The sequence below is a fragment of the Megascapheus bottae genome, unplaced genomic scaffold, assembly GCF_031878675.1.
Source record: "Megascapheus bottae isolate mThoBot1 unplaced genomic scaffold, mThoBot2.hap1 HAP1_SCAFFOLD_40, whole genome shotgun sequence".
Classification (NCBI taxonomy): Eukaryota; Metazoa; Chordata; class Mammalia; order Rodentia; family Geomyidae; genus Megascapheus; species Megascapheus bottae.
Window position 1 is genome coordinate 6928385 of NW_028327715.1, and position 72089 is coordinate 7000473.

General features: G+C 43.1%; 1 protein-coding gene, 1 long non-coding RNA gene and 4 pseudogenes across 2 annotated transcripts in view; 3 read left to right on the forward strand and 3 right to left on the reverse strand.

Annotated features, from left to right (window-relative positions):
• Positions 1 to 19538: 19538 nt before the first annotated feature.
• Positions 19539 to 20359, reverse strand: LOC150039458 (fibroblast growth factor 3 pseudogene; annotated as a pseudogene).
• A 533-nt stretch (positions 20360 to 20892) lies between these two features.
• Positions 20893 to 21914, reverse strand: LOC150039459 (RWD domain-containing protein 3-like; annotated as a pseudogene).
• Positions 21915 to 33860: 11946 nt separating this feature from the next.
• On the reverse strand, positions 33861 to 45017 carry LOC150039460 (proteasomal ubiquitin receptor ADRM1 pseudogene; annotated as a pseudogene).
• LOC150039461 (AP-1 complex subunit sigma-3-like) lies at positions 44996 to 45455 on the forward strand (annotated as a pseudogene).
• A 23649-nt stretch (positions 45456 to 69104) lies between these two features.
• On the forward strand, positions 69105 to 69865 carry LOC150039462 (uncharacterized). Its single transcript, XR_016534417.1, has 3 exons — positions 69105 to 69198; positions 69502 to 69706; positions 69810 to 69865. It is a non-coding gene; the product is annotated as an uncharacterized LOC150039462 (long non-coding RNA).
• Position 69866: 1 nt separating this feature from the next.
• Positions 69867 to 72089, forward strand: part of LOC150039463 (ral guanine nucleotide dissociation stimulator-like) — a 3559-nt gene continuing 1336 nt past the window's right edge. The window contains exons 1-2 of the mRNA XM_090327880.1: positions 69867 to 70040; positions 71054 to 71168. Coding sequence (XP_090184006.1) covers positions 69891 to 70040; positions 71054 to 71168 — 265 coding nt within the window. The 5' untranslated portion in view covers positions 69867 to 69890. The remainder of the gene's footprint in view (positions 70041 to 71053; positions 71169 to 72089) is intronic.

Here is a 72089-nt window from a genome sequence, read left to right on the forward strand (position 1 = left end):
CGAAAGTCAATAACGAAAGTAATCTTATCAAATTGCAGCACTAAAGCTATAAAACAAACTGGGATTAGATACCCCACTATGTATAGCCATAAACATAAATAAGTCAATAACAAATTTATTCGCCTGAGGACTACAAGCAACTGCTAGAAACTCAAAGGACTTGGCGGTGCTTTATATCCACCTAGAGGAGCCTGTTCCGTAATCGATAAACCCCGATCCACCTTACCACTTCTTGCTAATTCAGCCTATATACCGCCATCCTCAGCTAACCCTGAAAAGGAATATTAGTAGGCATAATCATTATAGATTAATAAAAAAGTTAGGTCAAGGGGTAGCCAATGAAGTGGAGAGTAATGGGCTACATTTTCTGGAAACAGAACATCATGGAATTCCCTCTGAAACATAGGGAATGAAGGAGGATTTAGTAGTAAATTGAAAATAGAGTGTTCAATTGAATAGAGCAATGAAGCACGTACACACCGCCCGTCACCCTCCTCAATATCACGTACAGCTCACTAATAATTAATTATAAGCAAGTATGAGACTAGAGGAGACAAGTCGTAACAAGGGAAGCGTACTGGAAAGTGCGCTTGGAATAATCAAAGCCTAGCTTATATTAAAGCACCTGACTTACACTCAGAAGAATTCAGACCTATGAATGCTTTGAACTATATTTATAGCCCTATATATCATATATTATATCAATACTTACTTACCTAATCTAAAACATTTAGGAGCTGAAATTATTAGTATAGGCGATAGAAAATAACTGACAATAGGATCCATAGAGAAAGTACCGCAAGGGAAAAATGAAAGATTTAAAAAAGTATAGAAAAGCAAAGATTAAACCTTGTAGCTTTTGCATAATGAGTTAACCAGAAACTAAGTGACAAAAAGAGTTATAGCCACTAACCCCGAAACCAGACGAGCTACCTATGAACAGCAATTATAGAGCCAACTCATCTATGTAGCAAAATAGTGAGAAGATTTGTAGGTCGTGGTGAAAGACCTATCGAGCCTGGTGATAGCTGGTTGCCCATTAATGAATTTTAGTTCTGCTTAAAACATACCACTCGTATAAATAAACCTAATGTAAGTTTTAACGTTAATTTAAAAAGGTACAGCTTTTTAAATAAAGGGTACAACCTTATTTGGAGAGAATACATCTAATATTACCATAGTAGGCTTAAAGGCAGCCATCAATTAAGAGAGCGTTGAAGCTCAACCACTTAAACTATTCAATATTAAGTAAATAATATAGAATCTCCAAAAAATAATAATTGGGCTAATCTAGCAAAACCTAGATGTGATACTGTTAATATGAGTAATAAGACTGACAAGTCTCCTGGCACAAGCTTATATCAGAACGAATATATCACTGATAGTTAACACAGAATGTTACACAATCCACAACTATAAACTTATTATCATATAAAGTGTTAACCCTACACTGGAGTGCCACTAAGGAAAGATTAACAGATGAGAAAGGAACTCGGCAAACAAAAACCCCGCCTGTTTACCAAAAACATCACCTCTAGCATAAAAAGTATTAGAGGCACTGCCTGCCCAGTGACATGAGTTAAACGGCCGCGGTATTCTGACCGTGCAAAGGTAGCATAATCACTTGTTCTTTAATTAGGGACTTGTATGAATGGCGTGAGGAGGGTTTAACTGTCTCTCCCATCTAATCAATGAAATTGACCTTTTCGTGAAGAGGCGAAAATCTAAAAATAAGACGAGAAGACCCTATGGAGCTTAAATTTATAACTCTTTACAGTTAATAAATAAATCAAACATGAGACAATAAATAACAAATAACAGAGTAAAAAATTTTGGTTGGGGTGACCTCGGAGCACAAAAAAACCTCCGAAAGACTATTTTCTAGACTTACAAGTCAACAATACACACAAGTCTTATTTGATCCAGAAAACTGATCAGTGGACTAAGTTACCCTAGGGATAACAGCGCAATCTTATTGGAGAGTCCATATCGATAATAAGGTTTACGACCTCGATGTTGGATCAGGACATCCTAATGGTGCAGAAGCTATTAAGGGTTCGTTTGCTCAACGATTAAAGTCCTACGTGATCTGAGTTCAGACCGGAGAAATCCAGGTCGGTTTCTATCTATTTAAACGTTTTTCCCAGTACAAAAGGACCAGAAAAACAAGGCCTACTTAGCCATAAGTGCCTTAATAAAATACATATGATATTCTATCAATATGGAATACAAAGCCAAATATTAACCAAGAAAAGGTTACAGTTAGGGTGGCAGAGTCCGGTAAATGTATAAGATTTAAGACCTTACTACCAGAGGTTCAAATCCTCTCCCTAATATGTGTTTTTAATTAACTTTCTAAGTCTAATTCTACCGATCCTCCTAGCCATAGCATTTCTAACACTAGTAGAGCGTAAACTATTAGGTTATATACAACTACGAAAAGGACCAAATGTAGTTGGACCATACGGAATCTTACAACCATTTGCTGATGCTATAAAATTATTTATCAAAGAACCATCTCGACCAGCCACATCATCCCTACTACTTTACATAATAGCCCCTATCTTAGCACTATCTCTAGCATTAACACTATGAATCCCACTTCCTATACCACAGCCACTTGTAAACATAAACATAGGACTCTTATTTATCTTAGCCATATCAAGTATAGCAGTCTATTCAATCCTATGGTCAGGTTGAGCATCAAACTCAAAATACGCCCTAATAGGTGCCCTACGTGCTGTAGCCCAGACCATCTCATATGAGGTAAGCTTAGCTATCATTCTACTATCAGTTATACTAATAAGCGGCTCATTTTCAATAATTTCATTATCTTCAGCCCAAGAAAACATATGAATAATTATACCAGCATGACCTTTAGCCATAATATGATTTATCTCAACATTAGCTGAAACCAATCGAGCCCCATTTGATCTCACTGAAGGTGAATCAGAACTAGTATCAGGCTTCAATGTAGAATATGCAGCTGGACCATTTGCATTATTCTTTATAGCCGAGTATATAAACATTATCCTTATGAATGTTATTACTACAATGTTATTTCTAGGTCCAATATACTACCCAACAGAACCAGAAATCATCACCAGTACATTCATCATAAAAACCATACTATTAACACTTACTTTCCTATGGATCCGCGCATCATACCCACGATTCCGGTACGATCAACTTATACACCTACTATGAAAAAATTTTCTACCCCTGACACTATCTCTATGTATATGACATGTATCAGTTCCAATCATTACAGCAAGCATTCCACCTATACTATAGAAATATGTCTGATAAAAGAGTTACTTTGATAGAGTAAATAATAGAGGTTTAACTCCTCTTATTTCTAGAATTACAGGAATTGAACCTGACTTAAGAATTCAAATTTCTTAGTGCTACCAATTACACTAAATTCTAGTAAGGTAAGCTAATAAAGCTATTGGGCCCATACCCCAAATATGTTGGTAAATTAACCCTTCCCTTACTAATAAAACCACTATCACTTATCCTAATCTCAATTACCCTAGTTATAGGAACCCTAATTACTATTACAAGCTCTAATTGAATCCTTATGTGAATAGGATTAGAACTAAATATACTAGCAATAATTCCATTAATAAACTATAACATAAGCTATCGATCTACCGAAGCAGCTACAAAATATTTTCTAGTCCAATCAACAGCATCTATATTATTTATATTAGCCATCCTCAACAACCTGAACACATCAGGCCAATGAAACGCACTTAATATACAGAACAATATTACAAACCATATTATGCTAGTATCACTAGCCATAAAACTGGGACTAGTCCCCTTTCACCTATGAGTTCCAGAAGTCACACAAGGCATTCCACTACTACCAGGACTAATCATATTAACATGACAAAAATTAGCTCCTATAGCAATTGTCTATCAATTATCTCCATATTTCAGCGTAAATTTAATAACAATTATAGCATTATCATCTATTCTAATTGGAGGCTGAGGAGGACTCAACCAAACCCAATTACGAAAAATCATAGCTTATTCTTCAATCGCCCATATAGGCTGAATACTAGCAGCAACTGTCTACAACCCATCAGCTATGTTATTTAACCTACTTATTTGCATCATATTAACAATCACAGTATTCATCTCACTAAAGTATTTATTAGCACTGACAACAGCCTCACTAACATCCACATGAAACACTCACCCACTTACTACACTAACACTATTAATTTCTCTTCTGTCACTAGGAAGATTACCACCATTAACAGGATTCTTACCTAAATGATATATTATTCAAGAAATAGTATTTAATAATATGACAATCTCAGCCTTATTAATAGCCATAATAGCTCTACTAAACTTATTTTTCTATGTTCGACTAATTTACTCAACATCAATAACTATATTTCCCATAACAAATACAAATAAACTAAAATGATCTGTTAAAACCCAAAATAAGTTAACCATAGTCCCAACTCTCCTAATAATTTCCTCTTTTTCATTACCTTTAGCCCCCCTAATTTACTCAATCCTATAGGGATTTAGGTTATACAAGACCAAGAGCCTTCAAAGCCCTAAGAAGATAATTCAAGTCTAATCCCTGATCAAACTAAAGACTACAGGCCATAATACCTATATCTACTGAGTGCAAATCAGTCACTTTAAGCTAAGTCTTTCCTAGATTGATAGGAATCAAACCTACAACTAATTAGTTAACAGCTAACTGCCTTAATCAACTGGCTTCAATCTACTTCTCCCACCTAAAAAAAAAAAAAGAAAAGGCGGGAGAAGACCCCGGCAGGATTGAGCTGCTCCTTTGAATTTGCAATTCAATGTGATTTCATCACCTCAGGGCTACTGGTAAAAAGAGGGCTTGCACCTCTGTGATTAGATTTACAGTCTAATGCTTACTCAGCCATCTTACCTATGTTCATTAATCGTTGATTATTCTCCACTAACCATAAAGACATGGGAACCTTATACATGATCTTCGGTGCTTGAGCTGGCATAGTAGGTACAGGCCTAAGTATCTTAATTCGAGCAGAACTTGGTCAACCCGGAACGTTACTAGGAGATGATCAAATTTATAATGTCGTTGTTACAGCCCATGCTTTTGTTATAATTTTCTTTATAGTGATACCAATTATAATTGGAGGGTTTGGTAACTGATTAGTGCCATTAATAATTGGAGCCCCTGATATAGCGTTCCCGCGGATAAATAATATAAGTTTTTGGCTACTACCACCTTCCTTTTTACTTTTACTAGCCTCATCCATGGTAGAAGCAGGGGCTGGTACTGGATGAACAGTATATCCACCTTTAGCTGGAAATTTAGCACACGCAGGTGCCTCCGTTGATCTAACTATCTTCTCACTTCACCTGGCAGGGGTATCTTCCATCTTAGGGGCCATTAATTTCATTACCACTATCATTAATATAAAACCGCCGGCAATTACACAATATCAAACACCACTCTTCGTATGATCAGTATTAATTTCTGCAGTCCTGTTACTTCTATCCTTACCAGTATTAGCTGCAGGCATTACTATACTATTAACTGACCGAAATCTAAATACAACCTTTTTTGATCCTGCTGGCGGTGGAGACCCTATTCTTTATCAACATCTTTTCTGATTTTTTGGACACCCTGAGGTTTATATTTTAATTCTCCCAGGCTTTGGTATAATTTCCCATATCGTAACCTACTACTCAGGAAAAAAAGAACCTTTTGGATATATAGGAATGGTTTGAGCCATAATATCAATTGGTTTCCTAGGCTTTATTGTATGGGCTCATCATATATTTACAGTCGGAATAGATGTAGATACTCGAGCCTACTTCACATCCGCCACTATAATCATTGCTATCCCTACTGGTGTAAAGGTTTTTAGCTGATTGGCTACTCTTCATGGAGGAAATATTAAATGATCACCAGCTATACTATGAGCTTTAGGCTTTATTTTTCTCTTCACAGTTGGAGGCTTAAAAGGAATTGTCCTATCTAATTCTTCACTAGACATTGTACTACATGACACGTACTATGTAGTAGCCCATTTCCATTATGTTCTTTCTATGGGAGCTGTTTTTGCTATCATAGGAGGATTTGTCCACTGATTCCCATTATTTACAGGATATACTCTAAGTGACACATGAGCAAAAATCCATTTTACAGTAATATTTGTTGGAGTAAACCTAACATTCTTCCCTCAACATTTTCTTGGACTCGCGGGTATACCACGGCGATATTCAGATTACCCAGATGCCTACACTACATGAAATACTGTATCTTCAACCGGCTCATTCATCTCATTAACAGCGGTCATCTTAATAATCTTTATAATCTGAGAAGCACTAGCTTCCAAACGAGAAGTTAAGTCAGTAGAAATAGTAGCTACTAATTTAGAATGAATCCATGGGTGTCCTCCACCTTTCCACACATTTGAGGAGCCAGTGTTTATTAAATCCTCCTAATATAAGAAAGGAAGGAATTGAACCCCCTAAAACTAGTTTCAAGCCAGTCCCATATACCTATATGTCTTTCTCTATTAGATACTAGTTAAATAATAACATAACTTTGTCAAAGTTAAATTACAGGTTAATTTCCCGTGTATCTTAATGGCGTACCCAGTACAACTAGGACTTCAAGATGCTACTTCCCCTATCATAGAGGAGTTAACTGACTTTCATGATCATACTCTAATAATCGTATTCCTTATTAGTACACTAGTTTTATATATTATTTCACTAATATTAACTACTAAGTTAACACATACTAGTACAATGGTTGCTCAAGAAGTAGAGACGATCTGAACCGTATTACCCGCCATCATCCTCATCATAATTGCATTGCCTTCATTACGAATTTTATATATAATGGATGAAATTAATGATCCCTACTTAACCGTGAAAACTATAGGTCATCAATGATATTGAAGTTATGAATACACTGATTATGAAGATTTGATATTTGATTCATATATAATTGCTACTTCAGATTTAAAGCCAGGAGAGCTGCGATTACTAGAAGTAGACAATCGAGTAGTTCTACCAATTGAACTACCTATTCGTATATTAATCTCATCAGAAGATGTACTTCATTCATGAGCAGTACCTTCACTAGGCCTAAAAACTGATGCTATCCCTGGGCGACTAAATCAAGCCACTTTAACCTCATCACGACCTGGGTTATTTTATGGACAATGTTCAGAAATTTGTGGCTCAAATCATAGCTTCATGCCTATCGTTCTAGAAATGGTACCCCTAAAATATTTTGAGGCATGAACATCAAGTATGTCATAGTCACCACTACAAAGCTAAACTCAGCATTAACCTTTTAAGTTAAAGACTGGATATGATATATCCCGTAGTGACATGCCTCAGCTGGACACATCCCCATGATTCATAACCATTCTAGGGACTATAATTTCCCTCTTTATTACCTTTCAAATAAAAATTAAAAATAACATCTTCTTTAATAATCCCACCTCTAAAAAAATAGAGTCAACTATATTTAAACCCTCTTGAGAAACAAAATGAACGAAAATTTATTCGCCTCTTTCACTACCCCTTCATTAATAGGATTACCACCAGTACTCCTAATTATCATATTACCAATATTATTCTACCCTTCAACAAATCGACTGATCTCCAACCGATTATCTACTATTCAAGCATGGTTGATAAATAATATTATTAAACACATAATAATGACACATAATCCCAAAGGTCAAAATTGGACCCTGATGTTAATTACCCTGATTATATTTATTGCATCAACAAACCTACTAGGCTTACTCCCTCATTCCTTTACTCCAACAACTCAACTATCAATAAATCTATCTATAGCAATTCCATTATGAACCGGCACTGTACTTTTAGGCTTTCGATATAAAACTAAATCATCCCTAGCCCATTTTCTACCACAAGGTACCCCTATCCCCCTAATCCCAATATTAATTATTATTGAAACTATTAGTCTATTTATTCAACCAATAGCCCTGGCAATTCGATTAACAGCTAATATCACGGCAGGACATTTGTTAATTCACCTCATTGGGGTGCCTCAATAGTAGTTTTCTCTATCTCTCCAGTTGGTTCAATACTAACCTTTATTATTTTGGTTTTATTAACAGTCCTTGAATTTGCTGTAGCTCTAATTCAAGCATATGTATTCACTCTGCTAGTAAGTCTTTATCTACAAGACAATACTTAATGACACACCAATCCCATGCTTTCCATATAGTAAACCCAAGTCCTTGACCATTAACAGGAGCCCTGTCTGCCCTTTTACTTACGTCAGGCCTAATTATGTGATTCCACTACAACTCCTATATCTTACTAGCTATCGGATTACTTACCAATACTTTAACTATATATCAATGATGACGAGATATTATCCGAGAAGGGACATTTCAAGGCCACCACACCCCAGTTGTTCAAAAAGGCTTACGCTACGGCATAGTTCTGTTTATTATCTCAGAAATCTTCTTTTTTGCAGGATTCTTTTGAGCATTTTATCACTCTAGTCTGGCACCAACACCCGAACTAGGGGGATGCTGACCCCCTACCGGAATCCTACCACTAAATCCTCTAGATGTACCACTCCTGAACACATCTGTATTACTAGCATCAGGGGTATCTATTACATGAGCCCATCACAGCCTTATAGAAGGCAACCGAGGTAACATAATCCAAGCGCTAACAATCACAATTTTATTAGGCACTTATTTCACTGCACTCCAAGGATCTGAATACCTAGAAACTCCTTTTACTATTGCCGACGGAGTGTACGGATCTACCTTTTTCATGGCTACGGGCTTCCACGGCCTTCATGTTATAATTGGAATAACATTCTTATTAGTGTGCTTATTGCGTCAAATCCAATATCATTTTACATCTACTCATCACTTCGGATTTGAAGCTGCTGCTTGATATTGACATTTTGTAGATGTAGTGTGATTATTCCTTTATGTATCAGTTTATTGATGAGGATCTTACTTTTTTAGTATATCAGTACATTTGACTTCCAATCAAAAGGATTTGGTTATATTCCAAGAAAAAGTAATTAACCTAATTTTATCACTAACACTAAATTTCACCATTTCACTAATTCTAGTCTTAGTAGCTTTTTGAGTGCCTCAAATGAATATTTATTCAGAAAAAGTACATCCCTGTGAATGTGGGTTTGATCCTATAAACTCCGCACATCTCCCTTTCTCCATAAAATTTTTCCTAGTGGCTATTGCTTTCCTACTTTTTGACCTAGAAATTGCTCTATTATTACCCATTCCATGAGCCTTCCAATATCAAGACACACAGTCAATAATAATGCTAGCATTAACTTTAATTACTATTCTAGCACTAGGTCTAGCATATGAATGAAGCAATAAAGGCCTAGAATGAGATGAATATGATGGTTAGTTTAAATAAAATAACTGATTTCGACTCATTAGATTATGATTAAGCTCATAACCATCATATGCCACCAACAATATTAAATCTTTACCTAATATTCTCTATTTCAATAACTGGAATAATAATTTTTCGATCACACTTAATATCTTCTCTCTTGTGCCTAGAGGGAATAATGTTAACCTTATGTATATTAATATGTGTAGAAACAACATTAAATCACTACACTTACTCATTTGTATTCCCAATCATTTTACTAGTCTTAGGAGCATGTGAGGCAGCTATCGGATTGTCTTTACTAGTCAAAGTATCTATAAATTATGGCTCAGATTATGTACAAAATCTAAATCTCCTACAATGCTAAAATCATCATCCCATTACTAATAATTATCCCAATAATCTGATTATCTAACAATAAAATAATCTGAATCTACTCAACATCATACAGCCTAATTATCACAATAGGGGCTATTATTAACCTTATCTCCCCGTATCCAACCATATATTTCTCTCTAATATTCTTCTCAGATATACTATCTATACCTTTAATAATTCTCACCTACTGACTAACTCCATTAATACTTATAGCCAGCCAAAATCATTTATCCAAAGAATCACCCCTATGGAAAAAAACTTATATCACCTTATTAATTATTTTACAAGCCCTCCTAATTATAACCTTCTCAGCTACGGAATTAATCATATTCTATATCTTATTTGAGGCCACCCTTATTCCCACAGTGATTATCATTACACGATGAGGTAATCAAACTGAACGACTAAAAGCGGGCTCATATTTCTTATTTTATACACTACTAGGTTCCATTCCCCTATTGATTGCCCTAATCTGCTTATACAAAATAGAAGGTACCTTAAATTTATGCTCTCTACAGTATATTGTTAAAACTAATGTTCCTGAATGAACAAACAACTTGCTATGACTAGCATGTATAATAGCTTTCATAGTAAAAATACCACTTTATGGGTTACACCTATGACTTCCAAAAGCCCATGTTGAAGCACCAATTGCAGGCTCCATAGTACTTGCAGCAATCCTCCTAAAATTAGGCAGCTATGGCATAATACGCTTATCACTCTTTATCAGTCCAAACTCAGAAAAAATAATTTTTCCATTTATCCTCTTATCATTATGAGGTATATTGATAACTAGTTCAGTTTGTTTACGACAAACGGACCTAAAATCACTGATTGCTTACTCATCTGTCAGCCACATAGCCCTGGTTATCTTAGCCATTATAATCCAAACCCCTTGAAGCTACATAGGAGCTACCGCTATAATAATTGCCCACGGATTAACATCATCAGCCCTATTCTGCCTAGCCAACACTAATTATGAACGCGTACATAGCCGAACTATGCTATTAGTTCGAGGTTTACAATCTATCCTACCGTTAATAGCTATGTGATGATTTTTAATCTCACTAACAAACCTAGCCCTACCACCCACTATCAATTTAATTGGAGAATTATTTATTATTATCTCAACTTTCAAATGAGCCACAACAACCATTATATTAACGGGACTGAATATACTAATCACAGCAGCCTATACATTGTATATACTCATCTCGACTCAACGAGGAAAACTACCTGATCACCTTATGAACCTAAAACCTACCCATACCCGAGAACACTCCTTAATTGCTTTTCACCTGCTTCCCATAGTTATACTTATACTAAAACCAGAACTAATCCTAGGTCCAACATTTTGTAATTATAGTTTATAAAAACACTAGATTGTGAATCTACAGATAAAGATTAAACCCTTTTAATTACCGAAAAAGTAATAGCTAAGAACTGCTAATTCTTTAGCCCCATATATATAAATATGGCTTTTTTACTTTTTTAGGATAACAGTAATCCGTTGGTCTTAGGAACCAAAAAATTGGTGCAACTCCAAACAAAAGTAATAAATATAATAATTTTCTCCTATATATTTATCTTTATTATTCTTCTAAAACCATTTATATTTAACCTACTAGCACTCAATAAACCAAATACAAGCAACATATTAACTGTAAAATGAGCATTTATCCTAAGTCTAATTCCATTAACAATCTATCTCAACCTTAACAAAGAAATTATTATCTTAAACTGACAATGAATTACCATCCACACTATCAGCATCAACATAAGCTTCAAAATGGACTTTTACTCAATCATATTTATACCTGTAGCATTATATGTAACATGGTCAATTATAGAATTCTCACATTGATATATAAAACATGACCCGTATCTTGATCGATTTGTAGACTATCTAAGTATATTCTTAATCACCATACTGATCCTAGTTACCGCAAACAATATATTCCAATTATTTATCGGATGAGAAGGAGTAGGAATCATGTCTTTTCTGCTTATTGGGTGATGATACGGACGAACAGACGCCAATACATCAGCTATACAAGCTATTATTTATAACCGTATTGGAGATATTGGACTAGTTATTGCCATAGCATGATTTTACAAAAACTTCAACTCCTGAGATTTTCAACAAATCCTTTCTATAAAAATAACATCTAATCTACCTCTACTAGGACTAATCATTGCCGCAATCGGAAAGTCAGCTCAATTCGGCCTACATCCCTGACTACCTGCCGCTATAGAAGGGCCTACCCCAGTATCAGCATTACTACACTCAAGCACCATAGTTGTAGCAGGGGTATTCTTACTTATCCGATTTCATCCACTACTATCAAACAACGCTACAATACTATCGATTATTCTGTGCACTGGAGCAATAACAACACTATTTACAGCCATTTGTGCACTCACACAAAATGATATCAAAAAAATTATCGCTTTCTCAACTTCAAGCCAATTAGGTCTAATAATAGTTACATTAGGAATTAGTCAACCCAACCTAGCATTTTTCCACATCTGCACCCACGCTTTCTTTAAAGCAATATTATTTATATGCGCTGGATCTATCATTCACAACCTAAACGATGAACAAGGTATTCGTAAGATAGGAGGAATTTCAAAATCTATACCAATCACATCATCAGCCATTGTAATTGGAAATTTAGCCCTCACAGGAGTACCATTTTTATCCGGATTTTATTCAAAAGACTTAATCATTGAGTCAATAAATACCTCCTATACTAACTCATGAGCAATAATTACAACTTTGGTAGCCACATCCCTAACAGCAGCCTATAGCACACGACTAATCTACTACGTTCTATCAAATCAACCACGGTCTACAACAATCATGTACATAAATGAAAATAACAAAAAACTTACTTTTCCAATCCAACGTCTATTATTAGGAAGTATCTTCGCAGGGTTTATTTTATCTGGTTATATCCAACCAATAAACACTCAAAATATAACAATACCACTGACAATTAAATTAACAGCTATTCTAATCACAGTAATAGGTGTTATAGTAGCCATAGAACTAAACCTAATAACTTGTTATATAAAAATATATCCTAACAACTATAAATTTAATTTTTCAATTATACTAGGATATTTTCCACTAATCATTCACCGATATATGACTACAATTATTCTAAAATTCAACCAAAAAATTGCAACATCATTACTAGATCTTATGTGACTCGAAAAAATTTTACCTAAAAATATCGAATCAACACAAACCTCAATATCATCAGCTACCTCAAACATAAATGGACTAATTAAACTATACTTTTTATCCTTTATACTATCTATAATTATCTTAATGTTAGTTATCATCTAACTCCACGAGTAATCTCAATAATAATAAAAACCCCTACAAGTAAAGATCAACCTGAAATAATTAAGAGTCAATTTCCCAGATTATACATACTCCCAACCCCAATAGAATCCTCACGAACAACCAGAATCTCCTCACCTTCAACACCCAGCAAATCTAACCCTACTACAAAAGAAGACAAATATTTCAACCCATCAGATTCTATAAAAAGCACAATCAAAATAATTTCTAGAACAATACCAGAAAATAACAAAACCACATTCAAGAATTAGAACTTCATATCTCAGGATATTCCTCTGTAGCCAAAGCAGTAGTGTATCCAAAGACTACAAGTATTCCACCTAGATAAATAAGACATACTATTAAACCTATATAAGAACAACCATAATATAAAACCACACCACACCCAGCACCCCCACTAACAATCAAACCAAGCCCTGCATAAATTGGTGATGGCTTAGCTGCCACCACAACAATTCCAAGAACTATAACTATTAAAAGAAAATTACTCAAGTAATTCATAATTTCTACATGGATATTAGCCAAGACTAGTGACATGAAAAATCACCGTTGTTATTCAACTGTAGAAACTAATGACAATTATACGCAAGTCTCACCCATTATTTAAAATCGTAAATCACGCTTTCATTGACCTACCCACCCCACCTAATATCTCAGGCTGATGAAACTTCGGCTCTCTGCTAGGCATATGCTTAATCCTACAAATCTCAACTGGCCTATTCCTAGCCATACACTATACATCAGATGCTCTAACAGCTTTTTCATCAGTAACCCATATCTGCCGAGATGTAAGTTATGGTTGACTAATCCGATATATACATGCAAATGGAGCTTCACTATTTTTTATCTGCCTATACATCCATATTGGACGTGGCATTTACTACGGCTCCTACCTTTATAAGGAAACATGAAATGTTGGCATCTTGCTCCTATTCTTATCTATAGCCACCGCATTTGTTGGCTACGTCTTACCATGAGGACAAATATCATTTTGAGGAGCCACCGTTATTACCAACCTCCTATCAGCAATCCCTTATATCGGTCAAGACCTAGTAGAATGGATTTGAGGTGGGTTTTCAGTAGATAAAGCAACCCTTACACGATTCTTTGCATTTCACTTTATCCTCCCTTTTATCATTGCAGCCCTAGCCACAGTCCACCTCCTATTTCTTCATGAAACAGGATCAAATAATCCACTAGGCATCCCATCAGACTGTGCCAAAATCCCATTCCACCCCTACTACTCAACCAAAGACTTCTTAGGAGCACTATTACTGATTATATTTTTCATGACCTTAGTGTTGTACCTCCCAGACAAACTAGGAGACCCAGACAACTATATACCCGCTAATCCTCTCAACACCCCACCACATATCAAACCTGAATGATACTTCTTATTTGCCTATGCTATCCTACGATCTATTCCCAATAAACTAGGAGGTGTTGTAGCCCTAGTCTTATCAATTTTAGTCCTAGCCCTTCTTCCCTACCTTCATACATCAAACCAACGAAGCCTTCCATTCCGCCCACTAAGCCAATTCCTATTCTGAACCCTAGTGGCAGACCTATTTTTACTCACATGGATTGGAGGGCAACCCGTTGAGCCCCCATTTATTATTATTGGTCAAACAGCCTCAATCATATATTTCATCATTATTTTAATTCTTATACCACTAGCAGGCTTAATTGAAAATAAATTACTCAAATGAAGATCGCTCTAATAGTATAATTCCAATACTTAGGTCTTGTAAACCTACAAAGAGGTATAAAATCCCCTTAGAGCGAACTCAAGGAAAAGACTTTTTCATCCTACCGCCAACTCCCAAAGCTGGAGTTCTACTTAAACTATTCCTTGAAGTAAACACCTACCTACCCCACAAACAATACTTAACCTCAATTGGTCTATCTACACTTGTTTATACAATTATTATAACTACCACAAGCAGAGTTAATTTTTATAAAACATTAAAATAATTTTAAACATAACTAAAATATATGGACTTAATACTCTTTCTCTTACTCATCCTCCATGGCCTTCAAAATTTCATCAAAGGACAATTCCCTACCCTCAGCCTTTCCACTCTTAGTTAGGCTACACCAAAATCCAAGCCTCTGACATCAGGCTGGAATCAGACTCACCACGTGATGGAAACCACACACTGCAGAGCTCTGGTGTTGAGCAAAATGCCGCTGCTAGATCTCATTCTTACCCACATGTAGAGGAAACTCATTGCCCCATTAATGGTGTCAAGGTCAAGCCAATCCCATCACTGTTTCATAGAGCAGCACTCCAAACACTGCAGACCATTGAAGATTGGAATTTCAGGAGTGTGGGCCCTGATGTGTGTCCCAGTTCTTGAGTGAATATGTGGACACATGCCAAAACGGACAGTGCTCACGAATTATCCTGGGGAGATGTTTCGAAAGGAACTGTAAGGTTTGAATTTTCACACTCTATTAAAATTCTTGTTCCATACTCTGGTCATGATTTTCTTCTTTCATCTCTACTGTTACAAAGACAGTGCTCTTTCATGTGTTTTGACCTGGGAAGCTGGCAGGATGCTCAGTGGATTTTATGTATGCACGGCAAAGGCTGCCAACCTTCTGTACTCTAATGAAGGAAGGGCCTGTCCTCCTTCCACTAAGCAAGGGTTCAATTTAGTTTCACTACATTGAGGTTGCACTAACATCTCTACCAGAAAGTGGGTCTGGAGGGGGCTGGCAGTTTGGCCTACTGGTAGAATGCTTGCTTAGCATGCACGAAGACCGGGGTTTGATTCCTTGGTACCACATACATAGCAAAAAGTCAGAAATAGTGCAGTGGTTTAAGTGGTAGAGCTCTAGCCCTGAGAAAGCCCAAGGACAGTGCCCAGGCCCTGAGTTCAAGGCCCAGGTCTGGCACAAAAAAATGGGACTGGAGGTTGAGGTGATCTCACAGAGCTTGGTGAAGGATTGAGTGCTGTTCAATTCCTCCTGGTCAAGCAAGGCACCAGGCACATGCTCAGGTGCTTGTCTGCAGGCAGGTGATTCTGACCTAGGTCCCCAGGGGATAATGTCCCCCACACTACAGGTGGAAAATTCCACTGGGGGCCTGGACAAGCACATCACCCTGTACCTCCAACAGACCATTACCCCTCTTTTAATGTTTGCTCCCTTTTTAAGCCCTATAAAGGCCTACCCCAAACCCAGTCCCTTGCTCAACCTCTATGCCTGTGGGTAGATCTCTGCCCCTTGCTATTCTACAATTCATGCCCCGTTCTGTTGATGATTGAGTCCAGCCTATTCTGTTTCCATTCTCCTCCATTTTTCTAATACATGAAGCTGTATTCTAATACTCTGAAATGTGACTGTCTCCCTAAACAACATGTGCACTGCAAAGTTGCACACTGGGAAATTTCAGTTCACACACTATTCAAGGATATTCTTATATTCCATGTGGCTTTCATTTCACCATACTGTCAAGAATTATGCTTTTTAGAAGGTCAAGTGCATGCTCATAGATGGAATGGCACACTGAAGGACAGATGTGGACTCACTGTCATAGGTCTGTGGGTAACAATCACTGGACTCAGCACAGTAGGAGACATTATGGAGGACCAAGCTCTTGAGGCCATTACTGATTGATTTAGTTTTGGATGAAGGGCACTAGCTAAACATAAGCACGATGCTGTCCACCATAAAGAATGGGCAAGATCTCCTCAGGGGAATCCAGGTGAAAGCCACCAGGAAGTGTAATACCCATTAACAGTGGCTAAGTTCTTTCTTGCTCTTCTTGAGACTTGAACTCAGGAACTGGGCACTGCCTCTTACCTTTATTGTCTCAAGGCACCTAAAATGATAAAGAAGACAATCCAAACCTTCATATGGAACAAAAAAGATGTGAAATAGCCAAAGAAACTCTAAGCAAAAAAGCAGTACTTGTGGGTTTATAATCCCAGACCTCAACCTCTATTACAGAGCTATAATAAGAAGAAAAAAAACAGCTTGTATTGGCACAAAACTAGACCCAAAGATGAATGGAGTAGAATACAAGACTCAGTGAGACCAAAGGAGGATTCATATACAAGTGAAGTTGTCTTGGATTGTCCAGATCAGCCCATGTTCCAACAAAACCTCCTAACCACCATCAAGTGACCTCCATGAATTCTCCCCCGCCCCTGCAAAAAAAAAAAGAGTTGTCTGACTTGGCACCAAACTGTGAAGTATAAGAAAAATTGTTGATGTTTCAGATAGTCAGCTTGAGGACTGAATTCTGAAGGTTCTCCAGGAGATAGCCAACTTATTGTGCCAGCAAGAGTTCAAAGACTATGCCAGTATTCAATATTGAAAATAGTACTGAGTGGATCTAATCCTGTGACTTTATATGTTGAAGAGTATTACGATTTCAACTTTATTGCTCTCGCTCTGTTTAAATGGTTCTCCATCTAGTTGGTTTAGCCTTGGAGAGTCAACAGCATCTAGAAATTTATCAAATTTTTCTCTATTTTTCAATTTATTAGAACATAGTCTTCAAAGTACACTGGTATTCACTGTGACATCTCCATTTTTACTTGCAATTTTTTCCATTTGGGGTCTTTTTCTTCCTTATTTTGGTTAGTTTTTATCTAGGGCTTTGTCGATATTAGTTATCTTTTCATTACAAGTTTTATTCCGTTAATTCTTTCTATTTTTAGTCTATCCTGCTTTCGTTCATGTCTCCCCAATCATCATTGCTTTCAGCCTCCTAATTTTCCTGCCATGTTCAGGTGTATCATTAAGTTCTTTCCTTGAAATCACCCTTTATTTACATAGTCACCTTTATGTATGTCTTAATGATTCTAGCATCATAGCTAGAAACATTTCCCCTCGCACTTCCTTTGAATTATACCAGAGGCTCTTGTGAGTTATGCTTTCATGTTCATTAGATTCTAAAGATTTCTTGATTTCCTTCCTAATTCTTCTGGCCATTGAATCATATGTGCTCAGTCTCCATGCACTTGAATATTTTCTGTAGCTTTTTTTGACTTCAAGTTTTATTGCATTGTTATCAGGAAGAAGAAAGTAAATTATTTCTGTTCTCATCTATTTATTAGTATTTGCTTACTATCCTAAAACACTATCTACTTTGAAAAAAGTTCCATGGATTTCCGGGATGACTGTATCATGCGGATGATAAAGTAGTGTGCAATGGTTTCTTAAGTCCATTTGGTCGACAGTGCCATTCCATTCTGATGTTTCTTGGTTCATGGTTTTGAGGTCCAATAATGGTCTGGATATCCTGCCTATTGGAGTTTGAGGTCTCACAGCACCCCACTCACATTATGTTGGACTCCATCTGCACTGGCAAATGCAGTACTGTTTGCTTCATAAGTTTGGATGCATCAACATGAGAGGCATATATGTTAAAATTGTTATCTCTTATTAAGAGATCTTTCTTTTTATGAATATGAAGTGGCCTTCCCTTGCTTCTCTCCATTTTTCTCTTACAGTTTTCATAGTCTCTTTTTTGCATAGCCAGTGCTTCAAATATAGTCTAGTCCTTTTGCTGATCTTGCCTGTTGGTATCCTGAAGGCCTCCGAGTGGACCTGGATGACTCAGGTCATCCAGACTTAAAGCGTTCACTACTGTCTTTTTTATGGAGTTCGTTTCCTGTGTTTTTAGTTTGTACTTTTTTTCCAGACCCATGATTCATGGGTTTCCTTTTGTTGTTTATTTGTCTGTCTGTTTGTTTGTTTGTTTGCACCAGTGTTAGGGCTTGAACTCAGGGCCTGGGTGCTGTCCTTGAGCTGTTCTGCTCTACCATTTGTGTCACACCTCCATGTCTACTTTTTGATGGTTAACTAGTGATAAGAGATTCATGGAGTTTCCTACCTGCTGTCTTTGAACCACGATCCTCAAACGTCAAACTCTTGAGTAGCTAGGATTATAAACGTGAGCCACCATACCTGGCAAGTTTTACATGTTACGTTTATATTTTCTTATTTTTGTTGTTTGTCTGATTGATCTAATTGCGCTACTTTATCTTTGATCTCTAATACTCCATCCTCACTTTCTTTTAATTCTGTTCACAATATGTTTAATTGAATTAATTGGATTATTGAAATTTTCCTTTCTAAAATTTTGACTCTTCAAAATATCTGTTTCCTCCTTGGATTTTTATTTTTTTATGCTATGTTGGCTTCATTACTTCATTTTGTTCAGCTGTTGTCTTCGTAGCGTTTATTTAGATTTCTGAGCAAGTTCTTTCAAATATCACCCATTTCACTCTCTTTAAAATCTCTTATGGAAAGAGTTGATTTTGGAGGAGATATATTTCTCTGGTGATCTTTATAGTTGTTTTAGTTTATGTATTTGTTTTTCTTTTTTTTATACTAAAATACTTTAATGTCCCAGTTACACAAAGCCTCCGGCCAGCCGACACCGACCGCTGGACGTGGGGAAACTGAGGCCCCTCGAGTCCCATCCAGCCTGGTTGCAGAGGGCAGGAGGAAGCCTGTGGCCGGGAGAGTCAGTCAGGGCCAGGTGCGAGGTGTGGTGCCTGCGGTGGCTCGGGCTGGGGTGCACCGCCTGGCGTGGGCCCGGTGACCCCCGGCTCTGCCTCTGCCGCCGTGGCCGCCGTGGCGGCCGCCATGGAGTAGCCGCATCCTCTCGTGGTCCTTGGGGTCCAGCACACGGGGCAGGAAGAGGGAGGACTTCTGCGTGCGGCGGGCCCGGAAGCCCCGGCGTGGCCGGCCCTTGCCATTCACGGCCACGTACCACAGCCTGTGGGCACTGGGGTGGCGCCGGGCCCGGGCCGCCGGGCACCGAGCGGTACAGGCGGGAGGCGTAGGTGTTGTAGCCCAGCTCGTGGATTCGTTCGAGGAACTCACATTCGGCATTGCAGTGCTCCGAAGCGTGGAGCCGCCCTCTCTCGTTCATGGCCAGGTACCGTCCAGAGAAGAGCCCCTTGATGGCCACGACCCCACCTCCACCGCCGTGATCTCCAGGAAGCTGGAGGCGCTGTGCTCCAGGCTGCCGTCCACGCGGCCACTCGGGTGCAGCTGCAGGTGGTACCGGGTGGTGCAGTAGAGCTGGCGGCGCCAGGGCGCCCCGCCTAGGCGCTGGTACACGCCGCCGCCGAGCCTGCCCGCATCGCGCCACAGCCGCGCCCCCGGGGCCACCGAGGGCCAGCCGGGCTCCAGCAGGCTGAGCAGCAGGAGCCAGATCAGGCCCATCCTGGCATCGCGCCCGCCACGCGGCGGCTGCCGGCCTGCGCAGTGCCCATGGAAGGCGCAGGGAGGGGATGGGCAGAGGGGAGGGGAGGGGGAGACAGAGCAGGAGAGAGAGGGGGGGGAGAGGGAGACACTGACTTTAATTTCTTCCCCAGGAGCCCTGGAGCGGTGAAATTTCCGCTGCTGCGCAAAAGCAGCTATATTGGATACATTTGTATTTGGTTATTTGAAACTGGATAGGGAAGGGGGAAAAACAAGATGAGGGGTGGGGGTGGGGGAGGAGGGAAATGGGGACCAAGACATAAGAAAGGGTATCAATGTATGTGAATTAATGCACCTTCTATCTGGCGAATATAATGTAACCCTTCTATTAATTAGAATAAAAATATATGAAAAAAACAAAGGCTTTTTTGCTTTCATCTCTTTATCTTTTAAATAAAGTTCCATCTGTTAAGCCCAGTTTTCCCTGGCAAAAATTAGGACATGCGTATATTCTATGAAACACAGCTTTTGTCCCAGAATGAGAAAGACTGTACTTGAGAGAAACCTTAACATTGCCTCCTTATAATTCTTTCAATAGCCCCTCCACCAAGCCAGGGCAACAACATCAACAAAACCCTGCTGTTTGATCCAGACTCCTGTCATTCATTTTATTTCACCAGCCCAAGCACGAATTCGGGGAAAACCTTCTGAAGTCCTGCAGCTTCAAATTCCTTTTGTAAGTCATCCCACACTGAATACTCTTTGACTTCCAATGCCAGAAACCTTGTGTGTTCTGTCTGTACTTTTGTTTCCAATAGTACACTAATCATTTTCTCTTTGCATTTCTTTCCACTTGAGTCCACATCGACTTTGGAGGTTTTCTGCAGCATCAGGTACTCCTTGATGTTGCTTCTGTGTCCTTGCAGTAAAATCAGTATTATTTTACCCATGAACATCCGTCTTGCTGTGAGCCTTAAATCAGAAGCCCATTTCTGCACAGTTCTGATGTATTTAGTCTTTGCTCTCATAGGATCTAGATGCAAAAGAGCCAGCCACAATCCATCATCCATGGTCGGGCTGACTGCAAAAGCATCCTGGCTGCTGCCCTTTCTGGGTTCTGGCTGGTTGAGGATATGCCGGAGATTCTGCTGACACCAGAGGACCAGCTCCTGAACCATAGGTTCTGACAGGAGGGTCTCTGCTTGCTCGAGTAGCATGTCCTTCCCAGTCTCCCACTGGGCCCTGGTCAGGAGTTCAGAGTTAACTGAGATCCTGGGCAGGCACAAGTGGTAGGTGACAGGTAACTGGAATACCGACTCTCAGGGTATATCCACATCTCAAGTCCTTCAGCCTTGGTGTGGATTCTGTTTCAAGGCCTCAGGGAAGGAGCCTGGGTCTCAGAGCGCCAGGGCCAGGGGGGAGGGGCGCGGGGCGGGGCCCCCGGCCGGGCCACGGGGAGAACACCTGAGGCTGATGGCCCGGGGTCTTCACCTGAGCGGCTCAACACCTCCCACTCGTGGGGCCCGCAGAAAATCACCGCCAAAGCCTCCAGCTCGTCGCTCACCAGCGCCGCCATGTCTGCTTCCGGCGGCCGCTGTCACCAGGCCGGGAGCAGCGCGGCCTCACGGCCACTCTATATCCTAATTTTTGCTGGGTATTTCATTAATGTTTGAACTCAGGACCTCATGCTCTCTTGACCTGCTTGCTTTGCTGACACTCTAATACTTGAGCCATATATCCTAATTTTTGCTGGCTATTTCATTAATGTTTGAACTCCGGACCTCATGCTCTCTTGACCTGCTTGCTTTGCTGACACTCTAATACTTGAGCCATATATCCTAATTTTGCTGGCTATTTCATTAATGTTTGAACTCAGGACCTCATGCTCTCTTGACTTGCTTGCTTGGCTGACACTCTAATACTTGAGCCATATATCCCAGTTTTGGCTGGCCACTTTGGAGACAAACTCACAGAACTTTCTGCCTGACCTTGAATCTCTCATCCTCCATATCCCAGCCTCCTGCTCAGTAGATTATCACATGAACCACAGCATGGGACTTCCTAATTCCACTATTTGATGGGGAATGCAAGTTACTAGTAGAGTGAGAAAAATCGTAGAAAATACTGTGGACGCCACTTAAATTTTATTGAGTCAGTACAGCATTCTGTGATGTTTTCCCAATGTTTTATGCCCAAATCAGAAATTAATTCACTTTTGAAAAATACGTACTAAATTCTTGATATGAGCTGTACATTTCACTAAGTTATGGATATGTAAAGATTAATAGGACAATATTCTATTCCCCAAAATCCTCAGTGCCTTCTATAAGAACTGCATGGCTTCTATGAAGCTGCATGGCTTAGGAATAATTGGGCTGAGCAGGATTTACAGCAACTATGAGGCTTAGAGTCTGGGTTTAAGTTGCCTGGGTGCAAATCCCTGCTTTGTTACTCACTTCTGTCTAGTACTTGGTAAGTTCTTGAAACTTTTCTTTCCATTATTGTGTGATATATGGCACTTGTAATAGATTTACCTCATTGGCTGTTGTAAGCTATAGCATATTATGTGACTAGTTAAATACTGCCTGATCCATAGAGAGGAAACACTTGACAAATATTAGCCGTTAATAGGGTTATTAATACTATCATATGCATTGAGTGCTTATGGCATCATGATGGGTGAAAGAAGACAGAAAATAAGCCATACTATATCAACACAATGAAGTTCAGAAAAACATCACAAGTGAAATATTCTACTGGGAAAAATCCATCAAACAATGATAAATGAAACATTGGATTAGAAAATCCTATAACATCTTTTCTTTCTATTCAAAAACCAAGATTTCCCTATAAAAATGATTTGTGTGGCCAGGAATGTGGACTATTAGTAGAGTACTTGCCTAGCACGCACGAAGGCCCCAGTTTTGATTCCTTGTACCACCTACACAGAAAGTCATAATAGCCCAGCACAGTGGCTCACAGCTGTAATACCATCCACTCGGGAGGCTGAGATCTAAGGATTGCACATAAAAGCCAGCCGGGGCAGTAAAGTCCGTGAGACTCTTATCTCCAGTTAACAACTAGAAAATCAGAAATGGTGCTGAGGCTCAAGCGGTAGGGTGATAGCCTTGAGCTGAAAAAGAGCTCAGGGGCAATGCCCAGGCCCAGACTTCAAGTCTAATGACACACCACAAAAGAAGGAAAGAAAGAAGGAAGGAAAGAGAGAGAGAGAGAGAGAGAGAGAGAGAGAGAGAGAGAGAGAGAGAGAGAGAGAGAAAGAAAAAGAAAATCTCTAAGTGGTGTTGTGGTTCAAGTGGTAGACCTCTAGCCTTAAGAAAACCCAAGGACAGTACACAGGCCCTGAGTTCAAGCTCCAGCCTCCTGAGTAGCTAGGATTGGAGCAGCAGCCACCAGCACCTGGCTATATATGTGTTTTTAAAAACTATAAACTCGGCTGGGTGTTTGGCTTAGTGGTAGAGTGCTTGCTTAACATGCATGAAGACCCGGATTCGATTCCTCTTGTACCACATACATAAGAAAAAGCCAGAAGTGGTGCTGTGGCTCAAGTGGTTGAATGCTAGTCTTGAGGAAAAAACCCAAGGGCAGTGCTCAGGCCCTGAGTTCAAGACCTAGGATTGGCAAAAAAAAAAAACTAGAAAATCTTAGCTGCTACCACACAGTTAAAATAATAAACCCATTTCCTGCTAAAAGAAAAATCAAATGTTAAAGATATATAGTTTCTGGACTTCCAATTCCCTGTAAGCCAATCATTATTGATCTGCATTCTCCTCTGCTCTTTTTAATGCCATGGACCTTCTGTTATAGTCGAACAAGAGGGAAGAGAGAAACAGTATGAAACTTAACGGCGTGTCATCGTCAGAATTACTAATGCACAGTTGTTAATCACTGAGGACCCTTTTAACATCACAGGTAACCTTCTATACAGTTCCATTTATCACTCTGGTTCTAATGTATTTGCCAAACACATGAATATTTAAACATCTAAAACTATGGCATCAACAGAAAATGTGACAGATTTACAGTCAGAGTTTTTCCTTTGGGTTTCTCATCACTGTGTACCTGGGTTACACAATACAAAGAAAATCTCACTTCACCTGGAGAGTCAGCTGTCTGTTACAAAATAGTTGAGACAATCCACTGAAAAGAAGAAAAGGTTTACATTGCCTCATCCAAACATATCTCTTGGCTATATTGTTTTGAGCAATGTATATCAACTGGAACATGTGATAGAAGAGGAGGCCTGTGTAACTCAGTGGCTGGGGGGTGGGGAGAGAGACAGAGAGAGACAGAGAGAGAGGGGGGGGAGAGGGAGAGAGGGCACACAGAGACTATCATCCCCACTATGCCATTTAAGGGCATGCTCACCGTGACCTAATTTCCTCCCTTCCTCCTAAAATACCCCAGTACTGAGGATTGGTAGAGGAACATGCCCAAGGTCCTGAGTTCAGTACCTGGAAGGTGAAGAAAGCAAAGGAAAAACTTAGTTGCAAGTGTGATTGTACAGGTCTGTTATACCAGCACTTGGGAGGCAGAGCATACAAGATCTAGGACCTAGCTACATGTTTAGAATGTTTGATTTCATCTCATCTCTCAGATCATCTCTATAATGTATGAGATATGATTAGCTTCATTTTATAGAAGAAACTTGAGGTTCGCAAATAATTAAATGTCTTCTCTGAGTCCCAGGGGAAGGATCATGGATCTGGCCTTTCAGGAAAATCAAACCTATGCTGTGAGCTCCAGGAGTTGTGGTCAGAGACAGATGAGCAGTGTACTTGGAGATCACATGGTGCTTTCTGAGAGGGCTAAGCAGGTGATCCCAGCATGGAGAAGGCAAGATGGCATCATGGGATACCAGTCATCTCCAGTGCTTCATCCCCAGAGAAAGCTGACCAGAATGTCTACAGGCCTCTCACAGAGGAGTCCACCACACCAGACCTTTCCTTCTTCCCTCTTTTGTTTGCGTGAGTGAGTGAGTGAGTGTGTGTGTGTGTGTGTGTGTGTGTGTGTGTGTGTGAGAGAGAGAGAGAGAGAGAGAGAGAGAGAGAGAGAGAGAGAGAGAGTTCTGTGCTCACAGCAGGTACTCTCCCACTTAAATTATGACTCCAGTCCAGCATTTTGCTGATGAATTGGAGATGGACCCTCAAACTTTCCAGTCTAAATTGACATTCAGGTTCCGTTCACACCATCATCAGTGGCTAGGGTTATGAGTGATTGCTTTTAATAGGAGAGCAATATCATACCTCGGTGGGATTGGGGTTTGGGAAACTACAGATATCAGTGCTCAAGCAGATGACCCTACACCATTCAGTGCAATGATGAAGAACAGCACAGGACACCTCTAGGCCAGCTTGCCACACCGTCAATCTCAGCCACAGTAACCCAACCTAAGAGGAGAACTGGACTTTCTCACATGGTCCAAGTGAGCTCACAGGAAGGCAGAGAAAGCACAAAGTGAAATGGGAGGTGAGGAGGGCTGGTGAAAGTACATACCACTGTCAGGCCCTCACACTGGTATCAACAATCGCTGGAGGCTTACAAGGGAAATCCTAGCTACTGAGGAGGCTGATACCTCAGGATCATGGCTCAAGACAGCCCAGGCAGGAAAGTCTAAATGTAACCACCAACAAGTCGGAAGTAGACACACAACTCAAGTGAGAAGGGCCAACTCTGACATAAGTAAGAGCCAGTAGCGGTGAGTTCAAGTCCCAGTACTGACAGCAAAACAGAAAGGGAGGAGTCAGAGAGTAAGAGCGAGAAAAAGAGAGGAGGGAGAGAAGAGAGAGGGAGGGAGGGAAGTAGGGCAGAAGGAAGGAAGGAAAGAAGGAAGGAAGGAAGGAAGGAAGGAAGGGAGGAAGGGAGGAAGGGAGGGAGGGAGGAAGGGAGGAAGCAACAGGAACTATTTTGTAAGTTTTAAAAAGTGGAAAAAATTAATATTTAAAAGCCAAAACTGGAGGGCAGGAGATTCATTCCATTTCCTCCTATGAGGAGCAGTTTGGGATTCGGAACGGTTCCTGAGAAATCAACATGTCTCTTCCAACAACGTAATGTTGGAGCTTCCCAAATGAGAGAGGTATGGTGAACCTGTTCAAATTTCCTACCTAATTAGTGAAACACGTCACAGACACTATAAATTCAGTATTGTTGAGAACTGGACACTCATGTTTACTGTGGCACTATTATAACAGTAAAGATTTATGTGGCCACTCAAGTTTCTGCCAACAGATGAACGGAGGGAGGAAAAAATACACACACACACACACACACACACACAATGGAGTATTGTTCAGTCATCTATGAGAATAAAAGTGTGTTAGTTCCAAGAAAATGAGAGGAAGTGGACATCAGAAAAGCCAAGGAAAATGTGTCAGACTTGTGACCACCACATGTTTTCTCTTACATTTGGAGTCTAGACCCATATGTACAAGTAATCAAACATCCAAATAAAAAAGGCCTAAGCAGAGGGAAGGATAGGAAGGTGTATAGGAACCAGGATGAGAATGTGAATAAGAACACAGTTCTCTTGTGCACCGGTGGAAATATCATAATAAAATCCATTATTTGGTGAGTTAGAATTGTGGCCTAGTGGTGGAGTGCTTGCCTAGCATGCACGAAGACCCAGGAGTAGAGCTAGAGAGTGGTAGAGCTCTAGCCTGGGTGCCTCCTTGGACACATTTTGCTCAAGGCTAGTGATCTGCCACTTGAGCCACAGGGGCACTTCACACATGGACATCTCTCCCTACTCCATCACTGAGCCAAGACATATAGAGTTCCCATTCTCTCTTGGATGCTGCCTAATTTACATTCCTTTTTTTCTGCCAGTCCTGGGCTTGAACTCAGGACCTGGGCACTATCCTTGAGCTTTCTCAAGGCCTACCCTTGAGCCACAATACCACTTCCAGCTTTTTCTGTGTATGTGGTGCTAAGGAATAGAACACATGAGTTTGTGCATGGGAGGCAAGCACTCTACCATTAGGCCATGCTCCAGGTCCCTTATATTCAGTTTGATTGAGCAATTCAAATGCATGCCCCTCTTGAAGTTGAATGTCAGTCATCGGCTTTGGGCAGCCTCCACATCCCATCCCCCTTTTCCTTTGTAGCAGGAAGGATCCTTTGCCTTCTGACACATCCCATTTCATCTATTTCCTCATTTTATTGAAATCTGTTCTTCCCTATGCTAATCACACTCCTGTTTATCTATGGGTTTTCCAATGCATGAATTTTTTCACATCCAAAAGTCCGAATGTAAGCAAGCTGCTAGGAAATTTTCACTCAGAATCCAACGGTTGGTCTTGAAAATGAACAAGTATGGAATTTATCTCTAAGAGGCAGTCAGTGGTTGGTGAGGCCCACAGCTGGACATAGGCAAGGTGAAAGGCAGGTGATAGATTTAATCCTCATCCTACTCAGAGTAGTGAGTAACTAAAAATTTGTGGGAGGGCTGGGAATTGGGCCTAGTGGTAGAGTGCTTGCCTAGCATGAAGGAAGACCGGTGTTTGATTCCTCAGTACCACACACATAGAAAAAAGCTGGAAGAGGTGCTGAGGCTCAAGTGGTAGAGCTCTAGCCTTGAGAAAAGTCCAAGGTCAGGGCTCAAGTCCTAACCTCCTGGACTGCCAAAAAATAGAAAAAAAATATGGGAGCTTTAAATTACGTATAACTCAGCATGAGAGCATTCACCTTGCATCTACAGGCTCCACAATTGATCCTCAGCACCATACAAAAAGAAATAATTAAAGAAATAAAATTTATGAATTTTCTGGAGTTTTTATTACTATTGTTAGACTATAGTTGACTTTGAACAACTCAAAAAGACAGCCCACAAATACAGTAAGAATTATGATATTTTCTCTCCCCCATCTCCTCCCTCTCTCTCTATATCTCACTTGCTGGCTCAGTTGTGTGTATGTGCATGTATTTTACACTCTGGCTGTGTTGTCCAGACTGTTTGAAACAGCTAGGCTCAACTGATATTCCCATCTCAGGTTTCCAAGGTTTCTGGGACAACTAAAATGTACCACCATACCCCGCTCAGAACTAGACTATTAAAAATCACTCTCTCTTGTATAACTACAGGGGAATTTTATGAGAATAGGCAAATTCATTGTCACAATTTAAAACACGATCTGTAATACCACCATTTTTTCTTCTTCTAAAGTGTTGCTCTTCTTTATAAGAAAGTTCTGGCTAAACTTTCTCTCTCTCTCTGAATCTTAAGTTTGAAGGAGAAGCAAATCTATCATCATATTGAAATTAATATAGGGAATACGTCACCAGCCATCAATTTCTCCTGAGGCTGAGATCTGAGGATCATGGTTCAAAGCCAACCCACATGAGAAAGTCCATAAGACCCTTATCTCCAATTAACCAGTAGAAAACTGGAGTTGGAACTGTGGTTCAAAGTGATAGAGCACAAGCCTTGAGCAAAAGAGCTCAGGACAGTGCCCAGACCCTGAGTTCAAGCCCCACAACGAGACACAAAACACATACACATACACATACACAGACACAGACACAGACACAGACACACACACACACACACACACACACACACACACACACACACACACAGGAAAACTTGCTTCTAGGGTAGGTTGAGGGAGGCTCTACCTGTAAGGTAGATGTCTAAACTGTATACCACATGCAGCTGAAGGAGTATGGACTCTGCCCACAGGAAGGGCTCACTGACCTGTCCTTAATGATTCAAAGCCTCCCTGAATCCCCCCAATCGAATTCCTTGTATACTTGTACCACATTTGGAAGGGACTGGGTGTCCTATAAGCTCAGTAATTGTCTTAATTGTGCTCTGTTCCTCTGGAAAGGTGGGATGAGAAAGACAGATGCAACACTTCTGTTCTAATCATTGAAGCTACCCAGTGATATTTTATCCTTCAAAACAGATCTTCCTCTACCAGATCACTGAAGAGTCTTTCCACGTCATTACATTGCTATCTTCGGTTGAGAAGAAATACTGTGGTGTGTGGATGTAGAAACTGCAGATGGGCCAACCAGGAAGCATGAAGCAGATGGGGCTAAGATCCAGCAGAGGCCCCTTGATCTCTACAAGCTGGGTTGTGATGCATTGTGACAGGAAATCAGGCCCAGTTGCTCGTACCCGTAGGTAATAGTGGTGGCATTACTTGAGGTGGCGGGGGCAGTCTGTCTGTGGATGGTTTGGGTGGCATATTTGGACAAGTAGCAAAGTGGGAGCTTGGATGATGAGAAGTAGATTGTTGGTGAAATGAAGCTTTCATTTGGGAACCCAAAACCTTAATTTCTTTTTTTTTCTTTTTTTTATTGTAATTAGTAAAAGGGTTACATGATATTTGCCAGATAGAAGGTGCATTAATTTACATACATTGATACCCTTTCACATGTCTTGGTACCCGTTTCCCTCCCCCCCCACACCCCCACCCCTCTTGGTTTTCCCCCCTTCCCTACCAAATTTCAAATATCCAAATACAAATAAATTCAATATATCAGATAACAAAGTGAGATACTATACCAATATGAGATAACCAAGGGACAGCAAAGGAGATGAGAGACAACATAGTACATTAAGGACAACAATCATTCATTATATGGCTTTTGCAAAACCTTAATTTCTTAAACCTTGAGCCACATACTCTGCTTGAACTGTATGCCTTTTCTGGTCGATTTTTACTGAAGCTTATGGTACTGAAAAGTGAACTTAGTCACATGGCCTACTGTACTAGACACCTGAAAATCTACAGCTGACTTGAATTCTTTTTTCTATCATTTAGAAGACTTTTTCTTTTCTTTTTCTTTTTTTTTTTGCCAGGCCTGGGGCTTGAACTGAGATCTGAGGATTGCAGTTTGAAATTAGTCTCTGCAAGCAAGTAAATGAGACTTGTTTTTAGTTTTTGTGCTAGTCCAGGGGCTTGAACTCATGGCCTACTCTCTGTATCTGAGCTTCTTTTGCTCAAAGCTAACACTCTACCATTTGAACCACAGCACCACTTCTGGCTTCTTTTGAATATTGTATTGGAGAGAAGAGTGGCATAGACTTTTCTGCCCTAACTGGCTTTGAACTGTGAGCCTCAGATCTCAGCATCCTGAGCCAGTAGCACCTGGCAGTCCATGAAAAGCTTATCTGCAATTAAATACCAAAAAGCCAGAAGTGGAGCCAGATATGGCTCAAGGTGTGGCTAGTTCTAAAGCATTAGCCTTGAGAAGAAAATTAAAAGCTCAAGAAAGCACCTAGACCTTGAGGTCAACCCAGGACCAAGACACACACAAACACACACACACAAACACACACACACACACACACACACACACACACACACACACACACGTTGTTTCCTATACATTAAAACTGCAGTTCTTTAGATTCCTATGTTATAAGGCCCAGTGGCAGTCTCCCTGCCTTTTTCTTTTACTATAACAGCCTCCAGTGTCTATTTGATGTTTATGTGAAACCAGTGGCTATAAATTAGACAGCTTAGAACAACAGAACCAAAATAAAATAATCTCAAGTTATTAAAGATATTTATAAAAAAATTTAAATACACATAAGACTGCTTAAACAATTTTCCATCTATCACTTTGGGTTTACTGTGAAAAACACCAGCTCCTGCTCAGTATTTAACTCAGGCAGATGGACTCTGAACAAAAGCTTATCCAATTTCCCTGAAACAGATGCAGTCATATCAGTTTTCCTTGACACAAAATGTGACAAGCTACTGCCTTCACTTCTCTTGGTTGTTCGGCAGGCCTGGGCACTGTCCTTGGGCTTTCTCAAGGCTACAGCTCTACCACTTGAGACACAGCACCACTTCCTGCTTTTCTGTAGGTATGAGGTACTAAGGAATCGAACCCTGGTCTTCCTGCATGCTTAGGCAAGCACTCTACCAGTAGGCCAAACTCCTAGCCCTGCCTTCAGTTTTATCCATGGAGAAATAGATTCAGATGTAAGAACTGGACTAAAATAGGTCCTTCCAAGAATGGGAGGTAAATGAAGGAAATGAGAGAGAGAGAGAGAGAGAGAGAGAGAGAGAGAGAGAGAGAGAGAGAGAGAGGAAGAGAGGGAGGGAGGGGAGGAAGGGAGGGTGGGGGAGGGAAGGAGGGAAGGAGGGAGGGAGGGAGAGAGAGAGACAGAGAGAGACAGAGAGAGAGACAGAGAGAGAGACAGAGAGAGAGACACAGAGAGAGAGAGAGAGAGAGAGAGAGAGAGAGAGAGAGAGAGAGAGAGAGAGAGAGAGAGAGAGAGAGAGAGAGAGAAATGCTCTTCCTCCAGGGACCAGTGCTAGAAGGTTCTGGGACATATCTCAAAGTTGATCCATTAGAGGAGTAAGGAAGCTGGGATATTTTATGCACTAGCTCATATTCATTATTATTTAAGGGCTGTCCTGGAGCATTAATGCCTAAGGGACTTCCAGATTTCCCCTTACATAGGCTGAGCATGCTACTATAGGTGAAAAAAATGTCCACAGGCAAAAAGTGACAGTAATTTGCAGAAAGAAGCCATCTGTGCATAGGGAAATGACATGATGAAGACATGTGGAGGAGGGCAACCGTGTTGATTCACAAATGACTCAATTAGAGCATTCCTGTAAGAGGGTGCAAGAGCAGTGACTCTCCATGCAAGGGTCATGTGTGGAGTGAAGCACTAGTTACTCAGTTAAGTTAAAATCAGCTGGATTGAGGCATTATAATGACTGTATTGCTAGCTACCTGGGAGGTGGACTTTGGGAGAATGGTAGCTTGCAGCTATTCTGAGTATGTAGGTTTATGAGACCTCTTCTTTAATACATAGCTGACTATGGAGACTTCTGCCTATCATCTTAGCACACGAGGCTAAGATGAAGAGATTGGTGATTCTAGGACACTCTAGGCACAAAAATTCCCTAAAATCAACAGAAAGGTCAGGTAGGCCACTGGCCTGAGATTCTTATCCCAGTTACAATGGAATAACTAAAACAGGTAGTCATGGTCTGACCCAGATTTAAAAAAAATGACTAGTGAAACAAATGCCTGGGGAAGTGGCTCAGTAATAGAAAGCATGCCTGGTAGGCAATTAAACTTTAAGTTCAAAGTCTAGTACAGCCAACTTATTTATATATACATGTATGTGTGTGTACATATGTGGTGTACATATGTATTGAAAGACAATCTACCACTCAGTTGCACCTTGCTTTAAAAACTGGGCCAGGAGCATGGCCTTGTGGTAGAGTGCATGCCTAGCATGCACGAATCTCTGGGTTTGATTCCTCACTACCACATGCATAGAAAAGACCAAAGTGGTACTATGATTCAAGTGGTAGAGTGCTGGCCTTGAGGAAAGCCCAAGGACAGCACCCAGGCCCTGAATTTAAGCCCCAACACTCACACAAAGATAAATCAATAAATGACTTCACAAAGCACTATAGTCTTAAGTCCTTTTTTACATTGTTTACTACGTATCTATGAACCACTTATGGCCAAGTTAATAATGAAAAGACTTCTTTTTCACAGTGGAAATATTGCATTGGTTCTTCACATTCATTAAGCATCTTCCTGGTCATGTTCAGTGAACAAAAAATGAAAGAAGAATGTGGTATGCCTGATGATCACAGATTAAAAGACACAGTAAAGGGGCCAAGAGTTTGGCCTAGTGGTAGAGTGCTTGCCTAGCATGCACGAAGACCTCAGTACCACATACGTAGAAAAAAGCCAGAATTGGTGCTGAGGCTCATGTGGTAGAGCCCTAGCCTTGAGAAAGTCCAAGGACAATGATCAGGTCATGAGTTCAATCCCTGGACTGGCCAAAAAAAAAATACACAGCCTGGTGCTGGTGTCTCATGCCTGTAACACCAGCTAGTCCAGTCTGAGGTTTCGGTTTACAGCCATCCCAGGCAGGAAAGTTCAGGGGACTCTGACCTCCAATCAAATACTCAGAAAAGGCCAAAAATGGCACTGTGGCTCAAGTGGTAGACTAGGAGCCTTGAGCAAAGGAAGCCAAGGGACGGTACCCAGACCTTGAATTCAAGACCCATGACTGATGAGAAAATAAGCAATAAATAAATACATGACACAGTAAAAAAAACAAATACACGTGATTCTGTGTTTAGTTTTCATTAAAACATCAAGCAGAAATGAAAGAGATTGCTAATCATTACCTAAAGGATTTTACAAGGTAGGATTTTTAATACATTCCTATAAGGTTAATGAAAGGAATTCTAAAATCTAATAAAAGTTGGTACTCTTGGAGTTTATTAACTAGATCATTCAACCTGGTATCATATAAAGTCTCTCTTTTACTTTAACATAGGAGGTTATTTCTCTTGTCCACATCCTGATTTTTGTTAGTTCTATTTCTATTCAGTTAAGATATAACAATTTACATTCTTGTATTTGTCCTAATTTTCTTTTTTTTTCAGGTAAAAGAAAGGACTTTTATTGGTGAGTTGGAACAGGAAAAGGTATGCAATAAATCACAAATGCCACTACAAGAGTCACGTGACTAAGAATTCAAATTCCTTAAAAGACAGTAAATAACTTAATCTAGACTCATATCTTCCTCTTCATCTTTCTTGTCTTCTGCGTCGCCCTCCTTCTGCTCAGATTTGGCATTGTTCTGCATAGCTTTGGCAAATGCTTCCACATAGCCCTTGTTGGCGGCCTTCATGGCCTCTGCGGGCAGGCCAAACTGGCCCATGAGGGGGCCCAGCTGCCCCGAGGCCAAGGCTGCACTGAACGTTCCCAGGGCCTGCTGGAACTGGGGCAAGGTCAGCGTGTTCTGGATCTCATCCGCGGTCTGGGGCAGCGACTCACCCGAGGGTAAGTAGGGCAGGAGGCGCTCCTGGACATCGGCGTTGGCCAGAATGGGGGCCATGATCTCTGGGGTCAGCACGCTGGCCAGGTCCACTTGCTGGCCACCAGCTGGCCCAGCCGGCACGTTCGTGGTAGCCAAAATGCTCTGAAGGTCGCTCAGCTGGATGGGCTGGGTCAGGCTGGCTGCCATACCCGTTCCATTACTTGAACTGGGCGCGGGGCTCGGGCGGGTGGCCGAGGCGGCGGCTGGGGCAGAAGGGGCTGGGGTGGCATGGGCAGAGGAGGTGGTGGAGGATGCGGTGACAGCTGCTGACTGGCTCCTGAGCTGGAGGAAGAACTGCTCGCTGGAGGCCCGCCGCTACCTACAAGACTGGCCAGGCCCGGCCCTGTGAGGGCCCTGAGCCCACCCAGTCCTCCAAGGCTAGCCGGTCGGATGCGCTGCAGGAGTTGGCGGTGACTCATGTTTCCAGCAGGCTCTGCAGGCCACCCTCACCACCCAGGGCCGAGAGCTCGTGGCCACCGCTCCCGCTGGCCCCCAGTGCCCCAGGATCGGGGATTATTCAGATACTCATTGACTTTCCGGCAGTGCTCCTCGTCCTGGTCAGTCTTGGGCTCCTGCCTCCAGAACAAGAGCCTTTTGGACCCAGCTTTGAACCTGAGCACGTAGACCCTCCCACTGGGGCACTGGGCCACCCGCTTGAACTCGCAGTTCTCAGGGAAGATGACCAGGTCGTCCTCCACGGTCCCCGACATCCTGTCCTTCCAGCAGAGGTGGAGGAGCGAGTCGTCCGTCTGCTGGATGGACAGGAGCCCTGTCCGCTTGTCCGGGGTTACCGTGGTCCCCTTCAGGGTCATCTTCCCTGCCCAGAACTCCACGAGGTCCTTGCTGGAGGACCTGCGCGAGCCTGGCACCAGGCTCGGGAACAGGGTGCCTGACGTCGTCATCCTGGTTGCGCCTACGCTCGGCCGAGAGGCACCGTCCGGGCTCGCTCTTCCCCGTCCTAATTTTCAGAATTACATGATTAAATCCACATGCTCATTCCAGAATGGCATATTGATTGACATTCATCCCAACATGCAACTCAGCCCAGAAGTTTACTCTCAAGTTATTGTATATGTTGAGGGAGGCTAAAAGTAAATCCAATAATACACAATGAAATATAAAATTACCAGACTGCCATTGCATAAAACTTTGAGCAAAAGGGAATGAAGTTGAAAAGTGTTACAAGAAACCAAACCACTCTGACAAGTCCATTGTCTCATATGAGAGGGAAAAAAATCCTTTGCTAGAGAATTATCTTCACCAATGATCTAAAGTTTTTCTCTTTTAATATGTACCTTCATGAGAGGGGAGTAGGAAACAGGGACAAAAACATAAGAAGGAGTATCAATGTGTGAGAAGAAATGCACCCACGACGTGACGAATGTAACTGTAACCCCTCTATACATTACCCCAACAATAAATGTTTTTAAAATGTACCTTGATGATTAAAAATTAGATGCCCATTCTCAAGTTAAGAAAATAAACCAGGATAAGAGAATATGAAAAAAAAAAGTTACTAGGAAGGGGCCGGAGTGTGGCCTAGTGGTAGAGTGCTTGCCTAGCATGCAGGAAGACACAGGTTCAATTCCTTGCTATCATATACATAGAATAAAGCCAGAAGTGGTGCTGAGGCTCAAGTGGCTCGAGCCTTGAGAAAGTCCAAGGACAGTGCTTAGACCCAGAGCACTGGCCAAAAAAAACAAAAATAAAAAAGTTACTAGGAAGCATACTGGAGTGTCCCAATGGACACACTAATCAGATCAGGGTGATAGGAAGAAGGGTAAAAGAAAGCATCCCCAATAAACTTAAAGCCAGACTCTGCAGTTCAAGTGTAACTTGAAAAAGGAGCCAGACTTCTTAGACAGAGAAACAAAAACTCCAGTAGAACCTGTTAACCAGTGAATATTGTTTACCTACGAGACAGATCACAGGCAAAAACCCAATAAGAACCTCACAAAACACTGGACCACAGCACTCCTCTCTTAACCACAATGACCCAACATTTGTTGCCCTGGCTACAGAACTCCACTGCCTAGTGAGGAGCAGACAAACAGGGTATTCACACACAAACAAAGGGACCAAGGACAGAACACAGGAGTTTGCCAGGTCTACAGAGGGAGAGCAGAAGGTTTTTATACAGACTTTAAAAATGAAGCTATAACTGATAGAGGAGCTATGTATTAGAAGGCAGGAAAGACAATTTATCTGAAGGAAACCACAGGCACTCATATCAAGGTTAGTGAAAATAACACATGGAATGGTTTTTGGTCACACTAGGCCAGCTGGCTACTTGCACCCACTACCTGACGAATGTAACCGTAACCCCTCTATACATTACCACAACAATAAATTTTTTCATGTACCTTGATGATTAAAAATTAGATGCCCATTCTCAAATTAAGAAAATAAACCAGGATAAAAGGATATGAAAAAAAAAGTTACTAGAAAGGGGCCGGAGTGTGGCCTAGTGGTAGAGTGCTTGCCTAGCATGCAGAAAGACACAGGTTCAATTCTTTGGCTTCTCAGAAATTAGTCCTTTTTTTTGTTGCCTGGCTGTGGAGGAAAAGGATCTCCTTGAATTGGTGTCTGGGTACAGAAGATTCTTTTGTACTAGACATGTAGAATTGAGAGCAAGGAGGAGGAGGGGTAGGTGAGCTGTAGAGCCCATGTCTATTTCCCATAGTTTTATTTGCTCTCTTACCTTTCTAATAACCCTGGCTAAGTTGTCTTCTTGGACCAAAAAAGATACCTGACCACCATCTACCTTCAGCTACATGCCTTTTCTCCTCATCTTTATTAAATAGAGAAAAAAATTCACCCTCACTTTTCATATGCTCCACTGTATTTTCACAAGGTAGTTAAGTGTTGCTGTCTCCCCCTGCCACTCCCCAACTGCATAACCATGATTCAGGGTTTTCTTCCCTTCCAAACGTCTGCTTGTTTCTCTCTAGGAAGTCTACTGACTGTCTACTTTTATGAAGGCAGAGCCCGCATCCCTGTTTTCAGAGCTGATTTCCATAGGTCAGGTTATTTAGGGGCTGCAGGAGCTGAGGTGAGATCAGCACTGTCACCTGGTGGTGAGAGATAAGATTCCAGCCCCCCCCTTTTTTTTGTGGGTCATGGGGCTTGATCTGGCCTGGGCACTGTCCCCAAGCTCTTCAGCTCAAAGCTACCACCCTACCCTTGAGCCAAGCCTCACTTCCATTTTTCTAGATGTTAATTGGAGATAAGTGTCTCAGGTTCTTTTGTGCCCAGGCTGACTTTGAACCTTAATCCTCAGATCTCAGCCTCCTGAGTAGCTAGGATTACAGGCATGAGCCACTGCACCTACACCAGCCTTTTCTGAGGGTGAGGGAGAGGAGTGTGAGGAAAAAGTAGTCTTTTCTGTCAAACTGAAATGCTTTTGTATTGTATATTGATATTTTTTGGTATTATTTGCTTTTTTAAAATATATTTTTATTGTAATTAATAGAAGGGTTACATGATATTTGCCAGATAAATGGTGCATTAATTCCCACACATTGAAATCCTTTCACATGACATGGTCCCCATTTCCCTTCCCCCCTCTATTATTTGCTTTTTAAAGACTTATTTCTGTGCTGTGTATGACCAGCAGCCATGTGAGGAATGCAAATCTTGTGCCGAAGGAGTTGAAAGAGTGAAATTGCAATTATCAGCTGTGCTGCTGTGACCCACTGGCCAAATTAGGGAGATAAATATTTATCGAAGGAATTCAAAGAATAAAACTGCAACTGCCAAGTGTGTTGCTTGTTAGAGAAATCTTTATCAATGGCCAGTCCTGGGCTTGAGCTCAGGGCCTGAACCTGTTTTTGGACTTTCTCAAGGCTAGAGTTCTACCACTTGAGCCACAGCACCACGTCTACCTTTTTTCTATGTATGTGGTACCGAGGAATTGAACCCTGGTCTTTGTGCATGCTAGGCAAGCACTCTATCACTAGGCCAAACACACGTGACCCTCCCCTTTTTTTTCTGTGGGTCACGTGGCTTGAACTGTGCCTGGGAACTGTCCCTGAGCTCTTTTCAGCTCAAGGCTTCCACCCTCCCCCTGGGTCTGTGTGGGAGGTGTCCCTGAGCTCTTCAGCTCAAGGCTACCATCCTACCCTTGAACCAAGCACCACTTGTTTTCTAGAGGTTAGTTGGAAATAAGAGTCTCAGGTCCTTTTGTGCCTGGGGTGGCTTTGAACCTTGATTCTCAGATCTCAGCCTCCAGAGTAGCTAGGATTACAGGTGTCAGCCATGTGCCCCAGACCTCCCCCTTTTAAATGGGAGCTTTCTGCTGACTTCATCAACCTCTCTCACTGTGTCTGTCAGCCACTCTGTTCCCAGTTCTGCTTTCAGCCAGCTGTGATGAAAAAAAAATTGTAAACCTTTAAAAAAAACAATCTAACGTTGGTAATCAGTTATATTTAGAATGTGAGCCTAACTCCTTGACAAGGGACAGTTTGGACTGGGATAAAAACCTACTAAACTGCTCTGCCCAGTGTGCCTGCTTAGCTCTGGGTAGAGTGAGGCATTGCACCCTTTTGAGCAAAAGTAAATTGCTTGACAAAATTTGTATCTCTTGTGTGTCTATTCATTGCTGACACTGGAGATTTGTGCTTTTTTTGTTGTTGTTTTTGCCAGTCCTGGGGCTTGAACTCCCGGGTTTGGGCACTGAACTTGGACTTTCTCAAGGCTAGCACTCTACCATTTGAGACACAGCACCACCTTCTTGGCTTTGTATGTTGTACTAAGGAATCAAACTTTGTGCGTGCTAGGCAAGCACTCTAGCACTAGACCATGCTCCCCTCCTGCCCAGAGTTTCTAACAGGAGGGAGGAAAGGCCAGGAGCTGAGGCAATCTTGCACATCTGTTAACTTTTGAGCACTAAGTGGCAAGCAAGAGGGACAGGGCCCAGGCTCAGAAACAGTCTTTCCTGTCCAGTCTTGTTTCTATATTCAGGAAAATCCTTCCTAATGTTGGACCAAAGTCAACTCTAGTAATCAAAGAAATACAGCTGCATTTAGATCTTTCAGGAAATACTAGCTTTCTAAAATAAAAATTAACATGTCAGTTAATTATCGAAAAAAAAGTTACTAGGAAGCACCTCGGAGTGTCACAGTGGACACACTAATCAGATCAGGGTGATAGGAAGAAGGGTAAAAGAAAGCATCCCCAATAAACTTAAAACCAGACTCTGCAGTTCAAGTGTAACTTGAAAAAGGAGCCAGACTTCTTGGACAGAGAAACAAAAACTCCAGTAGAACCTGTTAACCAGTGAATATTGTTTACCTACGAGACAGATCACAGGCAAAAACCCAACAAGAATCTCACAAAACACTGGACCACAGCACTCCTCTCTTAACCACAATGACCCAACATTTGTTGCCCTGGCTACAGAACTCCACTGCCTAGTGAGGAGCAGACAAACAGGGTATTCACACACAAACAAAGGGACCAAGGACAGAACACAGGAGTTTGCCAGGTCTACAGAGGGAGAGCAGAAGGTTTTTATACAGACTTTAAAAATGAAGCTATAACTGATAGAGGAGCTATGTATTAGAAGGCAGGAAAGACAATGTATCTGAAGGAAACCACAGGCACTCATATCAAGGTTAGTGAAAATAACACATGGAATGGTTTTTGGTCACACTAGGCCAGCTGGCTACTTGTTGATATCTTCTCTTGGGAAGAAACTATCAAAATCAGGAATCCAGAGCTAAGAATCATGAATCTGACTCTCCTAGTGTAAGAATTGTAGGCGGCGGGTCCTTCTTTCTCTCTGCCTTTGCCCTGCAATACTGAACCTCAGCTACTGCTGAGGAAAGACTTCACAGAGTTACTGGAGCATTTACCCAGCATCCACCGCAGGCCAGGCCGCATGTGAGGCCTGCCCCAGCCACAGGTTGTGGTCATGAAGATGCTGCTGGAAAGGACAGGATGCTTTTGTTTTATTATTATTATTATTATTATCATCATCATCATCATTATCTTTAAGTAGTTTTACAGAGTAGTTGCCATTGAACAAAAACATTTATGAAAAGACTATAGCTGAAAAAATGTCACCCCTGGATAAAATCAAGCCAGTGATTCCAAAGTCACAAAGCTCAAGGTTGATTTTTTGTGTGTTCACACAGTCAATGAACTGTCAAATCTGGACTGAGGAATTGCTTATCAATAATTCATTTTTATAGAAGGTTGAAGCCATTATTTTCACAATTATGAGTCTTATCTGTCGCTTTCATCAACAACTTCCACAGATCATTCAATATCATTTCCTGGGTTGTCCTATTTAATTGTAGTTCACAGACAATATAAGACACATTTGGATTTTGGTTTTAAATGGAAATGGAACTCTACTAACTACATTAACCTGTGGATCAACAGAAGTCAATCAAATGGGAACTATTCAAATTCTACTTTGTGGTAAAGCTAAAGGCATTGACGCCAGAAATACCTCCTATTAGAAATTCCCCTATATGAAGTGATCTGAATTATTATTATTATTACTCTTTTGCCAGTCCTGGGACTTGAACTCAGGGGAGCCTGGATGCTATCCCTGAGTTTTAGGCTCAAGGTTGGCATTCTATTATAGTGTTAAATTATGCATATATATACATATATATATATATATTACAGCTGAGAGTTTGAGGTTTAGGCTCAAGGTTGGCATTCTATTATTCGAGCCATTTCCAGCTTTTTTGTGGGTTAGAGATAATAGTGTTATGGACTTTCATTCCCTGGCTGGATTTCAATGGTTATTCTCTGATCTCAGCCTTATGAGTAGCCAGGATTACAGGCATGAGCCACTGGCACCCAACTTGAATTCTTTCTTTGATTAAAATAAAAGAAAATATATATATATATATATATATATATATATATATATATATATATATATATATATATTGCAGCTGGGAGTTTGACCTAGTGGTAGAGTGCTTCCCTAGCATGGACAAAGACTAATGTTTGATTCCTCAGTATCACATACATAGAAAAAAGCCAGAAGTGGTGCTATGGCTCAAGTGGTAGAGCGTTATCCTTGAGAAAACCCAAGGACAGTGCTCAGGCCCTGAGTTCAAGGCCCAGAACTGGCAAAAAATACATTACAGCCCTGAGTTCAAAGCCCAGAACTGGAAAAAATACTTTACAACTATGTTGAAAGCAAAATATACACCTTATGGATGGGAATGGGAAGGAAAAACTGTAAGAGACAGGGTGACTCTGTCCAGGAAGAAATGTACTCTTGACCTGGCTTATATAGCTGGATACCACCTTTACAATAACAATTTACTTTTTAACAAAGGTAAATATACCTTTATTTAAAAGGTATATTGTAATTAAAAGGTCACCTTTTTGGTTGATCTGACTATTCAACTGGAGATGAGAGGCAAGAATTTGAACAGCTTTTAAGAAGCATGAAAATTAGTAAACACACTTTTAAATCTCATGAAGCATAACCAGGTAATTCAATGCAGAACATTTGCAAGGATACAAAAATGCTGGCAGATAATGTGATCAATATGCCTATTCAGAAGGCTAGGCAATATGACTCAATCTTTTGGATCCATCTGGTGGTATACTTACATGAATCACATAATGTACCGGGCAGTTTATTTTCAAAATCCGTTGGCACAATTATGCCTTTTTAGAAAGTAGAGGGGGGAGGGTCAGTTCTAACCAGCTGATGAACAGAAAAAGACAATTTCAGCTGGGCACTGGTGTCTCAAGCCCGATCTAGCTATCCAGGAGGCTGAGATCTGAGTATCACCATTCAAAGCTAGCCTGGACAAGAAAGCCCTTGAGTCTCTTATCTCCAATTAACCACCAAAAATCCAGAAATAGAGCTGTGGGAGAGGGCTAGCTTTGAGCAAAAAGCTTAGGGATAGCTCCCAAGATCCTAAATTTGAACTACACACACACACGACAATTACATACTCGAATCCATATACACACATATATTGTATACATAGTAGATAATAGGTAGATATTGCAACTGTATTTTGAACATATTCTCTAACCATGTACAGAAAATCTAGGGCAACATGAAGGAAAATATGGTTTTTTAAAAAACTCACCTCTAATGTAAAATGTAAACATAAATGATTATATAAAATCATGTTATTCCAAAGTTTTATCAAAGCAAGATGATAAAGGATGAAAAGTATACTTGTTCATGCTACTACTTATTTTATAAAGATCAAACAATTAAACAAAGTAGAGAAATGTTTCATTTTTTTGTAATTCGAGTTATAGTTATCACAATTTGAAGTCAAATTCAGATTGTACACATTAATTCTTTATCTCAAGAGCAAAATTTTTCATTTAATGAGAAATAAAAGTATAAATATACCTATCAAGCCTAGGAAAAGCAAGTACAAAATGTGTCCCTTAAAGTCTGCTTCATTATCTTTAACCTAATTTGATTTCCTTTTTTTGTAGGGCTAAGAAGAACAAGGTGAAGCCTATAATCAGAATAAGCAAGAAGTCTGAGTCTCTTTTAGAAATACAAATAGTATCTGTCAGTGCCCTCACCCACCCAGCCACCCAGGGGTATCCCTCGATGCTCCCAAGAAACCCGACGGTGGAAGGGGAAGAGCACAGGACATTTTTAACCACAACACTTGCAAACCTGCAAGCCACCTGCCTTCCAAATCATAGAGAGTGCGTGCATCTATGTCATTCTCAATACTCAGGGCAGCCCTTTTACATCACCCACCTATCACCTAAAGATAAGTTACACAGGAATGCATTCCCAATGATGAGGAGTTAGGAAATCATTCCTTCACTAGTCTGTATGAAATTGATATTAATTATCATCATTCAATGATAATAAACACTGCAGTGAAGTAAACTCTAGTCGTCGTTGTAGATACTTACCAATAGTTGCTTAATTTCATCCCCCACCATCCTCTCCAAATGGGTACAAGAGTAGAATTTCATTATGCTGTGAAAGAGAAATGTAAATCAAATAAACACACACATGAAGAAAATGAAACTGTCCTTAGAAATTTTGTTTCAAGGAAGTATTCATCTCTTTTTTTTGGAATTTTAAAAATATTTTATTTGAAAATTTTATGCAAATTGAATATTATCTTTTCACTTGGCAATCTTCTTATAATTATATAATATAAAGAAACATGATAATTACTTTCACCACAGCCCATATAAAGTGTATCCGTAAGCCCCTCAGAATTTACCCCAGTGTGCCACGTGAAGATGATCATCTTCTGTAGGTGACTCCCAGCACATCTCAGAACCCCTGTGCATAGCCAAGTGTCAAATAGGAATTATCAAGAATATTTGTAAAGCATTTAATGAGGTATGAAAATACTTTTATCCAAAAATAGAATCATAAAAACTTACACAACATGAATTCTTATGAAAAGTAAGTTTTACCAAGTCTTTTAAGTTAAAGGAACTGGAGCCATGGCTTAGTGGTAGAACATCTGCCTGGGAAGTATGCGGCCTCAAGTTCGAACCTCAGATCACACACACACACACAGACACACACACACACACACACACACACACACACTCACTCTCATACACTCACTCACACATACACACAAGTTAAATATACAACTGAAGAACATCTAAACAAATTTGATTAAATTTCTATCCGGGGCCATAATTATACTTCTAAATCATTCATTTGAGTAACTATTAGAAATTCAAAGCCTAGTGATTACTTCATATACTATCTGAATTATTTCCTTCAAATCAATTGGAATTGGTCAATTTCTCCTCTTGGCTTAGCATTTTCCTCCTAAATATCTTCTGAGTAGGAGCAACGCTATCATTTTCCATTGTATCCTCTAAGAGCCTGCCACATGAGTTCTCCCCAGAGCCCCCAAGCCACGCATGCACTTGTCCTAGGAAACCCTAGAAGGTCCCGTCCCTGACCAGGCCACTCGAGTGACACAATACCTCGAAACTCATGTGCAAGAATCATGGAAAGACATGATGAAGCACCAGGACAACTACCATGACTAATTCCTCATAATATCTCTGATTACATTAATACCTGGTAATGCATAATCTGCAGTATAAAGGTGACACAGATTCACAATGATAATGTCTAGCAGCAATAATAATGTCTTTTGGGGTAGGAAGGGCAGGAAGATAAAAGAAACATGTACTTCCTATAGATGCTGCCAAAGTAATCAATGCCCAAAGTAAGAAACAAAACATATTAGATTTACATTCAAAAGCATGTGAAACTTTCTCAAGTAACTATAACTAAGATTGCTTGGAATAGAAGAGATTGTCTTTAAATAGTGGTAGCAATAATAATCGCTGCCATTGTTATGAATCCCTACCACTGAATTGTATTATAGTAAGAGATGTCACAGACATCATTTCTGATGTCTGAAAACCTGGGTAAATAATTTATAGAAAATATAACCCCATAAGAATGTCTTTATATTCAAAGGTTTAAAATTTTTCCATCCCAGCCTAGCTAGCAGCTTTTAAGACATCGAAACTACTGAATATCTATCTCCTCTACCATCTTTGGTTATTCTTCTTTCTTCCAATTCCAAACATACAAATGAATTTAGGACATTCATACGAGATACATTGTCTCTGATCTCTGTAAATATTTTTAAAAGTTCAGCAATATACAGGAACTCTTAACTGCTAATAATATTTCAAGTTTTACAAACCAAACATTTAGGAAAGGCATTAAAGGCATCAGGTTTACTTTATACTCAAACAGGAGATATTACAGGTGAGGCGGGCGCCTCACCTGGTAGCCGAGTGGGCTTGGGCGCTCGCGGATCTCGGGGTGCAGGTGGCGGCGGGTCCGGGTCACCATGATACATTTCATCTTGCTGTTCAGTCGACAAGGGAAATTACGGCTACAGAAGTGGTACACCACTCTCCCTGACAAAGAGAGGAAAAAAATAACCCGGGAAATTGTTCAGATTATTCTCTCTCGAGGTCATCGAACAAGCAGTTTCATTGACTGGAAGGAGCTCAAACTTGTTTATAAAAGGTCTGCGAGCTGGGTATCATCTTTAATTTTGAAAAGGCATATTTTATCCTTGATGAGTTTATAATAGGTGGAGAAATTCAGGAAACATCCCAGAAAATAGCTGTCAAAGCCATTGAAGAGTCTGACGTGTTACAGGAGGAGAGAGAGAGAGAAAGAGGAGAGAGAGAGAAGACAGTGTAGAGGATGCAATTCCTAGTGTCTCCACTAGGGACAGCAGCTGGTTGAGAAGAGAAGCTCAAATGACAACGGAAGAATCCATGAACAAACCTACAGTTTAACCGACTTGAAGACTCCGAGTGCTGCAAGTGCTGAATTTTAAATCCTCATTGTTTTGTATCCAGTGCAGAGGCATGCCACAAGTAACTTACAGAAAGGGATTCTTACTTAACTAGCAAATGTTCACGTTGGCTAATATAGTATATTTGAAATGTCTATGTCTATAGTATACTGTATATGATGACTTAATCTGCCTCTGTGTTGGAGATAACTGCTGTATAACTTGGCAGACTGAATAGTGTGTAAAATTTTAAAACTCCATGAGATTATTTGTAAGAAATAATTGCAATATATATTTTTGGAATTTGATTTTCTGAGGGATGAAAAACCATACATACTGTAATAGCTCCTGCTTATGAATACATTGTAAGTATTCATCTCTTAAAGAAAAATAAATACACGTGGTAAAAGAGCACAATGTCTTAGATGTGGGAGGCCAACATGTTTCTGAGCTTTACATCCTATTCAACCATGGACATAGTTATCAAGGGTGTGGTTTCAGTTAATGTTCCACACATCCACGTGCAAAGTGGAGGTTCGGGGACGGTCCTGGTGCCACGAAGAGGTCGTGGACTGTTCAGAGGGGAAACCCAGTGGGAGGTTAGGTGACTAGGTTGGCGGAGGAGGATGGAGGGGACAGGCAGGAGGGTTGGGGAGGACGGGACAGGGCTCACCTCTCCTCCAGTCTATTCCCCATCGTAGCCCAGGAGGACCCGCGTGGACGGCTCCAGAGGGAGGAAGGGGAGTCCAGGGCGGTGAGGACCCGCGCTGTCAGCCATTGAGTCACTGGACCTGTGGAGCCGTTATTTCTGGGTCCTCAGCGGAAGGGGCGGGGAGATCGGGGAGGAGCAGAGTGGACTTCCGGGGTGGGTCCTCCAGGGTCCAGGCCAATCAATTCTCTACCTAAGGACGGGGATTCCCTTCCCCCTGCAGAACAAGGTCCAAACGTGGGTCATCTACCGGTGTACAATGTCTCTGAGCATGGAGGAAGAATGAGGACCCTCTGGGTTCTTCTCTGTGTCCATTCAGCTTCATGTGGACTCAGACTTTTCCATGACAGCTAATCCTGAAAGAACCTTCCAGAGCTGAGGGTGGCTCAGGAAACAAGGCCCAACTGACCCTGGGGGAGAAGTCCCACAACAATGAGGCCCTGCAAGCCTTTCTTCCATGGGCCTGGCTTCTCTCAGCTACTTGCTGTAGTGCTGGAATGCTGCCAATGAACAACAATGACCACATGCCTCTTGTGTGTGCACTGGTGCTCTGTGCATCAGGGCTGGTTCTGTGTCCTGCTCCCTCCTTTAGCTCTCTCTTAGACTCCTTGTCTCCCTGTACTTAAGTCTCTATTTCCATAAAAAACTTCTTGGCCTACCCTCAACCTATGCACTCATCCATTGAACCCTTATCCTTCTGGGCTATGTGTTTAAAGAAGTCCTGAGTGATTGTGTTGGAGCAGGTCTTTCCACCCAGAGCCAGCAGCTGGTTGCCTGCCCTCACCCAGTGTTTCCATAGGGTCCCACATCTTATGACAGCACAAGCTGGTCTCAGTGTGTCACCAGTCCCAAGTGGGCTTCTCAGGGACCTCTCCCCAACAGGAACTTACCAAATGCTGACATTCCTACTATCTCCCTGAGTTCACCAGTCAGGAGATTTGTATCACTCTATGCTGTGTGTTCCTCTAGATGGACTTGGAGGGCTTTTTGGGAAAAAGCACTACAGATATGGCACTTTAGTTCCTGGAACACTGTTGATCATTGGGGTCATCATTCCACCTCAAGTCTGTTTATTTCTGATGTTTTTTTCTGCCTGCTCCTCAGTTTCTCACTTCATCCTTACCTAATCTCCTGGACGATTCTCCCTCTTCTGGACTTCCCTGACCTCCCAGCACGGAGGCACCCTCCTCCTTTCTTGTCTCTGTTGGGTATGGAAGGCTCTCCTGTGCCCCTCATTGCCCATCCCACTTTGCCTCTTGACAAAGACAGGTGTCTTCAGAAAAAGAAATTTGTAAACATAATGAAATGACTCTGTTTTTTTCCTGAAATATTCCAATGTGGTATAAGACCCTCCCAAGATCTTCTATTGGCATAAGCCATATATGTATTCTCACAACTGCAGAGCATCCACAAATTTACCTACAGATTCAAGTTCCTCACAAATGTCAACCATCTTACTATTTGCTTTTTCTTTTCTTTTATTATATTTATTTATTTTTGTATTTTTTATTGTAATTAATAGAAGGGTTACATGGTATTTGCCAGATAAATGGTGCCTTATTTCCCACACATTGATACCCTTTCACATGTCGTGGTCCCCATTTCCCTTCCCCCCTCCCCCTCTCCCACCCCTCATCTTGTTTTCCCCCGTTCCCTATTTTATATTTATTTTTTATTGTAATTAATAAAAGGGTTACATGATGTTTGCCAGATAGAAGTTGGATTAATTCACATATATTGATACCCTTTCACATGTCTTGGTCACCATGACCCTCCCCTCCACCGCCCACCCCCCGTCTTGGTTTTCCCCCCTTCCCTATCCAATTTCAAATAACCCAATACAAATAAATCCAATATATCAGATAACAAAGTGAGATACTGTAACAATATGAGATATCCAAGGGACAGCAAAGGAGATGAGAGATAACATAGTATATTAAGGACAACAGTCATTCATTGTATGGCTTTTGTTTCAATATCCTGGAGGTCCTTTCAATTAGCTTCCTACTATATAGCCTTATTTCTTTTCTTAACAGGGCTTTACCACTCAGGGCTGAATCCCAAGGTAACAGATACAATGAAGCACTACACAATCCACCAAATTTTGTTTGTATTTGCTACCATATATAAGAAGGAGACCAAGATGCTCTTGTCATCTGTATTTTGTGGAATAAGGAAGTGGTTTTTATATAAATTGCTAAGATACAGGGAGGGGTGATGGCATTTTTTTCATTACAGATCCAACTAATTCTGTCCATCCAGTTGTATTGCCATTTCTTCTGGGTGAAGGGATTGCAAAGGTGTTGCTCTTTGAAGGGAACATTACCTTCTCATCATTTTCATTATTCTTCTATCCTTACCAAAGTTCTGTGTGTGTGCGCGTGCGTGCGTGCGTGCGTGCGTGCGTGTGTGTGTGTGTGTGTCTATGAGTGTACCAGTGAATGGATTCATGTGGATACCTTATATCTGTCTTAGAGTTCCATTTCTGTTTGTCACTTCTACCTAGAGTCAACTTCATCTGCCTTGCGCAAGAAATGATGCAGACATCACAGATACATGCCCATGTAGTACTTCTTGCTGTGCTGGTTCTGCCACTTGAATAGGACAATGGGTCTTGAATCTTTATGCTCAAGCCTGCTAATCCAACACATTGGCCATGAATCAAATTTCCTACTTCTTGCTGATTAATTGAAGATGAGACTCTCATAGGCTTTCATGTCTAGGTTGACTCAGAAACATGTTCTTCAGAGGTCAGTTTCCTGAGCAGTTAGGATTGTGTGAGCCATTGGCCTCTGGCAAAGGACAATCTGTGTGATTCCTGTGGCATGTCCTGTCTCAGGACATGGATGTGAGTAGCTTCTCTATCTCCTTTTTGTCACAACACATACGAACGAAATTTATTCTCTGTCAAGACAGAATATGCAGAGACCACATCTCTACTTGAGGCAGTATAAAGGCTGACAGCAGCTCTCAGTGTTCACAAGCCTAGGAAGGACACAGGGTATTATTCAGTGGATGACATCCTCACCCTCACAAGCAGGTGTTAAGTGGAATCCATGCAAAGTGTATTGACTGGGGGACTGAAGCAAAGCACTAACACTAGTAGTGTAAAACACATTTGAGATGATTGATTGTGCCAGGCCGGAAGCCAGTAAGTATGTCCTCAACACCAGGACATTTGCTGGACAGAGGACCGTGGGAAGGTATGTGGAGGGGACTGTGTCTAGTTTTCCTCCTGACCTGCAAGAGGTCCCAGGGAGCAGCCAGTGGACATTTGGAGGGGTCAGGTGTGAGGCTCAGGCTCTGGGGGGCATGGTTGGTGACATCATCTAAAGAGATGACAGGACAAAAAAAAGGGGGGCCAGGCAAAAATGGGGGCACTGCTTAGCAGCTCATATAATGCGCTGCAGCTGAGCCAGCTCATTTGTGTGCAAACTTTGGAAGCACCAGTATGTTTTCTTGTTGCTGTCCCATATTCCACAGACAGAATCAAATTGGAGAGTTTGATCTCATTGAGAGACAATGGGTCATGCCTTGGCCTGGTGGCCTGCTCAGAAACCCACCCTGCATCCCACAGGTGTATGGAGGAATCATGTGCGCAGGAAGGACAGGAGTCCACACACCTACTACTGTGTGGCATGAGTGTCTGCATTCTGGGTGGGATGTGGGTACATGAGTGTGTGTGAGGGAGGGAAAGGGGTTGTGCCCCAAGCTGTTGTATGGCCAGGAGCCTTTTCCCATTGCTTCTCCTTCTTCACCCCAGTATGGGGAGATTTTAGCCCCAAGCCTTGCTGATCCCTGCAAGGCAGGAGACCTGCGGGGAGGCAAAGTGGAGCAACTGGTAGAGCACCTGGTGCCTGCCCTGCTCTTCCGGGATGCCTCCTTCATCCCAATAGTCCTGGGAACCTTCCACACCTTCACTACCACACAGCACATACGGACTCTGCTGGTCAGCAGGTAAGCAGCTGGACCCAATGGCTAGGCTCTGGCCCAAGTTGGTGCCCCGACATGAATCTGCTTGAATCCTGGGAAGTAGCATGCTAGGGACAACACCCACACTGCCCGAGGCTGGACCAGAGGCACGGGCTATGAAAATGCCTATCCTGGTCCATGCCTTCAACAGCTGGGTGTGCAGAATTGTGAGTGGGCCCTGGAGAAGCTCCCCTCTCATCAACACCCCCTTCTCTCCATTGTGGCCTCACTGTCTGAGACCTTAAGCAACACCTTTTCCAAATTCTCAAGGTGATTGACGTTCTTTCTAGGGTCCTGAACTTACCTGAATCGCACTAGGAAGCACTAGAGGGACACAGAGAACCCATGCCCATTCAGATATGTAGGAGGCAGGTAAAGGCCTTTTCACCTTCTGTCCAGAGGTATATCAGGTTCCACTCGTGTAAAGAACAGGTTGATTCTTGTCATCCCAAGCTCCATCCTGTGCTCAGAAGCCACCAAGAACTGCACCCATCACACTCAGGGACAGTGCATGTGACTTCCTCATGTTATTCCCCAGGTACCGCTCATTTCAAGAACTTGAGGGGGAGAAGGCAGGAGCAAAAGGACAACTACAACAGCGAGTGTAGTGGGGGAAGAGGAGGGACTCTGTTTTCACAGCGGGGGCATTATAAAGTACTGCAAAACAACTGGGAATTTTCAGTTATCAAAATTGTGGATTTTGCATTTGTATCCTTTTCTCAATCAAGAAAAAAATTCTTTTTGAATGTTATATAACATACATATAAAACAAGACAGAAAAATACATTATAAACTTGTAACAATGGCTGTAAATACATTACATGTTTCTCATAGGCAATAGGTTGGTTATGGTACATACAGAGCATGAAATTTTAAGATAATAAAAAATAGACAAAAAATACATGTCAGCTGTACGGTAACATACAAGCGACACTCCCATCTACCCACACTAAAAAAATTACATAATACTGTCAGAAACAGTCTTAAAAAGTACATACTTTAATAAGAAAAAAATTCAATAAAGAATGATAATACTGAGAACCAAGGCATTCAGAGATTTCAAAAGTCATGCTTTTTTACAGTTGATCCAAAATTTTGTCAACTAAGTTTTCAAAAGTTTGTTCAGAGCCAACATTACTCATAAATGTCACCCATTTATTGTTTCATACATTTACTTTCTTCCCCATAAAAGACCTTTGATAAACATCTAAAATGTCCAGGTACAACACAGTTGAGATTAAACTGAATCAAATACTGGTATTATTTTGTTACTATCACCTCAAGTGTTTGAGTGTCGCAAATTTATTTAACCAACCAAACAAAATAAAAACCAAAATGGCACAGCATATGTTGTAAATAAATCAAAACAACTATATGTGTAACAGAAAGACAAAGCCGTGGCACATTAAACCAAAGCTACCTGAGTTCGAAGCAATGTCTATCGCATAGTAAATAAACTGAAAACGGTTCCAAGTGAGACAAGATGATAGAGGTCACCTTGAAGGTGCCCACTAGGCTTCCTGCTGACCCTGACTGTGGAGCTGAGAAGGTATAGAAGAGGGCCGAGCTGATGAGCTAAGGGTCCACCGTCACTTGAGATTTGCCACATCTGGTACTGAGCGGTTCATGGTTATTTACTCAAGTGTTTAGATGAAGGCTTTGTACACAAATCACTTCAACTACAAAATGGTTTGAACTTCACAAGAAACTGGAAGCTCAAACTGAAATTCAGTTCCATATTTCTATGCACAATGATGCTAGTTTTTCACATTCTTTGAAAGTTTAAAAAACAAGGAAGGGCAAAAATGTGTGTGTAGGGGTGACTACTAAAGCCAGCAAAGTGATGGACAAGTTATCTGGTAGGAGATAAAGACTGATTAAATGTGGATCACTTAGAAACATTTTCAGAATGAAAATCGCAAAGGATCATTTCTGTGACGAAGTCTGCTAGGTAGACTATTATCTCCAATTAATAAGAGGAAAAAAAAGAATCCCAGATATCCCCTCTTCTCTGAAGAAAATAAAGCTCTAATTTTGCCTGTAAAATGATGTGCAGATCTCACATAATTTTTCTCTTAGAATCCTCTGGGCTAATAGTACAGACTATAATAACCCAAAGTACTCAATTACGATTTTTAAAAGAATGACATTTTAAAACTTACTAGTCAAACCTAAGGAAAGGTATGAATTTTTTTCACAGTATCAGATTTGGCAAATTTGCATCCAGGTAACGTGGCACAAACCGTAGAATTCAAAGCATCAACTCTCACCTTCCCTCCTATCTTCGTTCACATACTGGGTGACTGAGTAGCATGCATTCACTTTTACTCTGAGGGAGGAGCTGATCTTACAAGACACTTGACTAAATGACCAGGAAGGAAAATAAGGCACTTTCTTTTCTTTAGACTTATTCCAATACTTAAAAAATAAAAAAGAAAGACAAAAAGGCTCTTTTGGTCTTTTGTTTCTTGACAACCACCAGAAAAAATTAGTTCATGAAATAAAGGGTTTCTTTGTTCTTTTTTCTTTTTTTAATAACACTTGAAAGTATAAAATGCTACATTTCCAAAAATATATATATATATTTTTCTGCACCAGCACCCTTGTATAGTAAAAGTCTCTACTTTTGTTCATTTGTTTCAATGCACTACACTTTACCTACAATTTCATTACATGTATACAGCAAATAGGCAAGCATGGCTTTTACATCCTTAATGATTTTTTTCTATAGAGGGAAGTTTAAAAAAAATATTTGAACAGTTTGCCCAGTAATGTGACACATAATGCATGTACCTTCTTCTCAAATATTTTTTAAGGAGGTGTAAAATAATGGTTCAATAATTTTAACTCAATCATCTTTTTAAAAATAGTGTTGCAGTTCTGTTGTTTGTATTACTTTTCAAAACTCGATAAGTTTTTGTCCCATGGCACAATTTCTTCTAATACTTCAAATTTAGGCAGGCAATATAAGAAAAGGCTGCAACTCTGCCCCCTTGCAGGGCATGGTAGTGATTCAACAGCACCTCAAGTTTTGACTACTGTGTGAAACCACTTCACCAATGACAACCCTGAGCAAAGGTTCATGCATGATGCACCACCACACAGAACATTCAGAGAGCATTGACTTGGACACAAGAACACAAAGAGGATGTCAGGCCACGGGGCGTGATTGGAGGGCCTGTGGAGCCAGGCGGGCTGGATGGCCTGGGGGCCTGGGGCGGGGAGGGCTCAGTGGGCTTGGAGCCAAGCATCTTCTCTGGAGGGCTCGTGGTGGGGCGGGGCGGGGCGGGGTGGGGCGTCCGCCGCGGCCTGGGCACCCAGGGACTAGAGATGGGCACCCAGGGACCGGGGTCGTCCCCTGTCCTCCGCAGCCCCGCCTTCCTCCCCCCCCCCCCGCTCCCCATGAAAACCCAGCTGCGCGTCCCCCCGTGGAGGGCGGCGCCCATGTCGGCTCCGGGGAGCATGGGGGTCGGGGACAGCCGAGCGGGCATGGAGCCAGGCATGGAGCCCGGCCCGGGCGCGGTGCCTGCAGCTGGCATCCCTGGAGCCATGCCCTGCAAGAGCACCAAGTGGCTGCAGGAGGAGCTGGAGGCGCGCAGCGGGGCCTCGCTATTGCCCTTTGGTTAATCTCTTATTGTTACATTATCCCACTTTGGTACCTGGTGAATTATAAAGATGTTTACTCGTTTCTTTGAAATAGGAGGGGAAAAATGAGGTGAAGAGGTGTGGGAGGGAAATGGGGACAAAAACATAAGAAAGGATATCAGTGTGTGAGAAGTAAAGCACATTCCATCTGGCGAATATCACTGTAACCCCTCTATACAATGAAATAAAAATAAATATAAAATAAAAAATACGTTTTCCTAAAGAACAAAGCATAACAATCTACATCATATAAGGTATGGTGGGACAACACTGAAGTAAGTCAGTCTATATCAATCGAACACCAAGTCTCCATCATTTGTAATAATCAGTAGAAACCTTGGGCTCTCCTAGCAGAGATTTACCATAGAACAAAATCTAGAGACATTAGACCAAATAGTATGACACTAAATGTAAGGACCTCCAGGAGAAGGAAACAAAAGCCATATAATGAGTGACTGTTATCCTTAATGTACTATGTTATCTCTCATCTCTTTTGCCATCCCTTGGTTATCTCATATTGTTACAATATTTCACCTTGTTATGTGATATATTTTATGTGTGCTTAATTGGTTATTTGAAATTGGATAGGGAAGGAGGGAAGTCAAGATAAGCGGGGGGAGAGTGGGAGGGAAATGGGGACCATGTCATAAGGAAGGGTATCCATGTTTGTGAAGTTATGTACCTTCTATCTGGTGAATATAATGTAACCCTTCTATTAATCACAATAAAAAATAAAAAATAGCCTGTATCTGTCGATTAAGTCCATGTGGTTCATAGTGCCATTCAATTCTGATGTTTCTTGGTTCATGTTTTGAGTCCAGGAGTGGTCTGGGTATCCAGCCTGTTGGAGACTGAGGCATCACCACACCCAACTAACACTAGGTTGGACTCCATCTGCACTAGCAAATGCAGTGCTGTTTGCTTCATTAGTTTAGATGCACCAACATGAGAGCTACATGTGTAAAAATCGTTAACCCTTCTTAAGAGATCATTTTCTTTATTAATCTGAAATGATGTTCCCATGTTTCTTTCAGTTTGTCTCTTGTAATTTTCATATTCATTGTTGTGTACGTTCAGTGCTTGAAATATAGAGTATCTACTCTTTGTTTTTTCTAATCTTGTCTGATTGGGATCCTGAAGGCCTCCTGTAGGCATCTCAATGGAAAACTCACTTCACCTGGAGAGTCAGATACCTGTCCCCAAACAATTGAGAACACCCACTGAAAAGGAAAAACGGTTTATATTGCCTCATGGTTCAGGTCAATGTATCTGTTGGCTATATTGCTTTGTGCACAGTATATCAAGATAGCACCATGTAGTTGAAGAGGAGGCCTATGGTATATTTTATATACTTTACTTGTTTAATTGAAATAGAGAAGGAATGGGGAAACACAAATGATTGAGTAGAGGTTGCGGGAAGAAAAATGAGAAAACAACATAGGAAGGGGAATCAGTGTTCAAGAAGTTATGTACCAATGTGTGAAGAATGTAACTGTAATCCCCCATCCATCTCCCTGACATTAGAATACAATTAAAAGGGGAGGCCTAAGTACCTCACAGGGTCTGGAAGAGATACGGCGAGAGGGAGACAGACAGACAGACAAAGAGAGAGAGACAGAGAGAGAGACAGAGAGAGAGACAGAGAGAGAGGCAGAGAGAGAGAGAGACAGAGAAAGACAGAAACAGAGACACAAGACCCCCTCATCCCAATATCCCATTTAAGGACACACTCACAGTGACCTAATTTCTTCCCTCACTCCTCAATTACCCCAGCACTGAGGACCAGTGGAAGAACATAGACCTGAGTTCAAACATCCAAGAAAGCACTGGAAAAACTTGATGCCATGTGTTCATGGGCTATATCAGGTCCGTCATGGACGTAGAGAGGAAAAGTATTCCAGACCTGACCAGGCTCATGACAAGCAGCAGAGAGGAGAATCCTAGGGAATGGAATGGCATCATCACTGCTTGCATTTTCCTCGGCAGGCCACGCGAAGGTCTATGACATAGAGTCCACGAAAGGACCTTCAGATATTGGCCTGTCAGGAAGGTCACGACAACAATAGTGGGTCCAGCAGTTGAAAGGAAAAGGAGATGTGATACACAACAGTGAAAATTCATGATAGAAACCAGGTGCCAATGAGGAACCACTGTACTAATAGCTTCTCAGGGGCTAAGATGTGGAGACTGAGGTTCCAAGCCGTCTCCAGAAGAAAAGTTCCTGACACTCAAAGGTCAAAAGTAGAAGAGTGGCTGAAGTGATAGAGTACCAGCCTGGAGCCAAGAAGCTCAAGGACAGTACCCAGAACCAGAATGTAAGCCTCACAACTGGCACCAGGAAAGAACACAAACATTAACAATTTTATATCTGTCTTCCAAGCTCCATTGGAGGCATAAATAGGAGCATCCCAGTCCAGAGGTCAGTGTGGATGAGGGGACATGAAGGGACAGGTGTCAAGGAATATCATAGGGCCTACAAATGACATCACCTTTCCAAGCTGAAATACAGTGTCCCCTAACCCACTGCTGATAGCCACACACTTGGACGAAATCAAATTTTCCTAACTCCATCAGACAGACAGGATTCAGCCAGGCCTCAATCTCAGGGCCCTGTGAGGACGGTCTTGTGGTTGTAGACTGAGAGACTCTGTCAGTGGCCAGAACATACTGGGCTGAGCCTCAGTGCTTTTCTGTTTGCAGCTTGGGACATGGTGGAGTATAGCCCTGAGGCCTGTCCACCGGGCATCCCATAGAATCTTACATGACTCCTCTCCTTACCATTGCCCTGTTCTATCTCTTTGAAGTCACCAGCTTAGGACATTGGAAATTGTGGTTAAAGGGATACAGGACTGGGCACCAGGAGGCACAGAGCCCATCTGTATCTCCTCTAAGGTGGTGTGGCTGCTGCACCCAGGGCTACCTGGGGAGAGTAGTATTGAACAGTGGCTGAAACTCTGAATGGATGAGGTCATGCTCAGGACTAGCAAGTGGTGAGAAAAGGGGTCATCTGGGGAGGGTGTGTCAGAAGGAAGGGCTCAACTGAAGGGCCCTGCACAGATGACCTCACTTCCTTCACAGTGGAACTTAGAACCTTGGTATCCCGGCAGCCACAGTCAACACAAGCCCCCAACTGCTCACTTGTGTGGCTAATAGACGATCAGGAGATGTTTGCCAGATTTTTCTCAAATGGGAGAGGCTCGGGCCTCATGGAAGAGCACAGAGGGTGCCTGGCCCACGTCTGTCCAAACAAGGCCAGGCCTGGCCGTGGACACTTCTGGAGATGCTGTTACTGGACCCAACAGGTGACATGGGGAGGTTCAGGGCAGTGAGAGTCTGGGTAGCTGAACATATGTAAATTTCCTGGTCATTAACGGCTCTCCTCTCCCTATGTGTGTGTGTGTGTGTGTCTGTGCTTGTGTGTATGTGTGGTTAATAATTTTTTAAGCAATTCACCTGACCCTATGTTCGCATATTCCACATGCCTTTTTCTTTTAGCATAGAGCTGTTAAGTATGCTTTGTCAATAGTCATGTGCATGCGTACTAAATGAATGACAAACAAAAATTCGAGATGTGTACTCATATTCGTTGACTCTCTGGCTAATCCACACTCCTGTAAACATGTGATGACACACTACTCAGGATGAAACATAAGGAATATGCTTGGTCTCAAAAGGGAAGGCCAGGGGAAAGTCATCCTAAGGGAACACAAACATTGCCAGGGGCTAAGTTCTTTTGGCTAGAGTCCCTCAGCTTTCCTCTCTCAGGTTAGTACTATACCGCATGAGACACGTTCCTATGGTACCACGTGGATACTTGGACCTTTAACTCTCACAGAATTTCCTCCATAGGCTGCCTTTGAATCTCCTTGACATCTCAGACTCCAGAGTAGCTAGAGTGCAGGCATAAGCCGCTATCACTGAGCCTGTTACTTTCTTTTTTTTTAATTAATTTATTATACATTCATTCATTTACTTACTTATCCTGACACCCAAAGTACGTATTTTTATATTTTTATTGTAATTAATAAAAGGGTTACATGATATTTGCCAGATAGAAGGTGCATTAATTCACATACATTGATACCCTTTCACATGTCTAGGTACCCACTACCCTCCCCCCCCCCGTCTTGGGTTTCTCCCTTTCCCTATCAAATTTCAAATAACCAAATACAAATAAATTCAATATATCAGAAAACAAAGTGAGATACTGTAACAATATGAGATACCCAAGGGACAGCAAAGGAGATGAGAGATAACAGAGTACATTAAGGACAACAATCATTCATTATATGAGCGTGTTTCTTTCATCTTAGAAAAGGAATGAATCAAAGCAAGGCAGGACAGATGATTTTTGGATTGTTAGTTTGCTTGTTTTTGTTATGCATTGAACTCGAGACCTTATTCTTAAGATAGACAACCCCATGAGCCTGTAAACCTTAATCACTGTTCTTTTTTCAATAAGTGGACTCCTCGTTAGTACATGATTGAGTATGGAGGACACTCAATGGGATAGGAGTACCTTGCTCCAATCCTCCTTATGAATGGTGGTCATCCCATAGGCATGAGGTTCAAGAGACCCGTGGTCACCCACCCACACAGGACTGCAGCCTCTCAGAAAATGTCACTGGAATTGCAGAGAACATACACTGGACTTACAACACATGGTATTCCATTTAAATGCACAGGGCCGGGAATGTGGCCTAGGGGTAGAATGCTTGCCAGGCATGCACAAATCCCTAGGTTCAACTCCACAGTACAACAGAAACAGGAAAACCTGCAAAGAGGTGCTGACAAACAAGAGGTAGAGCCTTGGCCAGAATCTCTAGGAAACACTAAACCCCAAATAACTACTCCAAAAAAGCAGGCAGTGACCCTGTGGCTCAAATGCTAGAGCTCTAGCCATAGGAAAAAGTAAAGTTTAAGGACAGCTCCCAAGCATGTATTTAAAGATATCCAGACTGGTAAAAGAAAAGAAAAATTATATTTGGCAATTCAGTCTAGGCTTCTGACAAGTACTTACATATAGCCATAGAAGAGAGAGATGCACAAATATATAAGTATATATAAGTGTGTGTGTGTGTGTGTGTGTGTGTGTGTGTGTGTGAGTGTTCTCAAGAAACTCAAGGGTATGATGTAACATAGTGGAGATAGAAAGCAGCTGCTCTATGTAGTCAAGAGTTCCAGCATCCCTAGATCTAATGACTCTCCTCAGTGTATAGGTCTTCCACTGTTAAAGAAGCTTCATTCTTGGACAGATGTTCCATGTCTGATGATGTCCTGTAATGCTGACTTCTATGCAGTCCAATAATTGCTAGAAAAGTGATTTCACTGCAGAAAATGGACAAACATATTTCTGAATTCAAATAATGCCAATGGGGCTAATAGGCCTCAAAGGAGTATGTCACCAGATGACCATGAAACTCACATTCAAGAAGCTGCACACAGAACATTCTCCAACAATGATCCACTGTTAGGATACACAAATAGCCTAAAAGAATACCAAACATGCACATCATTCCTCATATCTGGCTGAATGTGGGGTTTCTATGAGGTTACACCATAAAATAGACTTCTGATTCAAATCAGTAGAAAGAGATGATGAAGGACACTGCATATTAATGAAGGGAATGATCTACGGGGGAAACACTCAAGAAGAGGTAAATATTGATGCACAAACCAATGAATCAACTATTATACTTTAAAACAGTGTCCTGAGGCTACCCAAAGACGATGGATCCGTTCAACAATAGATGTTAACAATCTACTCTCAGCAAAGTAAATGTTAACCCAACTAAATCATCTGTGAAGACCAGGCTGAAACATCTGACAAAAACAATTACCCCATATACTAATCTGTTTGCCATATATATATAAATATAAATATAAATAGACAGGTATATATACGTACTCAGAAACATATCTCTATGAACGACACTGTATAGAAAAACATTTTTTTCTTGTGGGGTTTTGCTGATTCTGTTTTCTTATTTCTTTCTGTACACTTGTTTTGGTGTCTATCTTGGGTAGGAACATAGAACTCAGGACAAAAGTGTGAAAATGTTCATCACTGATGTTCAATAGACATTGTACTGAAAGAAATCTAGACAAGTCACATGTAGAAGCAGAAGAAGGAAACTGATAGTTTGCGGAAGGAATGACACTGGACCAAAGGAAAAGAACTCAATACATATCCTATGTAACTGTAACCATTCTACACATCTGTGAAAATAATGTAACTTCTTTACATAGGGATAAAAATCACAGTGAGAGCCTGGTTGGTGCTGGTGGGAGGCTGAGATCAGAGGATCACGCTGCCTGTGCAGAAAAGTCCCCATGAAATGTTCATCACACATAGCCACTGGGGCTTAAAGCTGTAGTACTCTAGCTTTAGGCAAAAAGAGCTCTAGAACAAGATCCAGGTCCTGAGTACAAATTCCTAAAGACAGGAAGGGCAAGGTTGGAGACCTTGACAATACCCAGGTGCTCATGGGATCCAAGCTATGTGACCGCAGCTGGGAGAGTCTGCGGGCTGCATGGGGTCCTCTGCAAGCTGGAGGAAGGAGGGGTCCAGTCCTCCACCTCACTCCTGAGGGCAGATGTCCATTCAGCCTCTCAGGCCCCTGCCAAACTCTCTAGGAATAAGTGGGAGAACGTGGGGGGAGCGATGAAGACACCAGGAAGACAGCAGAAGCACACGTGTGTCCAGGAGCAGGTTAGAAAAGAGGTCCCTGTGGCTGGAGAGACATGACACAACACACTTCCCAGACCAGGAAATGGCCGCACAGGTCCATACTGAAATACAGTGTTCCCCAAACCCACTGCTGACTGCCACAAAATGAGGAAGTCACACTTCCCTTGAGACCACACTCAGCCAAGCTCTACCCAGGTGTCAATCCTCCAGGCCCAGTAAGGAAGGGGTTGTGCCCTGTCTAGACAACAACTGTGTATCAGGGACAGAGCACCTTGGCCTGAGCCTCCGTGATTTTCTACTTGCAGCATGGCAACTGGTGAGACTTGACCCTGAAGCCTGACCACTGGGGAATCCATAGCATCTCTCAGGAATCTTCATCTTAAGGTTTCCCTTTCGTGTCTTAGAAGACAAGTGAGGAGCAGAGTGGGACTTGAGAGAAAAGGGGTTTAAGGTTGGGTCCCGTGAGGCTAAGAACCCAATTGTGTCTCCTCCATGGTGGTGTCTACTCCACACAGATCTACCCCGGGACCATAGAATTGAGGTGCTGGGGTAACACTGGACAGCTATGTCCTGCTCGGAGCCAGCACAAGGATAGAGAAGGGGACCTTTGGAGAGGGCGTGTCAGAAGGAAGGGGTCAATTGAAGGGACCTCCACAAATGACCTCATTGCCTTCACAATGGAACTTAGAACCTTGGTATCCCAGCACCCACAGTCAACACAAACCCCCCACAACTCACTTGTGTGGCTAGCAGACGTTCAGGAGATGTTTGCCAGTTTTTCCTCAAATGGGAGAGTCTCAGGCCCCATGGAAGAGCACAGAGGGTGCCTGGCACACGTGTGTGCAAACAAGGCCAGTCCTGGCAGTGAAAACTTCTGGGTCATTGGACCCCACAGGTGACATGGAGGCCCAGGCCAGTAAGTGGCTGGAAAGTCCACCACATCTAAATCTCCAGTCATTACCAGCTCATTTGTATGTGTGTGTATGTGTGTGTCTGTGTGTGTGTGTGTGTGTGTGTGTGTGTGTGTGTGTGTGTGTATGTGAGAGATGGGGGGGGCGAGGCAGACAGAAGGACAGACACAGACACAGAGAGAGGCATACAGACAGACAGAAAGACATGGAGCCAGAAGGACTGACAGAGAGTTACAAGAGAGTAAGACAGAGAGACCGAGAGAGTCAGGGAGAGAGGTACAGAGACAAAGACAGCAAGACATACATAGAGAGAATAGGAACTCATTTTAATGTAATTCCCTGGACTGTATGTCAGAGTCCTCTTTGTTTCCCTAGTTTCAGCTTAAACTATTCCCCTGGTCCCACTCCAGGATGAAGCTCCAAGCCAAGACGAGGGCTGCAGGGCAGGCACCCTGGAGCAGCTGGTGGAACACTTGGTGCCTGCCCAGCTGACCGGGGAACACTTCTTCATCCCCACCTTCCTCTCCACTTACCGAAAATTCACCAGCACCGAACACGTCCTGGACCTGCTCTTCCAAACGTGAGTACCAACTGCAAGGGCAGTGGACTCTTTTTCTCCACGGGACCCTGGGAATGACCTGCACAACTCTCAGGGCTACTCTGATCCTGTGGAGTGGGGGTGGGCAGAGAAGCATATTAGGTTATGCCAGGGCCATGGGAAATGCCTTGTGTGCTCCCCAGTAGTGTAGGCTCAGTCCTGTGACCTTCTTCCTCAGGACACAGCTTTCTGCCTCCAAGCTCTGAGCCCTCAGACAAAGCAGACTTTCCCTGTTTGGAGAATGGTTCCTCAACTACACATAGAGCAGGGATAGCTGAAGGCAGAGTGAGAGACCCTCGGCCCACAGGATTCTCAAGGGAGAAAAGGCTTGTCCCTTTCCATTGCACATAGGATGAAGCCCCTCCGGGTCTGGACATGTTTGTAGGGAGAAAGCACAAATAAGCCGCACTGTTGTAAGCCGGATAAAACACAGGAAGAGACAGCCAGTAACTGTGCAATTCCTCCACAGGTTCAGTAGAGGTGAGGCCTTCAAGGACTCCTCTACACAGGATGAAATCCTGCCTTTCTCCAGCCAGGATGGCATGCCACAGGACAAACTCAGAAAGTGAGTGGACTTTGCTCTCAAAGGAGGGCATCTGTGTGCACAGTGGAGCCAGGTTTGAGTGTAGCGTGGTGGGCAAGCTCAGGATCCCAGAGATCTTGACGTCCTCCCCACAGGGTTGAAGTGTGGCATATGTATGCAGGAGGAGGTTGACCCATGACCGACAGTGCTGTTGGGAGAGCTGAGCCCTGTGCCAACCCATCCTCTCCACAGCCCCTGATGCCCAGCCTTGCCTGTCCTCACCATGGCCTCGCAAACAGGATTAGAGCATTGATGTCATGTTTTAGGACTTCTGCTGACCCTAGGAAGGCTGGCAGAGTAGAAGGCCTGGCTGGGTCACCAAGAGAACAGTGAGGTGGGGAGATAGCCCACGTGTGGCTCTTGGAACGGGGGCAGCAGAGTCACCAGTGGATGTGCACCAGCAGCCAGTTCATGCCAGGCATACAACAGACCCCATGGAGACTCCATGCAGTGGGGAGGGACTAGAGAGCTGCAGGAGTATGGGGAGCTCCCTGGAGAGGGGAGAGTTGCTCATCCCATGATTGGGTGCTGGCTCCCTGGAATTCCCTTCAATCCTTCCTTGGTTCCTGAGCACTGTCACTACCTCCACCACCAAAGAAGCTTGGCTTGGGGAGATACTGATGTCCATGTTTCAAATGAGTGCTGAGAGTGTCTGGGGTAGCCGCTGGCCAGGTTTCTGACTCTGCTGCCCCCCATCTGCCCCTAGTGCCCTCTCTTCTATCCTGGACATGTGGCTGGACGAGTACTGGGAGGACTTCTGCCAGCCTGCACACTTTGCCTGCCTCAAGCAGTTGCTGGCTCACCTGAAGAGGCACATGACTGGAACACACGTGGAGAGCCGTGCACAACGGCTCCTGGATCAGATGGAGGCCCAAGAGCCCAGCCAGACACAGCCTGATGGTGGGGAAACTTGGTGGGAAGGCAGAGGAAAGAGGCGGGATGAATGTGGGCCATCAGAGGGTGGAGAAGGCTCTAATATAGGCCTTGTGCCAGGAAGAAGAAAGACGCTGGAACATAGAGACTGTGCAGAGAAGTTGAAAATGAGGATGTGTAGAGGGATCAAGGTTGGGAAGTCAAAGGGAAGAGGGTCTTTATTCTCTTTTCAAACACTCAGGACAAATCCTCATGGAGAGGGCCTTGTCTTTTCCTGCAGCTCTAGCATTAGCCCAGTGTTTGTCTAAGTATAAGAAGAGGGCAGCATTGAGCTCCAAGCTCTGGCGTGCAGCCTAATTGCAGGAACATTACCAGGGTTAGACCAACACCCAAAGTCAGCCTTGACTCTACTGTACCATGAGATGGGAGCAGCAGCATCAGGTGTGGGTGGCAGCCATGTCTTCCCGGGACTCTGAGGCTATGTCACATGCAGTACCAGCCTCCTTTGCTCTGCTGACTGGGAGCCAGTTCGAAACTTGGCCTCATGGCAGCCTCCCAAGGGAGCCTGGAATTCATATCCTGGGAATCAACATCCTGGCCCCTGGTCTATAGCTTGGGTGGGATTCATGAATTTATGGAGAATCGAAATAGAACCTGGCATGCTTTCCTCACAGGATCTTCCTGTCCTCCTTCAGGGAGCACAGGGGAGGGACTGAACAAGGAGAAGATTGAGGTCTTAGATTTCCCTCCCCTGTTGGTGGCTGAGCAGCTCACCAGGATGGACTCGGTGAGGCCCTTGGCAGGGCAGGGTGGACCGGGCTTCCTTCTGTGCATGGCTCCCTTCTCATCAATCTCCTTCCCCTAGAGCACAAGCTTTCATGCAGCCTGAGCTTCACCTTGGCTCATGCTTCCTAGCATCACTCTCTTAAGTGCAGACACTAAAGTGCACATGAGACCTCTGTGTATCCCAGGAGCTATGCGTGGAGAGGTGCAGCCAGAATCGCAGCTCCTCCACACTTGGCAGGGACCACATGAGCCCAAGCAATTATGAGGATTCTGGTGTGTGTGCCAGAGCCTAGTGCAGAAAATAGAAAGTGCTACAGAAGCAGCATCAGTGGATATGAACCAAAGGACAGGCATGGGGTGACTTGGGGAGGGCAGAAATTCGGCCTAGGCCAAGGAGGAAGAGTCACATTGCACAGCAGACCCTGACATGAGGTAGGGACACTCAGGTGCCCTCCAGGGTTGCGAAGCGGCATGACATCCCTACAAACCCATGCCCAAGCCTCAGAGACCCCTACACAGCCAGAGTTCTCAGCCCAACTACGGGACCCAATCTGAGGCTGGGCACTGTGCTGTGTGCCAGGCAATGAGACACTCCTTCCTTTGGCAGGAGCTGTTCCTGAAGGTGGTGCCCCACCACTGCCTGCATTCTGCCATTTCCCAGAAGGACAGACACGACATGGAGAACTTGGCCCCCACCATCCGGGCCACCTTCACACAGTTTGACCAGGTGTTCTCCTGCGTGCTCACCACCTGCGTAGGGGACCACAGCATGCAGCCCTGCTCCAGGGAAAGGGTGCTAGAGCACTGGATCTCGGTGGCCATGGTAAGACACAGCTGCTGCCTAGAGACTCTCCCTTCAGGGTCTTATGTTCTGAAATGTGCCAATGTGCTCAGAGCCCTGTGTGGACTTCAGGGCCTCCTGCCCAGGGCCATCTTGTCTGGACTCCCACATACCACACATGCAATGGTGCTCACTCCTTCCTCACACTCAGGACTCAGGGGCAACTTCACCCAGGCCTGGTCAGCCCTCTCTCCCCTCTGAAGCCCTGTAAGCAGCTCCCCAGAATCCTTGTACTGACCCTGGCTTAGCCCAGCCAGCAAGGCATCAGGTGGCAACAGTAGCATGCAAGGCTCACACCCCCTTCCCATGCAGGAATGCAGAGTCCTCAGGAACTTCTCCTCCCTCCATGCCATCCTCTCTGCTCTGCACAGCAGAGCCATCCAGCGCCTGGACAGCACATGGCAAGAGGTCTCCAGGTGGGTCCTTCTCTCCACAGAAGCTGTGCACACACAGGGACTAGCCAGCTTCACCACCAGCCCCAGAGCCAAGCCTGTATGACCTGGGCTGCTAGCCAGGAAAACAGGGACAGTGCCTGCATTATGCCTGTTCATGCACCGGCAAATGTTCAGTGCAATGTCTCACTGAAGCTGGACAGAGACCCAGAGGAGCTGTCCAGGATTTCTGTGGTAATTCTACATTTCTGTCCAAAGGAAATCCAAGCACAGTTGTCTAATACAACTGGGCTGGACTCCACTGGGACAGGAAGAAGAAATTGCTTCCAGCTCCTGGGTCCTTGGGAGCTTCATGCAATCATTTGAAAACCTCCTGTTCAGGCAACTTGCAGGCCTGGCTCTAAAAGAAAACCCAGCCTGTCTCCCTTCTCTCTCACTTTCCCATTTCTCACTTCTCTCTGTCCCTCCTACAGAGACAGCATGCAGATTTATGAGAAACTCTCAGAGATCGTTTCTCCTTCATGCTCTTACTTCCGGACCAAAGTGCTACTCTTTCAGGTAGAGAGAAAGGGGTCAGAAAGAACAGGGCTAAGAAGGCAAAAGTGGGATCCAGTTCCAAAAAGAAATGCCTTCCCGTTTTTTTTTTTCTCTCCATTCTGGATCTTGAACTCAGGGCATGGCTGTTGTCCACAGTTTTTAATACTCAGTGGTCTTCATTTTCAGTCCCAAGCCCACTCCACGTTTGGAGTTGATTGTAATTCACAGACTCAGTGACTGTGGATTGAACTGGGATCCCCCGATCTCAGGCTCTTGAGTACCTGGTATGTAAGTCAGCTGCACTGCTCAGGAGTGAGTTGCTCTGCCATGGGATATTTCAGAGCTGTCCTTTAGCCAAACAGACATAGCACACACTTGGTTTGGATCTTAACATTCAGAGCCAGGATGTCTACCTGAAGGAACTGGGTCTCTCTGTTCTCCCTAGAGCAAATGCTACTCACCGCCATACAAACACAGAGAAGGACTAGACAGGGGAACTGAAGGTGGCTGGGGGTTTTCTTGACAAGGGAGGCCAGGCACTGCTCACTAAGTCCTCAAATCTCAGCTGGACATGACTGCGAGCCCTAACCTTGACACTCAACCATGAAACCCCGCAAGTGAACTAGTCGCTCTGATAGAGACACCCACACAAATCAAGAAAGGAAAAGATGTATCTACCTCTACATTCCAACATACTGAGCTCCTTCACACACAATTCCAGAAGCCTCAGTGGGAAGGGCTACAGACTGCACTCCTCAATGCCTTGACCCGCTTATCCACTACAGTATATCTGGGGAACTCCCCACCCAGATGCATAGAGTAAGATTTCTGCCAGGACACAGAAACATAGGGAAGAGCTTTGTGGGAAAGAAACTTTCTCATGATTCAGCGCCCCTCCCCTAGGTGAGGAAATCCAGAATTTTTTTTTTAGGAAGTTAGCTGAAAGTCCATAATCCTCTCCCTCCTGGACTATTCTACCCTCCGGCCCATGACAATTATGGGAGCACTCACTGACTGCACCCTGCTCACAGAGTTAGAGTGTCTCTTCTATGATTGCCTACAGTGAAGTGGACAGGCCACCATCCCTTCCTATTCCTCGGTCCCCTCCTGTCACCTATGAAGACTGAGGAATTTGGATGATTGATGAGACAATGAGGAGAAAGAAATTTCCAGGAGTCCAGAGAAGGCATTGGCACAGAGACTCAGGGCAGCACCAACATTGGGAGAAACCAGTGGATCCCATAGCGCTCAGAGGAACGTCATTTATTGCAGAGTTTGCAGATGACGAAGCAGGCAGAGAGAGGCCAGTTCAGAGCATGGCATCCCTCAGATCTGCTGAGGCAGAGAATTAACCAGAACAAAGCAGCAGGTGGCACTAGCTTTGGCACCATCCATGCTCAGGTCAGAGACAAAGGTTGAGTGGACACATGTCTCAGGAGTTCTGCTCTCCATTGTGACAGGAGCCTGGTGACTTTGCCCCCAAGGAGAAGAAGGCCAAGAGAGGCCAGAGGCAGGCTGAGGACATGGTGAGTGACTGTGTCCTGAACGCACCAAGAGTGCTTGTAAGAGAAGAGAAGAGATGTCTGCTTGCTCATCTTACCTCTTGTTCCCCTGCCTGAAATAACTCCATACACATGGGATTTGATTCTTATAATCCCTTGTCCTGAGTGGCTGCCAGAGACAAAGGAGGAGGAGAAGCCAGAGCATGGCAAAGCCTGTGTGGCAGGTGGCCTTCAGAGGCTCCTTAACTTGGGGAGGTGTCAATGCCACCCTTATGCTGTTTATTATCCCAAGTGCAGAGAAGGGGCTCTAACAGATTGGCCAGAACAGGTGACTCTGATAAGAAAGGCCCTGTGAGGATGGAGGCTGTCTGGGGAGGCCTACAATGGGGTCCTAGGCCATGGCACATCAACCCATCCAATTCCACAGGTTCACATCAAGGGCACCGTGCCCTACCTGAAAACTTTCCTGGGAGACTTCCAAATGATTGACACGGCCTTTAGGGACTTCCTGGATGTGAGTAGTCTGGGCATCACTGAGCTGCTGGGGTTGGGATAGAAATTCTCCTGCTGTGTGCTGAGTTATGGCACAGTGAAGAGTTTCTTAAGATAACACTGCATCCATCTTAAGAAGGGACATCCAGAGCTGCTGGGATAGGGAGCTAGGGCACATAGCACAACTGGGACTCAAGTTCCTCTGGGCACAGTGGGCAGTTGGGATCAGTGGAAAACAAAGGACAGGCCAAGCAAGCACCAGTGAGTCCAGCTCAGCTGAGCCCTCAGTCACCCCATGTCCTCAAAAGGTTTGGACAAGATGATCCCAGAACCTCTTTGGAGATGTGTCCAGGTCCCATCTAGGACTTGGTTCACAGGCACATGTAGATGCCCTCTGTCCCATGGAAGAGGACCAGCCCCTGACAGGGAGGACTGAAGGGAGGAAGGGTGGGGTTCTCCTCACATTGTTCTCTGCCTTCTAGGAGGGAGTCATCCATTTTGACAAACTGATAAAGGTGAGTTTCAGTTGCCCTCCTGGCTGGCTGGGGACCAGCAGCAGAGTCAGCTTCAGTCACCATGACCGGTAGGGAAATTTGGTTCAGAGTGCAGATCTTTCCTGACGACAGGGTGGGGATGTGAAGTGGGAGAGGAGAGCTTCCTGTGAATGAGTGTGGACACAGTTGTGAGAGCCACAGCACCCTGATGCACTGAGGCTTCCCAGAGCAAAGCCTGGTGAATGCTCTTCCCCTGGGCATCACAGCACAGCCCTCCACTCACCTGAAGCTCTCCCTGGCCAGGAATATGCAATCATGGAGCAACTCAAGCAGCTACAGGCAAGCTGCAGCTATGAACACATCACCCCAGATGAGAAGTTTCTAGGCTGGTTCAGAGACCTGGAGAGGATCAGCGAGGAGGCCAGGTGAGCTGGGAGGCACTAGCACAGGGAGAGTCGCCTGTCACTGGGATGTGGTGCCATCCTGAGTGTCACATGTCTGGACTTGAGGACTTACACTCCCTAGGGGCAGTGACCAGGTGGGTGGCAGGCTCAGAACTGAAGCAGAATCTGGGAGGTCCCAAGCTTCAATTTGGTCAGCTCACCTCACACCCCTTGCCTAGCTATGACCTGTCATATACACTGGAGCCTCCGGGACAGAATGACACTGCAAGCCCTCCGACCAAGAAGCGCTTCAGCATCTGGAAGGCCTGGAAGAAGTAAGGACCTGGCCACTGATGGGCAAGAACCAGGGAAGATGATGGGATGGGTGTGGGAATGAGACAGGCTGTGGATGAGACATTTCCATTGAGAAGCCAGGTCTGGCACTCAGTTCTCTGGGGTGTCTGCCCCTCTGCTTACACTGAGTTCTGTCTCTGTGATTCATCCATCACATAAGGGAATGGGAAAATGTTAACTGACCCAGATCATGGAGTGGAGATTCAGGTCCCCAGTGTTTGAGGTCGAGGGTCTTGTGTGTGTCCTGAGAGAAGTTCCTAAAGTAAGCTGACCCCTCTCTAAAGCCACCAGACCCAGAGTGCTGCAATTAGTACCAGTGGCAGCTCCCAGTTGAAGTGGATGGACCAGGACAAGAGTGGCCCTGAGATGAGCAGCACAAACACCACTGCAGTGCAGTCAGACAGCAATGTGCAGTCAGCTCCCTCCTCCAGCTCCTACCCAGAGCTCATCAGGAGCATCTCACAAACATCCTCAGGAGACCCGAAAAAGGTGACTTCCTGTCTTGCCCATAGTCCTCTTTCCACTGCCTGAGAGGAAAGCCCTAGACCTGGTTGGAAACCTGGACTTCTCCTGATGTTGCTGTCATCCACAGGTCCAGGGATCCTCCTCCCGGTCCACTGGGATGACCAGCTTGGCCTCTGCAAGCCAATCCTCACCCACAGACACCAGCACAATGGACACCAATTCAGCCAACACTCACAGCGGCACCTCAGGGCAGAGTAGTGACAGCTCATCCGTGCCTCCCCATCTCAGGCTGGGAGACTCATGTGTCATCAGGGTGGTGCTGCCTGTGGAAAACAGACGTCTATGCAGAAGCATTGAGGTGAGTTGGGCGGCTGCATTTCCTTCTGCTCTTCTGACCTAAAAAAGAGGGAGGGAAAATTATGCCCAGTCTCCAGGCAAGAATAGATCGCCAGGCAGGGTCAGTGAGGAGTCCCGAGAGGAAGAATGCGGACACAGATTGGGGAAATCCTAGGCTCTGGAGGGCATAGTTTAGATACTTCACTTTCCCCAGAAAACAACCTGAAGGCTGGTGTTTGATCACAAGATTAGTAGTGAATGAACACGATTGCCAGTTGAGACTGTTTACTGTCTCAGAGACAATCCTCGCACATTACTTAGCAGGCTCTTCTGACAATCACATCTGGGTTGGAGGACAGCGAGACATAGGGATCCTATGTTCTGGGAAGATGAGGCATGTCTAAGGCAGGGTGCTGCAGATGATGGAGCTAAAAGATCTGCTCCCAAGTAAACTCCTCACAGGAGAGACAGATGTCTGCTCTTCTAGCTACTCAACTGGGCAGATGACATTCAGAGCCCCTCCTTCCTCATGCTGGGTCTGGTGTCTGCATCTGGTTCAGTCCTCTCACCAACAGGAAGGAGAATGGGTGTCATGAGCAGTCATCTGGGGAGGCAACAACTTCCTCTCTCCTGGACTCTCAGTGTTAGGGGAGTTGATCAAGGGTCCACGTGGTGTCGTTCATCACTGCATCCTCCAACTCACCCCAGACCTGGCTAGGAGCAGGCACTGGGCACTTGGCTGGCTCCTCCCTTGCCTGGGGTTTCTGGAGTTTATTGTGTATTCTACTAAATCTCAGGGGCCCAAAATTTGAGAGCAGATCCAGGAAGAGCTGGTAAACTCTACTAAGAATACTAAATAACCAACTTCAATGCATGGACTCCTCTTCAGGAAGGAAGGGTTAAAACACACCCATGACACCCCATGGCATTTCTCATGTTTAACACTGAGATGGTTCCACCGAAGTCCTGGATACTGACTTCAGGGAGGGACCCCTGGGACCCAGTTCTCAGGGCCTGTTTCCTGATCCAACCCAGGTGACCAACCAGGAGAAGACCCGAGATGTCATCGTGAAAGCTATGAAGAAATTCCAGGTGCGTGGATACAAGCCAGAAGACTTAGAGCTGGTGCAGATCATCACACAGGATCAAAGTGAGTCCTAAAACAATAGCTAGGACAGGCAAATAAGTAAGTTGGCAGGGGCCCAGGAGTTTGGACCGGTGGTAGAGAGCCATCTAGAATGCAAGAACACCAGAGTTCGATTCCTTGGAAATATATGCATAGGCAAAACAAAAAAAAAAAGAAAAAAAGCCAGAAGTGGTGCTGTTAGAACTCTAGCCTTCAGAAAGCCCCAAGGCAGTACTCAGGCCCTGACTTCAGCCCCAAGGTCTAGCAAAAAAAGAAGAGGTTTGGCAGGAGAGAGTGTCCTCACCCACCAACCCCTCCATCAGGGTATGGCAGCATAAGGGCAGCCTTAGACACCAGGCCCAAGCCAGCCCTGGTTGCTGCACAGCTATTGCCCTCATGGACATGCTTGTTCTTGCCCTGTCTGAGGAGGAAGTAGCCAGTGCAGAGACCATCCGTGAGGACTGGAGACAATACAGCTCATAGGACAGAATGGCTGGCTTGCTCACCAGAACGGACTTTGTCATTCTCCAATGTAAACACATGGCTTCAGAAAATACCTGACACTTGAGTGTCACTCAGTTGTAACGTGTGTGCCGAGAATTCCTGAGACCCTTGCATTGTTCCCACACCATTAAAACTATGCCTCCAAACATTACTCACCCTATATCATGGACTAATGCAAGCCCTGAAAGAGCTATTGAGAACTCATGGGCAACTTCCCAATATTCTCTACCTATGTGTTTTTCTTCCAAATAAGTTAGAAGCCAGGTGCCTAGGACTCAGCCTACAAACCCAGTTCATTAGGAGGTTCACCTGAGGCTCTAGGTTGGAGGTCAGCCTGATTCTCTTTCTTCTATCAACCACAGTAAAAGCAGGAAAAATCATATGGCGCCAGTGGCACAACACTTATCTTGAACAAACAGGTCAGGGGGAGAACCGAGTCAC